Source organism: Populus trichocarpa, chromosome 7 (assembly GCF_000002775.5).
Source record: "Populus trichocarpa isolate Nisqually-1 chromosome 7, P.trichocarpa_v4.1, whole genome shotgun sequence".
NCBI classification, from domain to species: domain Eukaryota; kingdom Viridiplantae; phylum Streptophyta; class Magnoliopsida; order Malpighiales; family Salicaceae; genus Populus; species Populus trichocarpa.
Genome location: NC_037291.2, coordinates 9,759,721 through 9,831,401, shown reverse-complemented (window position 1 = coordinate 9,831,401; position 71,681 = coordinate 9,759,721). Strand labels below are relative to the sequence as shown.

General features: G+C 33.8%; 5 protein-coding genes, 1 long non-coding RNA gene and 1 other non-coding gene across 13 annotated transcripts in view; 2 read left to right on the top strand and 5 right to left on the bottom strand.

Annotated features, from left to right (window-relative positions):
* LOC7457168 (myosin-1) overlaps positions 1-3,258 on the bottom strand; it is an 11,243-nt gene extending 7,985 nt beyond the window's left edge. Inside the window, exons 1-6 of one of the 3 annotated variants that reach the window (XM_002310601.4) lie at positions 2,881-3,258; positions 1,696-2,454; positions 1,407-1,508; positions 1,173-1,316; positions 937-1,087; positions 798-825 (exon numbers count right to left, since the gene is read on the bottom strand). In XM_002310601.4, coding sequence (XP_002310637.4) covers positions 798-825; positions 937-1,087; positions 1,173-1,316; positions 1,407-1,508; positions 1,696-2,109 — 839 coding nt within the window. In that variant the 5' untranslated portion in view covers positions 2,110-2,454; positions 2,881-3,258. Of the gene's footprint in view, positions 1-797; positions 826-936; positions 1,088-1,172; positions 1,317-1,406; positions 1,522-1,695; positions 2,455-2,880 lie in introns of those variants that run through there. The other 2 variants (XM_052454491.1, XM_024605383.2) reach the window with 2 other exon arrangements.
* Positions 3,259-14,767: 11,509 nt separating this feature from the next.
* LOC112323654 (uncharacterized) lies at positions 14,768-16,037 on the bottom strand. Its single transcript, XM_052454610.1, has 2 exons — positions 15,403-16,037; positions 14,768-15,258 (listed from the first exon to the last, which is right to left on the bottom strand). The coding sequence occupies exons 1-2, from the start codon at positions 15,794-15,796 to the stop codon at positions 14,768-14,770; spliced, it is 885 nt and encodes a 294-aa protein (XP_052310570.1). The 5' UTR covers positions 15,797-16,037.
* Positions 16,038-18,910: 2,873 nt separating this feature from the next.
* LOC7457169 (peroxidase 41) lies at positions 18,911-20,336 on the top strand. Its single transcript, XM_002310022.4, has 3 exons — positions 18,911-19,331; positions 19,416-19,610; positions 19,725-20,336. The coding sequence occupies exons 1-3, from the start codon at positions 19,110-19,112 to the stop codon at positions 20,301-20,303; spliced, it is 996 nt and encodes a 331-aa protein (XP_002310058.4). The 5' UTR covers positions 18,911-19,109; the 3' UTR covers positions 20,304-20,336.
* A 525-nt stretch (positions 20,337-20,861) lies between these two features.
* Positions 20,862-20,934, top strand: TRNAK-CUU (transfer RNA lysine (anticodon CUU)). Its single transcript has one exon. It is a non-coding gene; the product is annotated as a tRNA-Lys (tRNA).
* Positions 20,935-22,297: 1,363 nt separating this feature from the next.
* Positions 22,298-24,053, bottom strand: LOC7456294 (protein-S-isoprenylcysteine O-methyltransferase A). Of its 2 annotated transcripts, XM_024605111.2 has the most exons (3): positions 23,893-24,052; positions 23,449-23,542; positions 22,298-23,340 (listed from the first exon to the last, which is right to left on the bottom strand). In XM_024605111.2, the coding sequence occupies exons 2-3, from the start codon at positions 23,534-23,536 to the stop codon at positions 22,754-22,756; spliced, it is 675 nt and encodes a 224-aa protein (XP_024460879.2). In that variant the 5' UTR covers positions 23,537-23,542; positions 23,893-24,052; the 3' UTR covers positions 22,298-22,753. The 2 variants fall into 2 exon arrangements, with proteins under 2 accessions (XP_024460879.2, XP_002310638.4); XM_002310602.4 differs by lacking the exon at positions 23,449-23,542 and having other exon boundaries at positions 22,298-23,448; positions 23,893-24,053.
* An 8,251-nt stretch (positions 24,054-32,304) lies between these two features.
* LOC7457170 (probable terpene synthase 6) lies at positions 32,305-71,418 on the bottom strand. Of its 4 annotated transcripts, XM_052454358.1 has the most exons (8): positions 71,254-71,418; positions 70,701-70,974; positions 70,221-70,593; positions 69,858-70,076; positions 68,834-68,978; positions 68,465-68,707; positions 68,094-68,343; positions 32,305-32,635 (listed from the first exon to the last, which is right to left on the bottom strand). In XM_052454358.1, exons 1-8 carry the CDS (start codon positions 71,365-71,367, stop codon positions 32,589-32,591), a joined length of 1,665 nt encoding a protein of 554 aa, XP_052310318.1. In that variant the 5' UTR covers positions 71,368-71,418; the 3' UTR covers positions 32,305-32,588. The 4 variants fall into 4 exon arrangements, with proteins under 4 accessions (XP_052310318.1, XP_002310639.4, XP_052310316.1 ...); XM_002310603.4 differs by lacking the exons at positions 68,094-68,343; positions 68,465-68,707; positions 68,834-68,978; ... (2 more) ...; positions 70,701-70,974; positions 71,254-71,418 and adding exons at positions 33,007-33,249; positions 33,376-33,520; positions 35,183-35,401; ... (1 more) ...; positions 52,750-53,023; positions 53,297-53,463 and having other exon boundaries at positions 32,305-32,885; XM_052454356.1 differs by lacking the exons at positions 68,094-68,343; positions 68,465-68,707; positions 68,834-68,978; ... (2 more) ...; positions 70,701-70,974; positions 71,254-71,418 and adding exons at positions 33,007-33,249; positions 33,376-33,520; positions 51,895-52,113; ... (1 more) ...; positions 52,750-53,023; positions 53,297-53,461 and having other exon boundaries at positions 32,305-32,885.
* On the bottom strand, positions 40,031-40,808 carry LOC127905520 (uncharacterized). Its single transcript, XR_008059657.1, has 2 exons — positions 40,461-40,808; positions 40,031-40,331 (listed from the first exon to the last, which is right to left on the bottom strand). It is a non-coding gene; the product is annotated as an uncharacterized LOC127905520 (long non-coding RNA).
* Positions 71,419-71,681: the final 263 nt, after the last annotated feature.

Genomic DNA, 71,681 nt, shown 5'->3' with positions numbered 1-71,681 from the left:
ATGTTATGTGCCATTTATTGGATGATATGCATCACGTGTACTGTATCATTTTGAGAAAGTGATAAACTGGTTAAAAGAACACAAAAGGGAGGCACGTGCTAGTATAAATCCAAAACCATCCAAAAACTTCTAGATCATCAAAATCCAAAACACACAAGACAAATGAAAGTGAGAAGTACGCGACCAAGCAGAGTTCAAAGGAAAGATAGAATTTCTTCCTCGATTATACTCCATGATAGCGTGAGTCACTCAAATAAAATAATCACAAGGACTTTGCATACCCAAAGAAGACAAGAGAAGCAATAAGTCCATGAGCAGACAATGAGGCTAGGTTTGCAGAATCTATAACCCATTTTTTCAGTGGATGGGCTATTTCTAACACGCTGGGATGCAAGGAAGTTATCATAGTTAAAGTTCATTACGTTCTCCAGTAGCTTCACCCTTTTTTCATGGCCTTTGTTATATACTGCAAATTATTTAGTCTTGTATGTTAACAGTGAACACTATATCATATAATAACAAAAGCAGAACTCTGGTCACCACAAGGATAACGAGATGGTATCTCTCTAGATGTTATTTCCAGATGAACATCCACTAAACCTTCAACATGAACATTGACATAGGTGTGAAATACACATGGTTTCAACTTGTCATATAAACTATCTACAAAATGCCACATTATGAGTTCCTACTCAAACTGCCTAGAAGCAAACAGCATGAGGAACAATTAACTGATAAGCTATTAATTGAAGAAGCACCTTCAAAAAAAAAAACTTAATTACTCACACTGTACTAACCTTATAATGATAGATTGATTTACTTCATCTGGAGAGAGAGGAAAAAAAAGAATAAGAACTCTACAAAATATGACAAATTTCAGAAAGTCACAAACCACCAGAAACTCAATCTTTCAGAATATATGAAAAATTAAACCACCTCGTATCATTTCCCGGATGGCCGTGTCTGTAATGGCATACACATGTGGGCTCTCCATAGATTTATTCTTATATGCTTCAATGTAATTATTTCCATATAAAGGAACTTCCTTAAAAGGATTGATGGCTACCAGAACTGGCCCTGCTTTTGTCTAAATTGCACTCAAAAGAATTAGGGGAAATCAGTATTTCACTAACTGATTCAAAACCAAACATAATACTAACACAAACACTTACATAAATCATATCATGATTGTATCTATACTGAAGATTGTACAACACTGATGGCTCATTTAGGTAACTAAGTTGCATGAGATCATCTACACCATCAAGGATATCAGGATTTGCTGGCACAAGACTTTCAGTTTTCACCTTTAAAACCTATGATTTGAAACGCAAGTCAAATTAAAACATCCCTGACTATTTATACCACAAAAACATCTTAAAAAAATTTCTGAAAATTTCACTTACTTTTCCATCAGGGAGAGAAATAGTAGACTCGGTCCCTGAAGTTGATAAAATCTTCCCCAGCTCCCAATTCCCATTAGGAAGTTGAAACCAAGATTGAAGTTTCTGAAATGGTAAACTTTAACATAGGTAACAAGATCAATGAATTGAATGCTAATCAATCAACTTAAATCCGAATAGCTTCATCATAATTTAGTATCAACCTCCACAGCCTCTAGATAAATATGCATCCAAAACTGCAAGAATTTAGCCATAATCAGACCAAAAACTAATCCCATTCATGCAAGGGTACCTTGTTTGTAGCATAGGAGCTGGTATCAGACCACCTGCGTTCCCTGCGAGATGTTGATATCGAAGGCAAAGGCATAACCACAGTGTCCAAATCTTCATCACCCACAGAAGGCCTTTGTTCAATCAAGATAGCAGTCCGACTATAAGGTGAATCCTCACTGACATCATTGCCAACACTATCCTCAGCTCCCTCAACAAGGCCATTCCCTATATCATTTTTTTCTGGAAAACTCAAACAGACTGCATTGCTATTTAATGATTTCACATCCACAGATTTTTCCAATTGTTCAGATGTTGGCGAACCCACGAACCTAAAATCAACTGGCAAAGATTTGATCGACTCTAGAGAAGGCAAGACCTGGGATTTCGGTAACATTTTCTCTGATCCTGACGATTGAGTTCCAACAGATGCCATAAGATAAAGGATCAATTAAAAGGCTAACTTTTTAGCTTTTTCACCCTAAAAAAACGTCTTATCACAAGGCCACACTTTAAAACTTATTTGGATACAGCTTGATGGAGGGGACCATAGTTTTAGAAACCAGCCCTAGTGCTCCCTCGATACTTAGTCACCACCATTCACAAGCTCAACACCTCAAAAAATCTATCCAAGTCCTTCAAGTAACCCAAAAAAGAAAAATCAATACAACCCTTCACTAGCAGATACTTCTCACGGATCCTAAATAAATAAAAAATGGTTCAATTCTTCAAATTCCTCTCCGTTCTTCAAACTTGAGTTACTAGAAAACCGCTCTAGTTTCTGCAAACATTAAGCAAGTTAACAAACTTTTATACCTTCCTGAATCACAAATTTCACTTACAAGGTTAAAAAAGACAACAATGCTTGTAAGACTTGACTTGTATATGCTTTTAAGCAAGGTACCAAAATTTATAATTAAAAAAATAATGAAAAAGATCAAAACTTGAATATTGAAGTTTGAAGTTTCAATTTTTCTCCATTAGAGACCAAAAAACAAAATAATAAGTAAATCAAAGAACCAAACTTTTCTCCAATTTCCTTCATTTTCTTCCCACTTAAAAGCAAATAAAATGTGCTGAATCAAACCGATCTAATATCCAAACTCACATTTTCAACCCATTAACATTCACAGTAAGAACCAGAAATCTCAACTCCAAACTTAACAATTTGAAAATAAAAAACAGAAAGAAGCATCTCTTCGCATACCTTGAAATGGTCTAAACTGGCTCTTGTGAGGAAACAAAAACCCTTCTCAGTAAAGCAAAGTAAGTCAAAGCTGGCAGATCGATCTCAAGAAAAAGAAGAAAAAAACCTTACTACATACAAAAAAAAGTGAAGTGAAACAGTGAAAAATGAAGCTCTCTTTTTCTATATAAAAAGAAAAGGCCAAAAACTTAACAGCTCAATAGCAGACACAGCAACTGTAGGTATAGAGAGAGAGAGAGAGGAGTGTTGTTTGGTCTGCGAGAAAGTGAGAGAAATTTAGTAGCAAAATAGAATATTGAAATGGGAGGAGGAGGCGGAGGCAGGCAGGCTTGTGGAGAAGAAGCAGCTTTTTCTCTGCTTCACAAATAAAATAAAAATAAAGAGAGGAAACCAAGAAAGCTTCTCTTTTAAAAAAAAAACAAATTGAAGTATTTTACTTGATTTTTTAATTTTTTATTTTTATTTTTTTCGTACCAAACGAATGTAAGGGCGTGATTAGGAATACAGTAAAGAATGTTTTATAATAAAATAATATTTTTTTATAATAATAAATTAAAATAATTTAAAAATATCTAAAAAAATTTAAAACTAAAAAAATTTAATTTTTTTTTAAAAAATTCAATATCAAACAAGACTTTTTAATCATAGTTTTGAGCCGATAAAAAACTCAGTTGTAACTCGTTGATTTTTATTTTTTTTATTAAAACGATATTATTTTGATTTTAAAAAAAAAAGAATTAACCCGGGCTATCCGGTGACCTGGTCAAAACCCGAAACCCGGGTCTTGGACCAGGCCGACCACCGAGTCAGGTCTGAAAACTATGCTTTTAACTACTCACGTGGGTTTTTGTCACTTACCGTTTTACCCTCCACTTTTTCATTTATTATTAATTAGCATTTTCTTTTTATTTTTTTTATGTTTTTTTTAAGATGAGTGAAGCATATTACAGTCATTTGTATTTGTATTCCTTTGTTGTAAAGTCCAAGGGTTTTTTTAAATTAGTTTGTGTATCAAAACTAAATTTTCTTATGACATTTAAAAATATTACATAAAAGAGATGTGAAAAATAAATTAATGCTCACAGAAAGATTACATAAAAGAGTAGTGAAAAGGATTATTTTCTTTTTTTCTTGAAAAATAGAATACATTGAAATGATATTGGGCATATAATGAAATTGGCAATTGCCACTACCAACCACATTTGTTTCATGAGTATGTGTTCTTGATCGAGCTAATAATTCGAGTAGAGGTCTTATCAAATTGGATACAAGTTTGGGAATGCTACAAATTAAATTTTTGTAAATTTCTCGTAGAATAGCTATCATTTTTCTTATTTTTAAGCACCGTGGTTCTCAATAATTTTGTTTAATTATTTGATGCGTTTGTGTTTCTATATCCTGTTTATTTTTATATTTTAAAAAAATTAAAAAAAATTTATTTTTTTATTTTCTTTAAATTAATTTTTTTTGTATTTTTTGATCATTTTAATGTGTTGATGTTAAAAATAAATTTTTAAAAATAAAAAATATATATTATTTTGATACATTTTCAAGCAAAAAACACTTTGAAAAGCAATTGCTACTACAATCAAACGGGCTCTAATTTGATCACTCAACTACATTGGACAAAAACTAGGTGACCACTACTGAAAAAGAAAATAAAAAAAAACTATTTTATTTTATTATAAGAAAAAAACTAATCCACTTAGCAATATTATTATGCCCCAAGACACGGATTACTATTCATTACAGTAGTATGATTACTATTATACCCTTTGTCATTTTATCTTTTTGCCTTTGCTTCAAGGTAAGGTGATCTTTTTATCATGACATAAATGTATTTTAAGGATTATGCGGGGTTATTTTGATAATTGTGTTTTTTAATACACAGTAAAATTACTAATATAACCCTTGAATAAAATGATCAAATTCCTTCAGCACAAGGGTGTTTTTGTAGTTTCATATTTGATTAAACAATATAATTACTTTGTCACTCTTACCATTTGAATATTTTAATTTTGACTTTAGGAGCTTGGTTGTAATTCCATTATAGTTTGCGTGTTATTATTATTTAATTCTAAGGGAATTTTTTGGTTTTGTAAATATAAAATAAAAAACAAAAAAGTTGTTGACGCATGCCTCGCACGCTTCAACACGTCAGCCACTCTGCTGCCTTCTGGCGACACGTGCGACTGGCTTCAATGATTGTAACCATGATTTTGCTGCATTATTTGATTCGTCTCGGTATCCTCTTTTTCCCTGGGGTGGTGTGTGTATGGTTGTTTGACATGATTTGGCCCGAAATTGCTTTTCTTTTCCTTCTCTTTCTTTCTCGGATTGCGAGCTTTTTAAGAATTGATCATGTTTAGGATGTTTGTCCGGGTTTGTTTTGTTTTTATAGATGTTTTTAATTTCACCCCATATAATTTTTTTATCTTTAAAATTTGATCCTTATTCTTTTAATTGATATTTATTTTATTTGAGATTATTTTTATTTTTTTCATTAAATTGCATCCTCCTACGATTTTTTCTATCAAAATTTTTTTTTCATTTTTTTTTGTTGCTTTTACAGGGTTTTTTATTAATATTTTTATACAGATCTCATGCTTCAAAATTAAATTGGTTGAGAAATATGCTTCTTAATTGAATTCGGGTAAAAAATTTCATAGGATGCGGCTTTTAGAGCTTACACCAGGTTTAAGAGGTTTGCCTTGTTTTTTCCCCTTTTCTAAATTGATATTGTTTTATTTTGATCTTCTTTTTTAGCTTTTCTTTTGTTACTTTTTTAGTTTAATTCTCTTTTTTAACTTTTATTTTCTTATTTTTTATCAGTTTGATTCTATTGAATTAGCCCTCAATAATTTTTTTTTCTATTCCATCCATGTTATTTTTTAATCCATAAATAATCTATCATATTACAAATGATTTTCAATTTCACCCCCTATGATTTTTTACTCTTTCAAGTTTGGTCCTAATTCTTTTAATTGTAATTTTTTGTTTGCCATAATTTTTTTTTTAGATTTCATCATTACTGGGTTTTTCATGTTAGATTTTAGATCCATTTTGTTGTTTTTTTTTTTTAAATTTGACTCTTTTTCTTTCTTGGTTTTCTTTTAGTTAGGTTAAGATTGAATTGTTTGATAATCTAAATAGACTCAAACATGATTTTTTTTTTTGTTTTTTATTAGTTTTTTTTATTGTTATTTTTTTTCATAAATATTTAAATTTTCAATTTAACCAATAACTTAAGACTTGAATTTTTTTTAACTTATCATATCTTTAAAATAAAAAAAAATTATTCACCCTGTGGACCGTGCGCGGGCAAGATGTCTAATTTCTCTCTATTTCTTAATCCATATTAGGTTATCTTTTTGTAATTTTGTGTAGAAGGAAAGGATTGATGCTGCAACTTTTGGCAGGAATATCGATCCTCCCACTTGGTTGGCACTAGTCATTTGCTACCAACCCATTGATGAATTAAATTTCCTAGTTAGGATTAGCCCTAACCCATTTGAATTTAAATATTTTGGTAATTGTTATTTGTTACAACCCAACACCCACAGGCTAAATGGAAAATGAATTAAAAGCATTAAGATAGTAGGTTGTCAACTTAAAATTTATTGTTTTCATGACACGGTAGAAATTCACAAAAAAATCCCAAGTTGGTGGGAATTTAATTATGCTTTAAATAGAAGGTAAATGCCTTGTATCTCCCACCTAAACACCATCATTTTGAATACCATAGTTATTAAACTCGTTCTGGCTCGGCGGGTCGACCTGATAGCTAGACCAATCCGGGTTTAATAAAAGACCAGCCGGGACAACAACCCAGCAAAACCCGGTCGATTCATGATCCGGACAAACACGGACGAGACCCGGTGTTTTGGAGTTGGGTCCGCTTGAGATGATTGCAAGACAATCTCAGCGAATGTCGTGAAGTATTGTGGATGTTGTGTTTTAAAGTGTTTTTTTGCTTATAAATATATTTAAATAATATTTTTTTATTTTTTAGATTAGTATATCAAAACAATAAAAAACCATTAAAAAAATAATTTGAAACGAAAAAAATTAAAAAAATAAAATAATTGTTTAATCGCAACGCCAAATAAACCATAAGTATATTGGATAGAAGAATGGCAATCATTATCATCCTCAATTTTTTCATATCACAAGTTCAATAAATAAATTTCCATTAAATGCTGTTTACCTTGGACAAAGATGAGCTTATTATATCATATAATCACATCGCATAATATTTGAAATATTGATTAAATTTAGCATCTTCTATGATCACATCGCTATAGGTAATCATTTTGTCCATGATTATCCACAATTTCTGGAATCATAAAACTTACACACAGGGATGATAGCTACACAAGAAAGGAATCAGAGCACAGTAGATGGCCCCATAAAAAATAAAATAAAAAATAAAATAAAATAGGATGATGACACAAAAGAGGATACAAGGGTGATTATGTCAATTGGCATGGAGGAAAAAAAGAGTACAAAAGTCAGCAAATATTGGAGGGAGTCAGAAACTAATGTGCTGCCGTTGGATCGAAATCGAACGGTTAGAGGCGGCAAAATGTGGAATTGAGAGAAGGAGCTTATGACACGTGGACTCCTTTTTTAAAAGCCGGCAAATGTTGACTTCGTAAGGTGTAATGCACTGATACTGGATTCTTCTGATTGTCTTTACAATCTGATCAAAATCTTGGGCAGGCCCATCTCAACCCCTTGTTTTTTCTCTTACAATCTGATCAAAATCTTGTCTTTTTTAAGGTAATATTAAGGTTCCATGAGGTCGAGTAGGAATAATAAAAATTAATCAATCTAATTTTTCGTTTTGAACCGTTAACGAAAAGAGAAAATAAGATAAATAATTAGGGAGTCGAGCGGGCTTTTTTTTGGGGATAGAGGGACTTGAACCCTCACGATTTATAAAGTCGATGGATTTTTCTTTTACTATAAATTTCGAAGAGGCTCGTGTTTATTTTGTTGAAGTAAGTATAAATAGTCTGATTCGTGATTTCCTAAGAATCCACTTGGGTGTCTTTAAAGATTGTTGTAGTGGTGGCGGTTTAAAGTGTTTTTTATTAGAAATGCATTAAAATAAAAAACTTTATTTTTAAAAATTTATTTTTTACATCAGCACATCAAAACAATCCAAAAATATATATAAAGAATTCATTTTATATATAAAAAAAATTGAATTTTAAGAAATCACGTTCCAAACACTATTTAAGGGTTTCAAGGGTCATTTAACAATATATATTTCTTTTTCAATGAAGGGAAGGATTGAGCATGCACATTGTGAGGATTCATATAAGAATATTGTACTGAAATTCTTTCTCACAACTGAAATTTTCATTGCTCCATGGAAGAGGACTAACAAATGACTTTATTTATCGTTCCCTTGTAAGCATCATTATAAAGAGAGAGACAAAGATGATTGATTTTTTAGTCAAACTAGCATTGCCACCAAAACACAATCATATTCAATTCCATCCTTATCTCGTTTTAGAAAAAAACAAAAAAAAAAAGAAAAAACCTAAATATAAAATTTTAATTTATTTAAATGAAATTCATCCTAAACAATTAAATTTGATGTTATTATCTATGTACCAATCATTTAGACACACACACACACATATAAAACAAACAAAAGAAGAAAAAACCTAAAAATTAATAAAATTCTTATTTATTTAAATGAAATTCATCATAAACAATTAGATTTTCCAATTGCATATGATAAAATTGAGTAATCATTTCAATGATTATTCAAAATGTTTAAAATCAGTAAATATGCATCTAAAAAAAATCATGAGAGCTACTCTCATCTTATAACTTGAAACCAACCCATCACTATAAATGAAATAAAAATAAAGTAAGAACATAATTAACAAAAATACTTCATTGAAATATTAACTTCCCTTATTTTTTCAATTTACCGAAGGAATATTCTGTCGGTGGTTAGATACTAAGTTCGTCGACACTATTTTTATTAACAAGCTCATAGATGAAAATACTTTATCGAAAAACCTATCATCAGTGATTTATAATAAAATTGGGTGGGTGGGGGTTGTTTGTTGCAAAGTTGGGAGGAAGAAGAAGAAATGGGAAAGGAGGAGATAGGGGTCGCTTACGAGGTCATAAATTAAATATTATCGATAGTATTACAGACAAAATTCACCAACGAGTTAATTTCATCGGTAATTTTGTATGTATGAATAACACGTCATTATCGTTTTTATTTTTTTGTTTTTTTAATTTTTTTCACTGTAATTCCATTCAACGAGAGACTATCATGTCAGTAAAATTCACTGTAATTTATTGATAAAAATTTTTTATTGGTATTTTTATTTTTATTTACTAATTTTCTGTGATGATAGTAGTTGTTTGAAATTAAAAAATCAAAAGATTTGCACATATTGAAGTCACGAAAAGCCTCATTCGTGTTAGACGAGTGCTCATGCAACGATTTTGAAGGATTTGCATGTGTAAGTGCGCACGTTCACGTGCTGAGTTTTTTATTTTTATTTTTTTAAAAGAAGTATTTCCTTCTTCTTTATAATATTCTAGCGATAGTTTTTTTTTTTTTTGGATATATAAAAGTCATGAATAACTTTAAAATGATAAATTGAATACAATTAAATATTTACAATCCTTAAAATATAAAATACAATGGGATTTATAGCCACTGCGAGGAGTTTGCTACATGATGGACGAAGAAATTAAGTTCTTATAGTAATGGCCACGTACGTATATGCATGAAAGTGACCAAAGCTTATAGAACGAAAAGAAACAATTTTTTTCTTTTTTGATGAATCATTCGTATAGGAACTCTCTTCTTCCTTTGTCCATTAGCAAACTCCTAGCTTCTACGTTCAAACGCAGTGGACCCTCCATGGGAAAACACGAATCTAGGGTTTTCTATCATTTGGTGTAGGTAACCTAGAAAGGGACCTAACATGAAAAGAAGGAACTTCAGTCTGTGATCATTCAGCTCGATGAAGAACTGAAGGGACAGAAGGCCAATATTCAAGTGGATGGCACTGCTCAAAGAGCAATATTGTTTTTTATATTTTATTTTGATTATCATACTTTATTTCAATGCAATCTCATCCTTATATGTTATATTAATATCATTTTAAATGATTGGAATTGTTTTTTTTTTTATTATTATTATTAACAAGGATGTCCGGGTTAGATTGCGCGTATCTCGACTAATCTCACAGAGCCTGAAATTAACGGCCATATAAGCCTCCAGTGGCTCTGAGGTTTGTGAGATTCAAACCGATGATCTCTAGAAAGCAAACCTATAATCTGACTAGTTAAGCTATACCTCTCAGAATTACTGTTTTTATTTACATTCAATAGCGTGTTCAAGAGTTTTGGGAATATCTAAAACTGAATTAAAAAAAAAAACAATTTTAGAAGAGTTTATCGCACTTGGAATGATTGGATAGGTTTTATTTGTATGATTAATTTAAGCAATGAAAAGGGCCTCAATATGATATCACATAACATGCCCTCACCAACCAAAAAGTGTGACAGACCACCGATTTCAGAGTAACCTCATCGTGATTTTGTACTTGTTGACATGGCCGTCCTAAACTAAGATTTTAATTAATCCAGAAATAGATTATCTTTTCTTTAGCATTGAGATTTGGAAGTAATGAGACAAATCATTCATAGCATGAGGATGAACAGTGGGGGCAATCAACATCATTATTGAGGCATGTTTTTATGAGCATAATCTCAAGAAAACATTCACAAGTTCAAGTTGTTTGCTTAATCAATCATTAATTACATGCAAGCTGCTGTTGAAAACTAGTAATTTAAGGAATATATATCGACATTAGTGGTGTCCATATCTAGATAATTAGCATCAAAAGATGGGATTTTTCTGCATCAATAACAACTTGTTTCACATGTATAATGAGAAATTAAATATCATTCAGACCATTTCCAAATGATTATGATGACAAAAAGGATTGAGTTTGATTGCTGCTATCTGGGTTGTAATTGAAGCATCATAGCTCGATGTTAACAATTCCACTAGCCAGTTTTGAAGACTAATTGGACCACTGTCACATTAGCAAACTTGTACCCAAGAGAAGCAGTGCAAGAAATAGGAAGAGCACTATCAAGAATCGAAAAGCTAATCATGAGCAATATCAAGAATAAAAAAGCTAATTATGAGAGACTTATAATTTAACTGGACAGGTTCTAGATTTGTTTTTTAAAAATTATCAGTTCGAGTCCCATAAATTTTAAAGTCACTGGAGACTTACATAGTCGTTAATTTTAGAACCCGTGAAATTAATCAAGATAAACAGGTTCAGATATTCATGTTAATAATTAAAAAAAGAATGAAAAGGCTGGTGCAGCCATAATGCCCCATGTGTTTGTAGCTCCCATATCAGTAAAGTGGATATTAAAGAAGAAGATGAGTATGGTAGACCAAACCAACTTCAATTATTAAAAGGTCTTAACTCGATAGAGAGGATCAGAGGAAGTGCCCTTTTAGCATTCGATAAAGACTTGCAAGCAAAAAAAATAAAATAAAATTGAGCAGTCTCTTTTGTTTCCAAAAGCTTTCCAACAAGGAAGCCAGAAGGAACAATAACGGGTCATGGGCTTTTCTATCTTAGAGCTATTATGGAGACCGGCGAAAGCTAAATCTCAGGTCCACTGTCTCTGACCTTAAAACGTTACGTTCTGATTAAAGGTTTCTTCTCTTGTAATGGATTACACCAGATGGCACATTGCTACTTTCACCTCTGATGTTACTAACTTACTATTTCTCTAAAAAAAGCTAATATTGCAACTCAGATATGAGCTTTCAAAATCTTTATCCTACTGCATGAATAACTATCCCGTTAAAGGACATTGCAGATAAACTTGAATGGAAAAAAGCTTAATTTCTCCAAGTTATTTCCTTTCAGTTCAGGCTACCTTCGCTCCTTTTTGATCAGAACAGCTGGTGGAAGATGCTGGGGAGGCAAGACGGCTAACCAGTGGAACATGTATAGTTATATACACAGGACTTCCGCCCTGAAGGGTTAATAATATGATTTCATGTCATACAAGGCGAGCTTAGGAATGGATGGCATGAAATTGGAGAAACAAGAAATCTATGATGTCCCTGCTCGCTCTTATCCATGTGGGCTTGGATAGTTTGATCTAATTATAACATGGGTATTGTCTAATCTTTGTGGAGATTAGCAGGGTGGAAGTAGCATGGAAACAAAGCTCCAAGCAGAAACAGATGAAATCCAATTAGACGATGCTTTTATCAATAATGTTATAACTTTTCCTTCTTTCTACTTTTTTGGCTGGAAAATTATTGGCCTGTATTCAAGAACATGGATATGACTCCATTATTTCAAGATTTGTGTTCTAGAATTGATTGATTAATTTGTTATAGTTTTTGTGGGCAGATGATGATCAATACAACTTTTTTGTGGAAAAAACTAACGACCCTTTTCAGCCAACGTCATGAATCAAAACAAATGTCACCCTAACTTATGATGATGATATTGCATCGCTATTCTTTTGTGTTATAAAACAAGTACTTGGTTTTGAAATAGTTTTATCTTGTTATAAAAATGTTATTTAGGTGGCCTATATGTCTTGAAATTACGTGAAAATTAAAGCTCAGAGCCTATTAAACTTTAAGAGCATCTCTAACGCATGAGCCAAATGAAGAGTCAAATATTAAAAAGTGTATTTTTAGCTTTTACCTTTTCATTTCTTCACTCCAACGCAGCACCCAAACAAATAGCTATTTTGGCTATTTGTTCACTGGCCAGCCATTTCTACATTTCCCTGTAGAAATGATCAAAACAAATAACTGTTGGCCAACGACTATTTTTATAGCCGTTGGCCAACAACTCTTTTTTTTTTCTTTAAATGCAGGAGGAATTTTCTTTAAATGGAGGAGGAAAGAACTTGTAGATTTTAAAATTTTGTATTGTGCCTCACCCTTCTCTTAAATTTAGAAAAACAAGAATCAATTATTCTCCGGTTAATTAATAACATCGGTTGTGTAAATTAGCTGAAATTAAAAGGTATGTTTGTTTAAAAGCTTTTTCTATTTTCTCTTTTATATCTCTTGATTTTTTAGACATTTTGTTGTTAATTTAATATTTGTGATGATTTTTATTTCTTTATTATTTTATGTTTTTAATATGGGTTAAGGAAGACAATTTTTATTTATGTTGTTAGCTTTGATAAAATTGAGAGGAATTAATAATGGTAGTTGATATTGATAAAAAGATAGAGTGACATATTTAAAATTTATTTTTGATTGTCTATTTTAATTTGAGATCAATTATATTTTGTCTTGTTGAAAATGCAATTAAACCAGTATATTAATTCTCTTTTAGTTCCAAAAAATGGTCGAATTGTTATGTTAGAACAAATAGGATGCAATGTTTATTATTAATTCACATGTATGGAAACTACAAAATTGCTAGACATTGAATGTGAGCTTTTTTTACACTCTCTTATAAGGTTTTAACTTGAGTTTTTTTTTTTTTAATGTAGATGGATTCAAATTTTCCAAGCTCTTTTACCAACTTTCTTATGAGTGAGTCAGAATATATTCTCTCTCAACCAAGTGATTCTAATCAATTAATTGATGACTTAACATACTCGAATTTAAATGTCCATTGGGCAAAAAAATCACAAAGAAGTAAAAATTTCCCACCAAAGAAAGATTGTTTACTTGTCTCTGCATGGCTAAATACAAGCAAGGATCCAATTACAGGAGTTGAACAACAAACAAAACAGTTCTGGGCTCGCGTACATGCTTACTTTGTAGAGAATGGAGCTCGCGTACATGCTTACTTTGTAGAGAATGGAGGAAACTTCAATAATCGTTCCCAAATAAACATCTCAAGTAAACGGCAAGAAATAAATAGAGAAGTCGGTAAATTTGTTGGATTTGTTACTCAAATTGAAAATCGTCAGCAAAGTGGAATGACCGAAGAATCAAGGGTAATTTTAATATTCATTTCTATGTTAAATTGTTTAACAGTTATTTTAACATTATTTAATTAATTTATTTTTTTACCAAATTAATGATGCTCGGCAAATGTATGCTTCTTGCGTTGGCAAACGATTTCAACTAGAACATTGTTGGGTTATCTTAAGAAAAGAACCCAAATGGCAATTTGAGCGTGCAAGTCAACATCAAAGGTTAAACAAGAAACAAAAAAGTCATGTCAATGCAAGTCCGACTTCATCAACTCCATCTACCCCTGATTCTGTTAGTTTAGGAGAAGATAGTGAACCATTGATTTATCAAGATAGACCAATCGGTCAGAAGGTTGCAAAGGAACGACTTAAACGTAGACAAGGAAAAGATAAAGTTGGGGAGGTAAGTGTAACGAACCTCTTACAACAATTCAGGGATACTCTAGTTGAAATTGAGGATCAGAAGAAACAAGACAGAAAAATTATGTTAGAGCAACAAGCCATGATGATTCAACAAAGTCAAGAGAAACAAGAATTGGACATGATTGAGAAAGAAGAACAAATTATGAAAATGAATATTTCTAATTTGGATCCAATTTCTGCAGCGTATTTTCAAAATAGAAAGTTAGAAATTATGTAAAAGAGGGGTTTTAATTTTTAATTAACTTTGATTGATTTATTGTAATGTAATGTATTTTTAATTAAATATGTAGAAAATTCTTGGTTATTTTAAATATATTGTTATGAAATTGATATCAATTCATAATACTTTTTTGAAGTTCCTCTAACACTTACCAATAATAAGTAGGATTAATTAACTTAAAAGATAACAACCATAATGAAAAAAAAACATAAAATTTTTGAAAATTATGATAAGATAAGAAGTTCAAATCTAAAGATTCTACTCGTTGCCATATTGTTCCCATAAATGTTCAATCAAATCTTCTTGTAGTTGAGAGCTAGTTGCTCTATCCCTAATTCGATTATGAGTTTGAAGAAAATCATGTAGTTCTGGTATTTCACCATATGACACTGATATAAATGAATTGACTTCATGTTCATGGTCAAATCCAAGGTTCATTGCTCCTTCATCCACAATAATCATATTATGCATTATTATGCAAGCTTTCATAATATATGCAAGTGTTTTTTCATCCCAGTATCGAACAGGTCCACGTACAATTGCAAAACGAGATTGGAGCACCCTAAATGCCCGCTCCACATCTTTTCTTGCAGACTCTTGCGTGCTTGCAAAATATTTTCTCTTTGCTCCTAATGGTCTTGGGATTGTCTTAACAAATGTTGACCAATTAGGATAAATCTCATCTGCTAAATAGTATCCCATTGTATATTCATGCCCATTAATTGTATAATTGACAGGAGCAGTACGACCTTCAGTAAGTGCAGCGAAGATAGGTGACCGATCAAGAACATTAATATCATTTAATGATCAAGGCATTCCAAAAAAGGCATGCCATATCCAAAGATTTTGTGAAGCAACCGCCTCTAGAATTATAGTTGGTTTACGACAATGACCAGTATACATCCCATGCCATACAATTGAGCATTTCTCCCATTTCCAATGCATACAGTCCATGCTCCCTAACATCCCTGGAAATCCACGCTGCTCTCCAATTGATAATAATCGACAAATATCGGCCTCGTTTGGTGCCCTTAGATACCAATCACCAAAAACTTCTACGATTGCTTTGACGAAAGCTCTAAGACTTTCTATCGCAGTGGTTTCTCCAATTCGAAGATATTCATAAGTAAGATCTGCAGGAATACCATATGCAAGTATTCTGTGAGCTGCAGTTACCTTTTGAAGGCAAGATAAACCAAGAACACCAAGAGCATTTGTCCTTTGTTTGAAAAATGGATTATGAGCTTCCACTGCATTTGCGATCTGAAGAAAAAGACAACGACTCATCCTAAATCTTCTTTGAAATTGACTTTCAGTGAATTTAGGATTTTCTGCAAAATAATCATTATATAACCTTAACTCACCTTCCTTTCTATTACGATTGACAATATTGTGACCAGGAATAGAGCCACGATACCCTGTTCTCCGCCCTTGATTATTCGATTCTTCTTCAGCAACCACAGCGGTAGCAACTTGAAAAGCGAACACAGGAGTGTCATCATCAAAATCAAAAGCATCATAAAAATTAAAATTAGAATGATTCATGATGGATTTTAATGAAATATGTTTTTGATTGGAGAGAAAAAAATGGAATGATGAGAAAAAATATTAAGGTATATGAGAATATTTATATATGGATTATTTTTTCAAATTTTAAAATCTTAGAATGTTGACAGTTATTTTTTTAAAATTTGAAATTTTAAAATTTAAAATGTTAGCGGTCATTTTTTCAAAATTTGAAATTTTAAAATTTAAAATGGTGGCAGTCATTTTTTCAAAATTTGAAATTTTAAAATTTAAAATGGTGGCGATCATTTTTTCAAAGCATGAATTTTTTTTAAAAAAATTTGAAAATCAAAATTTAAAATATTGGCGGTCTTTTTCAAAGTTTGAATTTGAATTTACTTTTAAAAAATTAAATTTTTAACAGTAACATATAAAACTGAAAATTAAAAATATTCATATAAATAAATTTTAAGTTTAATTTTAAATTATATCTTTTAACTTTCATATTATTTCATTAATTTTATATTACTTTTATAAATTACTCATATTAATTATATAATTAATAACATCATAATTATATTATATATAAAATATCTAAATTAGTTATATAATTATATTAAAATTAATTTAACATGAAATATATTAAAATATAAATGACTTTTCTAAATAGCTTTTTACCATTGGAATGCATATAATCAAAAAAGCTATATTTACACTATTCAAAAGCCATTTTATCAATTTGGCTCTTCAATTTAGCTTTTTGGGTTGGAGATGCTCTAAGTAGTTGGCTAAGCGGATCCATGATGGAAGGAGGTGTAAAAGTTAGGTTATATATAAATGATCTTCATATATGACTTGACTTTATAGGGAGGTTGTTGTTTTATAAATGGACATTAAAGATGAATTTTATTCTAGCTCTCATATGTTAATAAATTTTATTCTTGATATTTTATTTATTAATCTTATTATTAAAAAATTAGTAATTTCTATGCATGATGCAACCTCTGCCCACAACATTTATTGTCAAAGGGGATAAATTCAATCAAAATCAATACCCACAAAATACATTGACAAATGAGCAAGTGAGTAATATTCCTTGGAAAGCTGCTAAGAAAGTCATTAGATACCTACAAGGAATCAAGGATTACAAGTTGACTTACTAACATACTGATTACCTTAAGGTGATTGACTATTCAGACTTGCATTTTGTTGGTTGTGTAGATACAAGAAAGTTCTACTTCATGAAACATTTTTCTTCTTGTTGGAGGAGCTATATTTTGGAGAAGTACTAAGTGCTTTATTTACCATGAAAGCATAATTCATTGCATGCTATGAAGCAACGATACAAGTGACTTGGTTAAGAAATTCTATTTCTGGTCTTAAAATTGTTGATTCCATATCAAGACCAATAAAGATATATTATGATAATTTGACTGCAATTTTCTTCTCTTAGAATAATAAAAGTGGAAGCTGAATAAGCATATCGACATAAAATAACTCATTGTGAGAGAGAAAGTGAAAGAACATGAAGTGCTCATTAAGCATATTAACATTGAGCTAGTAACTGAGGATCCCATGACTAAAGCATTGCTAGCAAAACAATATAAAGATAATGTGGATAGTATGGGTCTAGCTAACTCATTTGATGTTTGACTTCATTTTCTTTTAATTAATTGTCTAGAAATTTTCTTTATGTTATTCTTAGAGATTAAAGTGATGTTTTATGAATTATTTTCTATATTCATAAAGATTATTTGCTTATTAAGTGTTTACTTTTTTAGGATGAAATGTATTGTAATACATAGAAAGAAGTATTTAATTGTAAAGTGTGGCCGCTATAATTTATATGTTGTATTTTTAATTTAAATATAAATGTTTTCACTTATTGGATATTTTGAATTCTATAAAAATATTATCATGGTGTCATATATATAAGTCAAATAAGAGAATATTAGAAAAATATTTTTAAGTTGACCCATATATTATATAGATTTTAAATTAAGTAACAAATAAGACATATATTGTAAATGGAGGGGCAACAATTAGGATATAAAGGAATTGTTTTACATTTACATATACTAACCTTAAAGTTTAGCATAAGATTAGAAGATTTTTTATTCTGGTAACACAAAGATTTCTGGACAATTACTTTAATATTTAATCAAAAGAAATATATCTTATTAATGTTTCATTGCGAATGGAAATATTGAAATTTTCTTACACATCTGGGAAGGCTTTGGTACTAACTTGAACAATAAAGAGTTACTGGGCACCTGCTAATGACCAGGCATGGAGGCAAAGCTAGGCATATTCTTATACATAAGAAGCTATCAGGTTCTGAATTTTTCTGATATTTTCCCGTGATAATCTGCATCTGGAAACGCCAGCTACATCATCAATAGGTGCGTGCAAAATCCATAAAGTGTCGAGTTGCTAGTTCACATGCATGTGATCAAGCCTTGTCCACTTCCCGAAGAAACCTTCACGTGAAGACAAAGCAAACCCTTATTATGAAGCCTTTCACCCCTTTTAGACAGGATTGATTGAGCCATATGTTATCAGCAATCTATTTATGACAAACATTGGTATTCTATTTCTCACAATTCTTACTTGCAATCTTGCAATAAAGTGAATGGTAGCTAGCATCATGCTAAGATTCCCCCTAAGAAATGCCAGAATATTAGATGGACAATGCAGAACTCAGAAGTTTGTACACGTATTCCTTGACTGGTTAAAATTAACGAAGAAATTGAAGCTGATGGTAGTAGAAACCATGGAAAGTAAAGCCAACCATCTCGTTGATCTCTCTTTATTACAGTGATCAAATTATAGTTTAGAATTGGCTGTCAGCAGCATCACTTAGAAAGTACATAACATATTAACATGGACTTGGAAATCATATATTAGTTTATAGAAAGAGAAGCCAACAAACTCTTTTGTCACTGGTTTTCACAAAAAATGGGGTATCTTGGCTTTTCTTGTTGTCTCAACTAGCCTTCTCTGTCTGGATTTTACTGTGGCATCTACTGCCAAAAACAGCCATAAATAATTGAGAAGCATAATTGATTTCCGTCACTGTATTCATCACTCCTTCATGGATAGAGTTCAATTGTGTCTTACCCCAATTTTCTTTCTGGTTTTGGTTCCTTGCGTGGCTAGAGGACCAAATGCACTAGGCCTCAGCTACGATTTCTACAATAAGACTTGTCCCAATGTAGAGAAAATCATCCGCAATGTGGTTTCTCAAAAGCTTTTGGAAGCTCCTGTCACCGCTGCTGGTGCTCTTCGCATCTTCTTCCATGACTGCTTTGTTGAGGTACAAAGACTGCAATTACAATGAACATAAAAACCATCACGGCCATTTCACTGAAAGTTCTCTCTTTTTCTCCATCTTTTGAAGGGATGTGATGCGTCAGTCTTAATAGCATCAAGGGAGAGCAACAAGGCAGAGAGGGATGCAGAAATAAATCTTTCTTTGCCAGGAGATGGCTACGATGTCTTCTTCCGAGCCAAGAGAGCTCTAGAGTTGCAATGCCCTGGCTTTGTCTCTTGTGCTGATGTTATGGCCATTGCCACTAGAGACTTGGTTAACTTGGTCTTGTCTCAAACTTGCCTTGAAACATTTTTAATTCAACATTTGTTAGATCACAAGTATTGAAATCTGAAAGAAGAGTAATAGTTTACAACTTACAATGCATGTTCTTTTCAGGTGGGAGGGCCAAGGTGGGAAGTGAAGAAGGGGAGAAGAGATGGGCTAATCTCCAAGGCCTCAAGGGTGGACGGCAACCTTCCTCAGGTGAACCAAACAATCCCTCAACTAATCTCACTTTTCAAATCCAGAGGTCTATCCACCATGGACATGGTGGCCTTATCAGGCGGACACACCATAGGTTTCTCACATTGCAAGGAATTCATGCCAAGAATCTATGGCTACAACAGCACATTTGACATAGACCCGACAATGAACCAGGAATATGCAAGAACCCTTCGGAGTCCTTGTCCTCAGAGACATCTTGATCCAACTGTGGTTGCCCTTAATGATGTAACTACACCATTTATTTTTGACAATGCTTATTACCACAACCTTAAAAAGGGTCTTGGGTTGCTAGCAAGTGACCAGATGTTGGTTTTGGACCCCTTAACTCGAGGTTATGTGGATATGATGGCTGCTGATCAACAACTTTTTTTCAATTACTTTGTTGAGTCCATGATAAAGCTAGGCCAAGTTGGAGTCAAGACGGGGAGTGATGGTGAGATTAGAAGACGTTGTGACTCCTTCAATAATTAATTAAAAGACGCTCTGTTGTTCTTTATTTTGTGATATCTTCTTGTATGGTGAGAGTTGTTTAATGCAAATTCCAACCCCCATTACATTAAACAATGTTTCATCGGACAAACTTTATTTGAATGCTTTAACTATACATCTTTCACAAGAAAAATGTGTTACAAACAAATTACTTGCAGTCTTCATGTATTGTCTAAAAATAGATTTCACAATATCTCGAGGGGAGGGGTATTTGAGATTACAGTAATAAATTCCTTTTCAAAGTATATTTTACTTGAAAATTTATTAAAATAATATTTTTTTTTTAAAAAAATTATTAATAAATGATTTAAAAATATAAAAATATTAATTTAAAACAAATATAAAATAAAATATTTTAAAAAACAAAAATAAACCATCTCTTCATCTAACCAAGATAAATTGACGGGCACAAACCTGTCACCTTCGGCGTTCTTATAGCCAGTCTCCATCTTTTTCGTTGGACGGGTGCCTGAAAAGGCGTTAGCTGGCCTCACTGTTAGCTATGTTGTTAAATAAAATAACCGGATAGACCATCAACAAGCCCGTCTAGCTCAGTTGGTAGAGCGCAAGGCTCTTAACCTTGTGGTCGTGGGTTCGAGCCCCACGGTGGGCGTTCGTATTGGTTTTTGTTTTTAAATTCTAATACGGCATTTTTCTTTTAAACAAATTATATATGACTATAGACTGCTATATTTATCAAGACTTTCTTTATCAAAATCTCTTGTTATATTCGAATCTAACATTATAACACGAGTAATAGAACTGGTTTATCACATGAACCACCTTTTGATGGTTGGTAATGGGGGAAATAGAGGCAACTTTTGAGTTCTTACTAGTAAACCAGTTCATCACTGTCCAACTTTCTGCTATTATATAAACATCTGAGTTGAAGAGTAACATTATCTTCTAACACTTCAAGTCTCTATGGCCAAGGCCTAGTTTCGTGTTCTTCTGGCTTTAAACCTCCTATTTTTCGATTCAGTTCATGGTCTAAGATATTGCTTTTACACTGAAACCTGCCCGAATGTTGAGCAGGTAATCTTTAATGCTGTTGCTGACAAGTTTTCAGAGATCCTGTTTCTGCTGCTGGCGCTCTGCGAATCTTCTCCCTTGACTGCTTTGTTGGGCCAGACCCCTTTAATTCCCTGCTCTTATATTCATGGAATTGTACTCTATTCAGCTTCTTTCCAACTTTCTAGTTCAATCTTTGATAAATTTCAAGACTGCGTCTAACACTATATGTTTGGGTTTTCATGGAGGGTTGTGATGCATTTGTAGCATCAAGCAACACTGTAAAACTAGAAAGGGATGCAGAAATAAACCTGTCATTGTCTGGAAATGGTTTTGATCTCTTCTTTAGAGCCGCGACAGCTGTTGAATCACATTGTCCAAGAGTGGTTTCTTGCGCAGATGTCGTGGCAATTGTCCCAAGAGATACAGGTTCAATGGTAAAGAGCTAAGACAATTACCACCTCCACAGATTCTTTCATTCTCTGTTTGTCTACAATCCTCACTTGAAATGCATACACCATCAGCTAGGAGGCCCAAGGTTTAGAGTGCAAATGGGAAGAAGACCTTGTCTCTGAGGCTTAAGAGTGGCCGGAAACATTCCTCAGGCAAATGTCACACTCTCTGAAGGATTATGGTGACTTATCAGGAGCCCACTCCATCAGTGCCTCTCAATGCAAGGAGTTCATGTACAGAATCCATGGCTACAAGTAATTTGACATGGGCACAACCATGGACCAAAACTACGTTAAAAAACTACGCACAAAATGATCCGACAGCATCGACCTTAGACAATGCCTATTACCGGAATCTTCAGAAGGGCTTTGGACCCAAGAACTCAGGTTTATGTCAGTTTAATGGCCAAAGATCAAGATGTGTTTTACAGTCACTTCATCACAGCCATGATCAAGTTGGGTACTATACGGGTCAAGACAGGGAACGAGGGAGAGATCACGCAAGATTGTGGATCATCTAATAGATAAGATTAATTATTCCATTTCCAACTAGCATACCATGTATAGGTTGCTTCTTTAACATTGTAATCGAATCCTATAACATAAAATACAGTAAATGGAGATTTTCAAATGTGCACATGAATAAAAATACATCATTAAATAAGACATATGCAAAATTACAGACTTACAGTCTTGGTGAGGATCAAAAAGATGTTCAACAAAGAAAAACCATTCCACTCCAACGAATTTAGCAAATTTAAATGGTTCCACTTCAAGAAATCAGCGTCATCTTTACTACCAAATGTAGTATTGGCAAATGTAAGCTCACTGGGGTTGATCAGTTTCAGCTTCAAATAAATTCCAAATTTCTTCAACAAAGCATCACTGGAACTTTTCTGAATCTTTCTCCATGAAACAAGATGAGGGTAACAAATGGGTTCAACTCTGTGTGTAGACTCCATAAGATCTTCACTTCACAAATGGAACTCCAGAAGGAGTTTTCGAAGCATATTCCACATACTCCGACCCAAAAAACTGCCTCAAGAAAAACTCTTCATATGGTATCCGTTGAGAAAAGAAGCGCCAGACAACAATAGCAAACCCAATTGTCGATATAGGATTACATAACATTATCTGAGTTCCCACTGACCAGATTAAGAAACCAGTGTATGATGGATGACGTACAAACCTATACACTCCATGAGTTATCAAATTATGTTGCTCCTCATGATTAACCTTAATCAGATGTGTGAACGATTGTCCAGCTGTTACAATGGCTAGCTTCCGAGTAATCTCCCCAATTATAACCATCACAAGACCTAAATTGCTTACCCACCAATATTCCTTCAACCCAGGAAATAAAGCAATCTCAACAACATACTCAAGCAACGCAAACATCATTGCAAACACATAAGCTTTGCTGATCAAGAGTGAACTAAGATTAACACTTGATCTCCCATGAATAGCAGCAACTAAAACATATTCAGAACTATGAAAAAAGAGCACAGCCAAAAACATCTGGAATAACTGTCTGCAAGCCGTATATCCAAAAATTTCTGTCATTTTTGTCAAATCAAAGTGAGCCAATTTCAGTCCCTTGTAACATTCAAATTTGTCTTCACACTAATGTGCTAAACCCAATGACTGTAAATATAACTTCAAACCTGAAAAAGAAGGACAGCAGCAGCTATACATCATTAATCCTGAAACTTCATTCTTCATATCACCCAAAATTTGCTTCAAAAATGACATCTTTCTCTGAAAAAAATAAAGGGTTTCTGAATTTGTGTCTGAACGATCGAGATCTCACGGTCATTACCAACATAGTTCAATCAAACTCTCAGAAACACAACAGATTACACATTAAGGTGTGTAAATAACAATACTTACATTACAATGATGGAAAAGTTGATTCCTTTTACTATATGCACAACATAATTGATAAAAAAAAGAAAAAAGAAACCCCAGCAGTAAAAACAGCTTGAAATCACACTTGCTAAAAGGGTTATCAAGAAAAATATTTAAATCTTAGTTAGAGTCTTAATAAGCAAAAAGTAACATCAAAGTTAGAATCTTTAACTCTAAGGGGTTAGGGATAAATTTTTTACCTCTCGAAATTGATATTGAATTCTGTTGATCGGATTTCGAGGGAGAGATGGGAGAAATGGGTGAGAGATATTGATGTTTGAAACTTGAAAGAACTGTTTAAATTGTTATTCAACACTTTAGAAAATGCAAAACCACTTTTAGGAGTTTTACGGAAAAGTAAGTAAAGTTTTACGGAAGAGAGCGTCCTCTAATACTGAAAAGGGAGTATTCTTTAAATTCGGTGATTGCAATTATAATTAAGCGGGGAAAATATGTATGTATATTCACGCAAATTAAATAATGTTGTGTGATTTTTAATTGAAATTATATTAAAATAATTTTTATTTTTTTATTTTTTTAACATTGTTATATTAAAATTATTTAAAAATATAAAAATATTAATTTGATATTTTTTCACATAAAAATTAATTTAAAAAGTATTTTAAAAAATATGTTATAATACAAAAACAAATCCTCATCTAAGAGATAATAGTTAATTTACATGTTTAGCTATAAACTTTGATTAGACAACAAAATATAAATAATAAGTATTTCATACATAAAGAGGTTTAACATAAATATATTCACACCTTCTTTACCTAAACCATAAATATTAACAATAATTATTGTTCGGCCGTGTAGAACTTGTAATCAAGTTTATACAACTTTCGATTACAATTAATAACTACATAATATAGAACATAAACTTATCATGCATCATCATTCATGACCTTCATCATAATTTCCATAAATACATTTCTTTTTATATAAATCAACATCTTCTTTTATCCATATAATTTCCTTATAATACTAGCAAGTTATACATATTAACAATTAATCAAGGTAAATACACCGGCAAGGCAGATATACTAGGGCATCTAACCCTACTTATGACAATTAGTCAAGGTAAACATTGGCACGTTAGATATACTGATTCCTCTAGCTCCACCTGTGGATGTTAATCAAGGTAAACACACTAACAAATTAGACATAGTGACACCTTTAGCTCTACTCAAGGTAACTAGTCAAAGTAAACACACCGATAAGTCAGATATATTGACACCTCTAACTCCACTTAAGGTATCTAGTCAATGTAAACACATCGACAAGTCAGACATATTGATGCCTCTAGCTCCCTTTATAGAAGCTAGTCAAAGTAAACACACTAGCAAGTCAGATATATTGATGTCTCTAGCTGTACTCATAAAAGTTAATCAAAGTAAAAACATCAGCAAGTCAGATATACCGACGACTCTAACTCCATTCATGGAAGATAGTCAAAGTTACTATTTTTTTCCACATATTCCATTTTTATTTCTTTTTTTTACATCCATGTCTTTAAGAAATAAAATAAAAATAGAGCATAAGATATAAAAAGATAAATTCAAGTTTCAAATCACCTACCTGGAGCCTGCAAATGCCTAGCTGCTCCTGTCTATTGTCCAACTTTCACAACCTCCCCTGCATTAACAGGTCCAAACTATCATAAACTCAGAAACTTATAATAAGAACCCTATTTCGGTTCTCCTTCAATCCTATATTCCCAACCAATAAAAATAAAATAAAATCATGGGGTTTAATATACATATAAAAAAACCCCAACCTTTGTATACTCAATCATAAACTTAACAAATCATGTTCAATGGCTCCATCAAATATTTTCTCGTATAAACAAAATCATATACAATCATCCTTTACACAAAATCAATTCCCTCTTCTAAAATTCCTTATTAGCCGAATCTTATCCTTAAGAAGTCAAGGGTTTTCTTTTCAAAATTTCATGAAGTTAGGAATAGTCCACATATAATTTATATCAACAACGCATAATTAATTATAATTTATAAAGTTCATTATCAATTATTTAATTTCTCCCAAACTCTACACTTGGCCAGCCTCCCAATGATTTTAACTAGTAAATAGTCACCATATACTAATTCAACAATGTCCTAAACAATCATACATTTCATCCTCATGAAATCAACAAGCTAATTAATAAAGAACACTTTACTCATTTGTTTTGTGCTTAAAATAAGCCCATCAAGTAACTTTCCGCCACTCCTTCCTCTGCTAATTTCTTTGATTTATTTTTCTAACTCTCATTTTCTCACACTTTAATCTTGTTTAGATTTTTATGTTTGTGTTTAACCTCTATTAATCTCCCTCATAATGTTCTTAACTTGATTTTACCTAAGAGATTTTGGAGAAAAAACAAGGAAGAAAAGACGAAGGAAGCTCTTCTTTATCTCTTATGGCTGGCGAGTTTAAAGTAAAGGAGGGATTGGAATGTCTTTTTCAAAATTATAGTTTTTCCCTTGTTTTAAATCTCTTAAGTAATTCCGAGTAATTCTCCAAGTTCCTAACAAAATTTAATACTATATTTGAACAAATTTTTTCATATTCATTGACTAACCTTCAGTAAATACTTTATTCCCAATTAAAATTTATTAAATTATTTATTTAATATTCATTTTAAACTTGCTTAAAATACATTATACTTTTATATTTACTTAAAATTTTAACCCGGAGTTTACATTGGGCCTTTGGCCCATCAACTCAACTGCCCATTTTAGTAGTTAAAGTTTTATGTAATTTCAAAGACTAATGCTTAAGAGCATATATTATATTCTAAAAAATCAAGTTAGAATAGCAGCACGGGAAACCTTATAGTTCCTTGGTTTCTTTTTTTTTTTTGGTTGCTAGGAGAGAAATATAGAGATTTTTCCCAAATACTTTCTGATTGTGATAAGTAGTTTTGAATGGATAGTGTACCAAGATGAAGAAGACAATTTTCATGTGAAGGTGGATAACACTTTATGGTCTTGAAAGTTGTGTCATTGAAAGGATTGTGCAAAAATAATGAAGTGCTCATAGGTTTTCCTCGTGTGTTCATAGTGTTAGGGTTAGATATTTTATTGAGCCATATATTGACAAGAGCGAACCAATGGAGAAATTGTCATAATTAATGTTTAAGGCATCACTATGTGGAGACATGGAAATTTCATTGGAGACTTGAAGATATGAAGTTTTTTTTTGAGATAAACAATACTAAGTTCATTGAAATGTTTAAGGAAAAAAAGTATGAAGATAATTTGGAGAAATAATATTGCTTTTTTCATTGAAAAGTTCAGAATATTTTCTTATAACAATGGAGATACAATTCATGGAAACTATCTAATTTTTGGCAATGCATTGTGGGATGTACCAACCTCTTTCTCTTTTTGTTTAGGTTGTATTTTTTTTTATTGAACTTTTGAATTTAACCCCTAGCGTTCAAGTTCTTTATCTTTTTTAGAGCATATTAGTCCTTTGTATCATACCAATTGTCATGATAAAAAGGACAAGTTTTATTGGGGTCGTGTGCTCGCGTCCCTATTTACGGGATAGGGGTATTTTACAAATTCTTTTTCTTTAATGACAACCAATACCTCAATTGCTCGTGGTTGTCAAAGATGTGATCATGAGCTTAAAGAACTTTAGTCAATCATGAATGAATCCCTTTATGTTCCTTTTTGAATGCCCTAGGGTTGCTAAAAGACCAATGATGCTTGGGAGATCATGTTCTTTATTGTTGGAACCGAGAATGTCCTTACTTGATCACACTTGGTTTTTTTGCACATGGTGAGACAATATTGAGTGATGGTGCCATGGTTTGCTTTTGTGTGAGCTAATAAAAAAAATAGTGTGAGATGACTTTTATAACAAAACTATATATATATATATATATATATATATATATATATATATATGACATTTTTATTATGGATGTAGACTCAAATTATTATGAATTTTAATAGTTAAGTGATGATTCTTCCCTTTAACTAGATCATTTGCCCATGTTGTGCTGTTGTTAAATCAATTTTTTTAACATACAAAGAAAAAAATATCTAAGCATTGTAATGTGTTTTCTAATAAAACAATTTAATCATAAACTCAAAATATGATATATATTAAAAGATATATTTTTTTAAATATTGATACAACAATATATTAAATGATATTTATTTTGAAATATTGAGATGACACTATATTGGATTAACTCGAGCTAACCCACCAAACTTTCAAATTGGATCATGAGATTAAGATAACTCCATATAAAGCATGCCATAACCCATTTTTGGGTTACTCCCCAAATTCATTTCTCTTTCTTAAAAAAAAACACAAAACAATGTCGTTTTAAACAAAACTGTTTTTCTTTTTCCCCTGGATGGGCAACAGGGGAAGAAGAAGCCTTTTTAAAATTCTTCTTTTCCTGCCCACTCTCTCTCTCACTCTCTCCCTTGACACAACCCATACCCTGCCACCATTATGAAAGAAACAGAAGACCCATGCCCGACCATTATACCCTGTGCTTGGACAGGGTAGGGTGGCCCTCTCCCCCTGCCTCGTATAAATACAGGGGGAGAACCAAAGATAAAAAAGAAGGGCTTTTTTTGAGAAAGAGGGGAACAAAAGAGAAATAGAGACCGGAGAGGAAACAAACAGGGAGCAAAAACAGAGAGTAAAGAGAGAGAGAGAACGAGGAGATTGAATGAAAAAAAAAAGGAACAACCATAACAAAGAAACAAAAAAGAAGAAAAAAAGAAAAAAAAACAGAGGAAAAACACCCATTGATGCCCATCGCTTTTTTCTTCTCACCACCTCAAATCGCAACCATTCTTCCTCTTTGCCGCCACTAGTAGCACCGTGAGCAACCGCCAGGTAAGCCTTCACTACTCCTTTTCTTCTTCTCCTTCACCCGTGCTTCTCCACTGTTCTGCGTGAATAGTGGAGAGTCAATCAATTCACTCTCTATTGTTCACGTTGCATGTGAACAGTGGATAGCTGCTCCATTGTTCACCAGGCCGAACAACGCCGGTCCAGACCAAAAATGGCTGGGCCGGGTCCGCCCTAGTCCAAAAACAAAAAAATAAAAAACTTCTGGGTCGATGCAAATCTGGTATTAAAATACCCGATTTTCACCAAAACATTGCAAAACGATTTACACAGAAAAACAAACAAAAGTCTTGTTTTTATGCATACGACCAAACCTCTTAAAAGATAAAAAAAATCATATCATATTTTCATACAAATTTGTTTTTCAAAAATATGTATTAACATGCATTTTGACTTTACTAACCAGTTTATTAAGAGCCTGTTTGGCAGTGTGGTTGCGGTTGCTTTTCAAATAACTTTTCGTGCCGAAATGCATGTCAATGATGTTTTTTTATTTTTAAAAAATTATTTTTGATATCAGCACATCAAAACGATCCAAAACATACAAAACATATTAAATTTTAGCAAATAAATTTTTTTTGAATTTTTTGGGAACGCGGTTTGCACCGCGTTCCCAAACGGTGTATAAAGCTATGAGAACTAGGCTAATATTTCAAAAATTCTATTTTTTTTTCTTTTAATATCTGAGATTACGAACTTACACATAAGATGTATTTTTAATAAAAGTTAGTTTTTTTTGCTGACATTAGAACGATTATGTTTTACCTGATAAAATAAGAATCTCCTTATTGAGCAGGAATCTTCTTAAACCATAGACGGACCAACAATTATAAATACAATAACACCTTAGCATATATCAGACAATTAAATATTGCAGCTTATCTTAGGTAGGGTGTATTTGGGGTGCTAATACCTTTCTATTACGCAACTAGTTCTCGTGCCCAATCTCTGAGACCAATTAAGGTTTCTAGTAACAAAAAATTAGGTGGCGTCTCCCATTTTCTTTTTCCACTAATACAAGACATGGAATTATTGTCTTCTCCATTTTCCCGATACTCCAAACAAATAAAGTGGAAGATCGCCGTGACGCTGCACACGTGTGACAAAGGAAATACAAAACAATATGAAGCCCAATTTCTAATTAATCTAATATTAAAGGATGAAATTAAAGAGAAAATCATTAAAAAAAAGAAAAAAAACCAAGTCAACTCTGGCTAATCTATTAAACTAGCGACTTGGGTTATAAGGTCAGGATAAAAAAAAATATGAAGCTCCATTTCCAACAAATCAAATGTTCAAGGTTGTAATCGAGAAAAAATAAAATCCATAAGATCAAAATAACTCCACATAAAACAAATTGAAAATAAAATTACAAAGTCCAATTCCCAAACAACCTAATATTGAAAGATAAAAATGATAAAAAAAACCTAAATAAAAGAGATTGATTTGTTGAAGGGTGATTTTTTTTAAAAAACTATTCAATTAAAAAGATAAAAAATGAACTAAGTTAATCTAGGTAAATCTACCAAATACGCGACCTAGATCATGAGATCATAGTAACCCCATAAAAGCAACTAAAAAAAATTTATGAAGCCCAATTAAAAAATATTCAATTAAAAAAGGATTAAATTATAAATAGAGTCAACTTGGATCAACCAGCCAAACTAGTGACCTGGATCATCAGATTGAGATAATTCTATAGAAAATAAATAAAAAAATGATATTCAAATGGCCATTCACATCTTGAATTAGTTTCTTGAGATACTAGTTGTAGTCTTGATTATTTACTTTATCCGACATTTAAACTATTAAGCGTGTGTCTGACAGCGTCATTTAATGAAATTTTAATATTTTTTTCTTTCAAGTTAATTTTTAATTTTTGTATTTTTAGATTTTTTTTGATGTACTAATATTAAAATTATTTTAAAAAAATATTATTTTAATGTATTTCTATGTAAAAAATATTTTGAAAAGCAACATTTTAAAAAGCAACCTCTAACACTATTCCAAACACCCTTGAAGTAAAGACAAACTAAAGGCTTTTTGGGATTGAGAAATCAGTAGATAAACTTTTTTCATAAGAACCACATCGATCATATCACATAAATTTGCTATAACAACAATTAATAATATTGTGATCCTAATCAGACAAGTACTTTTATCTACATTCTACGTGCAATTTGTCAATAATTTTACTTCAGGATATCACAAGAGCATTAAATCGGTTTTATGAGTAGGGGAGGGAGGATATCACAAGAGCATTAAATCAGTTTTACGTGCAATTTGTCAATAATTTGTGAAATCATTTATTCCAAGCATTTATTTCTATGAATTTGAAGAGTTCAATTCAGCCTGTAAATTTGATATCAAGTTTTCTTGGTGAAAGAATATGACGTGGTATCATGTAATTGGTATTTTATTAAATGTGATTAAGATCTGCAACTCATGATTAAAATCTTTTATTTATAATAGATATCACATTATTTAGTAAGCAAAACTTAGTAAAAAAATAATAATTAATACCCCCAGCAATACCAAAAAATCATTACCTTTATATGACAGAAAAAAAATTAGATTTAGATGTTAAATACTAAGAATGTACTTTTACTTAACCTAGATTGGATATATTGTAGTTGGGCCAAGTTCGGCCCAGTCCATGCATTTGGGCCGGGTCCGGCTCATTTCCAAAAAAAATAAAAATAAAAATATTATTTAATATTTGTGATTTCCTCACTTTTTTTTTATTTCTGTTTTGTTTAATCTCGATCTGTTTTTTTGTCATTTCAACAATACGAATCCGGTATTAAAATACTCGGTTTTCGTTAAAACTTCAAAAAATACAAAAAAATTTTGAAAAAAGAAAAAAATATTTTTGCGCATACGGCCAAGTGTCTCAAAGCTAAAAAATCAAATTGTGTTTTTCATACACCAAAAAACAATGTTTTAGCATGCATTTTGACTTTAATAACTAGTTTATTAAAGTCAAGAGAATATTGACCAAAATTTCAAAAACAACAAAAATTTTATTTTGTTTGTCTTTTAGTATCCAGGGTACGACATTACACGTAATACGCATTCTGAATATTTAATTTTGTTTTTTTCGGACGTAGAACGGTTAGGTTTTACTCCATTAAGATAAGAATCTCCTTATTGAAAATGGTTTTTCTTGACCCTTTAGATGGACCAACAATTAGAAAACACAATAAGACCATAATTTTTATCAAACATTAAAACAATGCAGCTTACCTTAGGTAGGGCGGGGTGTTAATACCTTACCTTTACATAACCAGTCTCCGTACCCGATATCTGAGACCAGTTAGGGTTCCTAGTGATCAGAGTACTAGGTGACGACTCTCAGTCCATATTTTACTGATAAGAGACAAGAATTTCTTGTCTCTTCACATTTTCCAGATATACCCTTTACATTTTTTTTATCTGAGAGTGATGGACGATCATCGCGACGCCGCCTACGTGCGACACCAGTATAGCTAAAATATTTTAATGAAAAGTCTGTGCCTTCCATCCACACAGACTAACCCTAAAGTTTTACATAGATTAGAAGAATGTTTGTTTATTATTAACAGCACATAAATTTCTAGACAATTGTTTCAATACTTAATCAATCATGGAGATATATATCCTTTTAATTTTCCACTATGTTTATATGTCTAACATATTGAAATTTATCTTACACATGCATCTTTTCTTAAAATGCACAATTTTTGGAATGGAAAAAGAAACAGCTGTGGAGTATGCCACACTTTATTAAAGTACGTAGGATATTACAAATAGCATACGAGAGAGAGGAGTAGAGCATTAATGTCTCTCATTTTATCACAGAAAACATTGACCAACTACTTAGTTCTTACACAAATGCATAAACACACAATGCATGGGAGATTATTAATTAATGGTACGTACTATCTCTCAATATATTACAGGAAACATTTTGCAGCACTCACACCGATGGTTTATTTGGCATGACATGTGGGAGCTCAACATTTTAGCTTTGAAGGGGTATTTTCTCCACGAACAATAAACTGATGCGACCTTTCAAGCATGATGCATTTGTGTAGGCATCATTGCTCTCATAAACGACGTCTGTTGCACGTGCATTGTTAACACACACGTTAAGGAGATTCATGGAGATGGCAGTGGGCTTCAAGCAGTCTTCGTTAATGTCCTTCCATGCATCTGCACATGTTTTCTGAAGCTCTTTAACTGCCTCGTTCATGGAGACTCCATATTCTTTCATGTAGCATTCAATTGCAGAAGCACAATGCTCCCTCTTTTGTTCAAACTTCACATATGATCGAGCAAGGATGTTATAATAATCATTTTCTTTCTCTCCATAAAAATAATTAATAAATTATAATGCTCAGAGGATGGTTTAATGCTGAATTGCGGACGAGTAATTATACCTCATGGGTCACTATGTCATTCATAAGGCGGAGAAACAAACATCCTGCCTCGGAGATTTTTGCTTTACTTGTTAACCATTCCAATTCTTTGATTCTTGCAGTTTCAACTACGAAGAATACTGTTGTCGTTGCCATAAAACCAATCGAGATTTTTCCATTGCGCACATACTCATTCAATGGCGGCACAAAACGATCGTTACACCATTGAGCCTCGACTATGTAGGTTCTTATCATCTCTTTCATCTGGTCGATAGTATTTACAACAAAAAGAAAAGTAACATAAAACAGGAGAGAGGTCCAAGAGGACTTAAGTACAGCAGGAGAGAAAAGACTCCAAAACGATACCGGAAAAAAGAAACTGAATCTTACCTCCTCCTTCACATAATTGACAGCAGTAAAGGATTTTCCATTCTTGCTAACTTCATTTGCAACGTCATCAAAATAACTTAAGAGAGCCCTATAAAGAGCTTTCATGGAATCCGTGGGTAGCTGATCGATGGCATCGATATTGCATCTGGAATGTTTTAAGAAATTAACCTTTGTAATTCAACAATACAAAGAACCCGTATCACACGATTTATAGAGAGTAAATCTTGTTTTTAAGTTATATTTTAAGAGGTATTTTTTTCATAAACAACATTATAAAAATGAGCTATTATTTTTCATAAACAAGAGTTAAATTTTAAGTGCGACTAGCATAAAATAACTCAAAACAACATATTAAAAGAAGAGAGTTAGCATAAGTTAGAATTATTAAGTAAAAAATAAAATACACTTTTGATTAAAGTGAAATCTCAACTCAATTTCATATCTTTTGAACTTAATTAAAAAATTATTTGTAGCCAATTATATTATTTATGATTTTTTTTCCTAATCATTTCCATTGCAATATTTACTTAATTGTCAAGTTTTTTCTGAGAGTTGGTGATTTTTTTTTTCTGAGATGACAAATTTTGTCGGTATTTTATAAAGGGTTAAAATAAAATTACAATAAATACCACTACCAATCCTTGACGGAATTATTCTGTCGGTGTATTAAAGTGGATAATGTTTTTTTTTTAGCATGCATATTCCATCTATGAAAACAACTTTTTTTTTTACTGATAGAAATACCGACAGAAATGACATTACCGACGAATGGTTTCTGTTCGTAAATCTGTTAGTAAAAATATTGCCGAATGAAATGTTAGTACAAATACTGATAAAAAATTTTGTTGATAAAACTATTAAATTTGGTAGTGCTTAAAATAACTCAAAACAACATATTAAAAGAAGAGAGTTGCATAAGTTAGAATTAATAAGTCAAAGATACTAAAGTGAAATCTCAACTCAATTTCATATCTTTCGAATTTTAGTTAAACATTATTTGTAGCCAATAATATTATTTATGATTTTTTTTTCTTGTCATTTCCATTGCAATATTTACTTAATTATCAAGATTTTCTGTGAGTTGGTGATTTTTTTTTTAAGGAGGCAAGTGTTTTAGCAGTAATTTTAAGATTTTTTTTATTTTATTTTGTCATCATGTTTAAGAAGAACTGTAATATCTTTTTGATATAAAATACTTTCGTTAATGAATGAAATGTTTTAAAATATTAAATTTGGTTTCTATATTTTATTTTTTCTTACAAAAAAGTCCCTACAAGAAATGAATAGTCATATTTGGACTTGGTGACTATTTGGAAGTGCGATAACTTCTATTTTTAAGTGTTTTATAAAAGTTTTTTCGCTTGAAAATATATTAAAATATTTTTTTTTTAGATTTTTTTATTTATGACACTAGAACATCAAAATAATAGAAAAAAGAACTAAAAATATCAGTTTAATGTCTTTTCAAGATAAATATACTTTTAAAACATGATTTCTACCGTAATGTTAAACAATCTTTTAAAAATAATTTTGTTATGCTAATAAAAACTATTTAAAATTAATTGTGATGATTGGTATATATAAACAATAAGCATTAAGAAAACAAATACGATTTAATTAGTTGTAGCTAGGATCCATTATTTAATAATAATAAAGATATACAGTCTCCTATAATATTTTAAATTGACCGTACATAAAAATATTTTTTGACAATATGATCCAGACATAAGATAATAAGACAAATATTTTGTGAAAACATATTTTTTACGGAAATATGGAAATCTAAAGAAAAACAAATAAATCAAACCTGATAACAGCCTTGGTAAAATGTTGAAGTTCTTCATTCGTAGAATACGCATCATATGTGTCGTCTATGACGGTGATCAAAGCTCCAAGCTTTGTGGACAAGATCCGAGCAAGAGCATACTGAGGCTCAAAGTGCATTGCATTGACCCAAAAATACATCTCAACAATTCTGTCCCTTGCATAAGGCAACTCTTCAACCAAATTTAAGTCTTTCCACCAGCTGAAATATAAATAATAACGTCAAATTTGGCCCAGTGATGCTCATCGTTGCAAGATGGAGATAAAAATGGCTGCTCTTTACTTTGATTCTAACTTTTACAGAAAACAAAAATCGTACCCCTTCTCATTATAAAATAAATTTACCTTGAGAGTGTGCTTAGCTCTTGCTGGTGCAGTAATTGTACCCTGTTGAAATCTAGTTTTGCAAATTTAAGCAAAGTTTCGTTTCGAAAATCTTCTTCTTCGTAAAAAGAGATGTATTCCCTGGCCTCGAGTCTCTGAACGGTTTTGTGGATCGGTCGGATCAGAGCATACTTAATGTGTCTTGCAAGACGAGGGCCTGACTGCGTTGCCAAGGACTCTAGGTTTGTCCTTGAAAACTCCAAGGCTTCATCTAAGATTTGCTCTCCATTGACACTCAAATGGGCAGCTTCGTGCAAGCTAAGATTGCCTTTCACATCACTGGTAATGGTTTTCTTGAACTCACCATTGGTGTCCTTGAATTTCTTGAACACATCTGATACATACACAGTAATCAGTATATATATATAACACTACTCCCATACATGAATCCATGTATATATAGAATTAATGAAGAAATGCAAGATGCTTAGGTCGTTACCAGAAGACACTTTGCATCCATATTGCCTTAGAACTCGAAATAAAAGTGCAACAGTGTGGAGATCGTGGTCATTATTTTCAAGAAAACTGGGAAGAGCATCATGAACATAATCTACTTGATCTTCAATCTCAGTTTCAAAGTGATATGATACACCGAGGCGGCATAGCAGGTTTATAAACTCAACGTTTTCTACCGCATCCTTTTTAGAAGCCATTAACATGCCCATCACAATATTCTTCAACTCTTCTACTTGTCTATTGTATGATTCGAATTCCTGCGGGCAAAGTAAAAGTTCCAGTCATCAGCATCATACAGATATATTGTCATGTTGTTTAATATAAGAAAGAGAACTGACACTGTGTTTGTTAATGTTTTGAGCTCAGTACAACACCTAGCTAGCTTCATTACAACACCTAGTTATATTTCAACAAAATCATGCTTTATTTTATTTTTGTATGATCAACTAGTATTTGTGACAAATTAAGCAAAAATAAAGCCTACATGAGATTAGGATATTACAAACGATATGACAGTCAAGGATTTGATTACCATTTCTGGGAACGAAAACGAAACGAAGCTAAAACCCCATTCAGTGGGAGGGAAGTCAGCCAATGGACGGAAGTTCTGCATTCTGTTTGCTGGTAAATCTGTCTGCAATGCCATCTTAGATGCCTACTATTTCTTGATTTTTGGTTAAGTGTGAAGTGTCCGGCGAACATAGTAGCATGTAACCTCATTTTATAGGTGGATGGTTAATGTTTGAAAATAATATAAATTATATTTTATAATTTTATTTTTTTATATGGTATTAAAGATTTAAATACCAAGCAGTCACGAGTTTAAATCTTATCATTCTTGTTTATATAATAAAAAAAATTAATCACAAAATATAAACCTATGTAAGTTTCAAATTTAAAGAACTTTTACTTGAGGGGGTGTGTTTAGAGGAGAACGAAGAATTTTTTTTTAAAGAGAGCCAAATTAAAAAAATTATTCTAAAAGAGCTAAAATTTAAGTTATTTTACTACTAAAATTATAAACATTGTCAAGATAGTGACTGGAAAAAACATTTTCTTAGAGGGCCGGAGCTCTTATTAGCCCCGTCTTTGCCACTTGATATATTAAAAAATAATATAAATTATATTTTAAGATTTTATCTAACTCTTAATTAAAATGATTCTTTTATAATTAAAAACTGGCCCTGATATTATTGGTCAGTCCTGGTGAATTATTACTTATTTATCGAAGTCTTATTTCTCTTCCTTTCAACGACCAAGACCCTAATTATTTTGACGAGGGTCCGGCTGCCTGACCACGTAATTGTTTTTCTGCAGACAAGAGCAGTAAGAGAGATCGATCAGGATAGGCTAGCTAAGGCTGATGATAAAGATATACTATTTTCTCTTTTATAAACAAGGAGCAGCCTTAGATTGGACTAGGTTTTGATTATTTAAAACTCTACCAAAACCCGGAATTAAATAAATCTTAAATTAACCTGCCAATTAACCACGTATTTAATATGTATGATTTCTAAGTTGAGGAGTTTACTGTGTGCCATGGCATAGCTAATGAGGGGACCAGACCGTGGGCTAGAGGGGTCAGACGGATCAAAAGGGAAGAAAATCACAGAGGGGTGTTGTTTCGTGAGCTCAAACTCCAAGAAGAGAAGAGAATCAACAGGCGCCCCCCGTGTAGTTATAAGCAGTTTTCCTGAAAAGGAGCAAAAATGCTTTGCTGTGCGGTCTTTTGGATACCATGGATTTTTGTGGCTTCGGCTGTGTGTGGTGGGGGCACGTATGGAGCTCTCACGCTATAATGAGATACTAGTTTCATAAACCGTGCGATGTTATGAATTAATTTTTTTTTGCATAAAAAATATTAAAAAAATTTAAGATTTAAAAGTGTTAAGTTTTTTTGTAAAATTATACTCAAGAGTCTTGGGTGTCACTATAACACCTAACCCAAATGTAATATTTATAATATTAATAATAACATTAAACTTGCATGACTCAAGTTTAAGTGGGTCTGGCTGCAACACCGGACTCAAGAGCCTTGGATGTGGGTCTAGCTACAAGGTCGTGTCATAAAAGCATGATAATTAAATAGATTAATTAAAAAAATGAAGAAAAAAACTAATGAAGAAAAAGAAAAAAAATCTGTATTTACTGGGTTAACCCTTCAAACCAGGTTAACCCGTCAAACCTTGGATTCGTGTCGTAAAATTTTGATAACTAAATAGAAAAAAAAATTGACAGGTTAACACAGAATTAACTGGGCTAACTCGTCAAACCAGGTTAACTCGTTAAACCCAGGTTCCGTGTCATGAAAGTTTGATAACTAAATAGAAAAAAATTGAACATTAACAAACTAAATTAAACAAAAAAAATTAATTAAAAAGGAAAAAAAACAAACAAAAAGGTATCAGCCTTTTCACTGTGGATCGCATTGTGCAGTTCACAGTCAAAGGCATAAAAACAACAAAAAAGCAAAAAGAAAAAAAAATAAAAACTAAAGGCATCAGTCGATAACTAAATAGAAAAAATTTTAATATTGATGAACTAAATTAAATAAAAAATATTAAATAAAAAGAAAAAATAAAAGAAAAAAACTTATAAGAAGAAAAAAACTAATGAAGAAAAAGAAAAAGAAATCTAAATTTACTGGGTTAACCCGTCAAACCTGAGATCCGTGTCATGAAAATCTGATAACTAAATAGAAATTTTTTTTAATATCAACAAACTAAATAAAAAAATAATTAAAAAAAAAAGGCATTAGCTTTTTCATTGTGGACTCCACTGTGCAGTCCACAATGAAAGTCATAAAAATAAAAATAAAGCAAAAAATAAATACTAAAGGCATCAGTTTTTTTACTATGGACTGCATACAATATTAAAAGATGAAATCGGAAGAACAAAACTAATGAGGAAAAAGAAAAAAAATCTGAATCAACTGGATTAACCCGCGAAATCAGGTTAACCCGTCAAGCCTGGGATTCGTGTTATGAAAGTGTGATAACTAAATAGAAATGTTTTTTAATATTAATGAAATAAGTTAAAAAAAAGATTAATTAAAAAGGAAAAAGCAAAGAGAAAAAAAACCTACATGAAGAAAAAAACTAATGAAGAAATGAAAAAAAATCTGAACTAACCGGGTTAACCCGTCAAACCTGGGATTTGTGTCATGAAAGTCTGATAATTAAATATAAAAAATTTAATATTAAGAAACTAAATTTAAAAAAAAATTAATTGAAAAACAAAGAAAAAAAACAAAAAAAAATCTAAAGACATCAGTTTTTTCACTGTGGACTGCACTGTACAGTCCACAGTAAAAGGCTTAAAAAGGAAAAGAGAAAAAAGAAAAAAACAAAGGCACATGCCATAGGTTAATTTTTTTTTTCTTGTATAAAAAATATCAAAAAAGGCTAAAATTTAAGAGTGTTAGGTCTTTTTACAAAGATATGCCCAAGAGCCTTTGGTCTAACTGCAACACTTGACCCAAGAGTAATATTTATAATATTAATAATAATATTAAACTCACATGACTCAAGTTTAAGTGAGTCTGGCTGCAACACCGGACCTAAGAGCCTTAGATGTGGTTCTGGCTGCAAGGTCGTGTCATAAAAGTGTGATAATTTAAAAAAACAAAGAAAAAAAACCATTAGAAAGAAAAACTAATGAAGAAAAAGAAAAAAATCCGAATTAACTAGGTTAACCTGTCAAACCTGGGATTCGCGTCATGAAAGCTTGATAACTAAATAGAAAAAAAAATTAACTGGTTAACCCAGAATTAACTTGGTTAACCCGTCAAGCCTGGGATACGTGTCATGAAAATCTAATAATTAAATAGAAAAAAATTTAACATTAACAAACTAAACTAAATAAAAAAAATTAATTAAAAAAAATAAAAAAAAATTCGGGTTAACTCGTCAAACTAGATTAACCCATCAAACTCGGGATCCGTGTCATGAAAGTCTGATAACTAAATAAAAAAAAACATTAACAAACTGAATTAAATAAAAAAAATTCATTAAAAGAAAAAAATACAAAGAAAAGAAATAAATAAAACCATAACTGTATAAAAACAAAAAAAAATCATTTCATTGTCAACTGCACCATAAAACACTTATTAATTTTAGTTTAATGTTAATAAAAAACCAACAAGTAACCTGGTACAACTATATTTATTTAATACCAAGCCCTGCAACCTCCATGCCAAGCACTAGAACAACCATGCTGGAGCCTGCAAATACCTACCGATTATAAAAAATAAAAGGTCCCAAATCCTGATCCTGCAACACTCACGTCAAATCCTGCAACACCCAACAATTTTAAAATATCAGAGGCCACAAATGCTGCAACAATCAACAATATAAAAAAATCAAAACCTCACCAAGAACAAGCCAAGCCACTCCTAAACCCATCTAAACTCACCAACTCACCTAATACAGACGTTTCTTCTCCTTAAAAGAACCACCGATGCAAAAAAAAAAGAAAAAAACAGCTCAAAGATATTAAAGCCGCACACAGAGCTACTAAAACTCGCACAGCCGAGCTACACTAACAAAGAAATGCTCACACTCCCTCAAGAAAGGAGCATGTAAGCAAATCTCTAGACAGCCTCGCATTGCACCAGAAGACCACGAAGAAGCAAATCAGAACATTGATGGTTCTGGGTTGGGAGATAGAAGGGCTGCACAGACTGTGCTTGCAAAGTGGATCTAAAACTACGAACGCGTTGTTTGGTTGATCTCTAAGGCGTTCTCTGGTGCAAAAATAGAGAGATGGGAAAGCTGTAACCTGTTGAAAAAGACAAGGAGAAATATGGCAGGGAGCTTGCCACGTAGCCACCAAAACTAACGAAAGAAAAAAGGCTTTGAATCCACAGTAAAAATAGCACAGTAATCCACAGTAATCTTAGACACAATCTACAGGGATTCACTGAACTGAGCAGTTTTTAATTCGTTCAGGATAAGATGATACTGCAGAAAAATATATATATTAGCAGTCAGACCTTCATTATCATGTTTGGGTGGGAGATCGATCAGATACACTGCATGTCTACACTTGAAATGATATGTTTCTCTTCTTTTAGAGTTTATTTTTTATTTAATTATATAATAATAAAAACAAATGCTTATAGGGAAGGGAATTAATAAAACCATGGAATTTTTTTGACTTGACAATAAATAATTTATGATTTATATAACAAAAAGTATAAATAATGATTTTAAGCAATGTTTTTAATAAAAAATAATTTTTTATTCATGTGTCTCTTTTTTTTTACCAAAACTTATTCTTTTTTATAATAAAATATTATTTTTTAAATAAAAATTTAGCATGATCATGACAGTAAGTTTCGATTAAAAATTGAAATTTTAATCGGAAGATCATGAATCTATCATTCATATATATATATATATATATATATATAACCATAAATCTAAGAAAAATAAATTAAATTTTTATAAGAAAAATTAAAATAAATAAATATTTTATTCTCATTAAAAAATAATGATAAAGTTATTTTAAAAATTATGTATATTAGTTTAATAAATAGTTATTTATAAAATAATTGTTAATATCATTATAAAAATACGCATGTGTTAGTGATCGATCCGTGGTTAGCGTGATTTGCTTTGTGTGTGTTTGATATTATAATAACTTTAATAGTTATGATTTAAAAAAATAAATTAAAAAAAAACAATTTTAGTTGTTGCTAATTGAACTAAAAAAACATTTAAATATGTTTTGTTAAAATACTAATGAAAGTATTGTTGATATTAAAATGACTTGTTATATTTCATAACTTTAAATTTTATAAAAAGTATGTTATTATTAAGACATAAGAAATATAGAAAAAAAAAAAGATTTAGGAGAGGACTGGCTTAAGATAGCTAACATTCCTAAGATTAGTATCAATTAAAATTGATATGCAAATTTTTTAAAATAATTTCTCATTAATATTGAAGGAGAATAAAATATATATTTTTTTAGTTTTAATTTGTTGTAATTGTTTAAATAACTTTATCGAATTCATTGTTGATATATTTTTCATATAAATATGTAAAAATAATTGATTCAAGATTTTTTTTTGGTTAAAACTAGTTTTACGATTGTTATAAGTTTTTTTTCTTAAAAAACAATACTTCCCATAAACAAAATTATAAAAAAATATATGAATAAGAAAATTAGATTTTTTATTAGAATTACACTTTTTTTCTCCTTTTCAGCTCAAATAGTTATAGAATAAGTTTTCTATTACTTTCAATGAATTCATAAACTTTGCAATTAAATACATACTTAAATGACCAATATTGATTTTATTATAATAAAAGTGGATGTATCGTTTTAGTCTGTATGAAGACGTAATTTAACTTAATTAATTGAAACTAATAATACTTAAACAAGAGGTACTAAACAAGAGTTACTTAATTCTGAATTAATTTGTTAATTTGTATCACTAATTACTACTGCATCCCGGCGTAAATCTCAAGGAAAGTGGAATTAACAAAGATTAATTTCTCTGTATCCTGAATTGAAAATGTTTGGATTTACGTGCTTTGTCATTCAAGATCGTTGGGCGCTACAAACAAACTGCAAATCGAAATCTAATCCATCCAAACTATAAACTTATTACAAAACAATGGAGACTTCCACTAGATTTAGAGCCGACCACTTCATTTAACAAATAGTTCTCTTAGATATTTTTAAAAAATCTATTTATAATTTTATCTAATACTGTATTCACCTTAAATACAAAATGAAATTTCTCATATTTTCGGGCTAGATAAGTTCTACGAATATATATGTCTAACAAGTTCTGGGGTAGATAATCCAAAATTAAACCTGATAGCCAGTAATATTTATATAAAAATGAAACAGAAATAAAAAAAAGAGTAAAGAGTAGAAAGGAAGAAAAACAAAGAATGAATCTGTTATACAGAGAAGCAGAAGACGAATTCTAGCACTGTTTTATTATTTGCTTTTGCTTAAATGTTCATATCACTAATTCTCAGTTTATTTATGCAGTATTAAAAAGATACTACACGGTATTTGCTCTTTCTTTTTGCACTGAAATAATACTAACAGATTCACTTAACTAACAAACAATACTAATAGCATTCTAACAATATTAATTTCTAATATTTTGATACTTGGCAGACGTAGAACCGTTGATATCTTTACAAAACCCAACAATGGATTCGAATTTGTTGAAAGTTAAGTGTGATAAAGTGTTGGTTTGTGTGGCAGAAAAGAATAAGCATAAGGCAAAGGGGTAGTTTAACAAAAATAAAATATACTAATAATAAATATAATTGCAAAGTTGATCCAAATAAGAATATAAATATTATTATTATTATTATTATACATGTTTTGAAATATAAATTATCCTATTAAACTAGCTTAAATCTCATCATGAAAATCATCAATTTAAGATGATTAATGATTTGCATAACTTTATGAACATGGCATGATATCAATTTAAAATTCCATCATAAAAAAAATTTAAATTGCATCAAATGGGCGTTCGGGTTGTGAAAAAATAAGTAAATAACATTGAAATAATTCCTATATGATTTAAAATATGTTTTGTATTAGAAAAAATATTAGTAATAATTAAATATTTTTTTATGTTAAAAAAATTGATATATCGTGTAGCATGGCACGAGACAATGATATTATAATCACTAAGACCAGACAAACAGTAACCTAATAGGCATCCCCGCATCTGTTACCTATCGCAAAACGCAACACAGAGGTAATGATTCTGAAAAATCAATGAATGTCAGCCTGCATCAATACGTGCCTTCAGGAATGGAGCATCATAATAAGAATTTTATCACACAAACTATCCATGTCCATGAACCCTAAAATAAAGACACCACTGCCTTGTTTTTTGTATATTTATTTTGCAAGAATCCATGATCAATAAGCAAATTGTGACTTACACCTACATAAATATACAAATACAAGAAATCGAGAGCAACATGTTTTCTGAAGCAGAATTAGGTGTGCCCGCTTCCATGGAGAAATGATCATAATGCTAAAAGTGTTGGGGGTTTCTCCTGGCGGACCGGTAGTGTTCATGATCATTGTCTATTAGAGACTTAATATGTTGGTATATAATATTTAATGTGGTTTGATAAACTATCTATATTTATGGGAGAAGCCATTCTTATTATACAGGGAGAGAACAAGATTTTACAACAATAAAGGAGGATGAATCATCCACTCTACTCAACTCCCATCACTCATCTTTTCTCTTAGCAGCGCTGCAATGGCAGCCACTGCTTGTTGCCCTTGACAGCTCACTCTCTCTTATATTCCTCGCATTCTTGGCTCTACACTCTCTCATTTTTGCTCTCCAAATGATGCCTCTATTTATAGGCTTCAATGATAGCTCCTCTTGCTCCTTTGTCAACAATGATAGCCAAAGGTCAATGGTTGGTGTAGCTTCTTTTGACATTAGCAGCTGCCACCAACAACCCATCATTGTAGCCTTTGACAATGGTAATAGGCTGCAGATATGCTTCATTGTCAATGGATAGTGCAGTTTATTGATGATTGTTGCACATTAATGACAATAATCCTAACAAGAAGGACCATATCAAATGAATGTGGTATTGCAATGGTGTTGGAAAATTAGGCATTTCAATATTATTGACAATCTCTAAAACCAATATATATAGGTTTTACCTCAATTTTTAGTCGGCCCTTCCGCAAAACCACAAAGTAGATAGTAACCAAACGAGTTTGATATTGTAGTAGGGTAAACCCATTTTCTTATTTAATTTGTTAGCTTCTGTTTGATATTGTGTTCTAAATGGAAGATGGGTAAAATTTAATTTTTTTAAATCATTTTAATATATTGCTATAAAAATAATTTTAAAAAATGAAAATTATTTTAATAGATTTTCAAATAAAAAATATTTTAAAAAACAATTTCTATCATATTTCCCAACACCCTTTTAAATAACATCACTTTATCCTTCCATGTCATGCCCTCCTCCCTGAGCCTTGGTCCTTTGTCTACTCCCTAGCTACCTATAGTTTTTCCTCAAGCTCCCATGGTGATTTCTCCTAAATCGTGCATCTAATCATCAAGGCTTCGGATATATGGCTTTGCCCATAATCATGCTTCAATAATTGAAATGGTTAAGATTAGAAAGAGTCTTTTGTATAATTGTGATGAATGATTGATAAACCAACCATCCCTTTGTATTTATACCTTTAGGGTTGTATACAATACAATGGTGGAATGTACTACACATGATAACTATCCCTATATATAATGTATTTACATATATGTGGACTTTTTCCTTAATACACCCCGTCAAGCTGAAGGTGGAGATTCCACTCGAAGCCTGGATCTAAAATAAGCAAATGAGACTGGAGGGAGAGGTTTGGTAAGAACATCCACGAGTTGATCCTTTGAAGAGATGAACCGTACCTGAATTTCTCTCTTAGCAACGCGATCACGGACAAAATGATAATCAACTTCAACATGTTTAGTACGAGCATGGAACACTGGATTGGCAGATAAGAAAGTGGCCCCTAAGTTATCACACCATAAAGTAGTCATGGACGAAGTGGAAATCCGAAGTTCTGCCAATAAAGAACGAATCCATAAAATTTCAGCAGTACCATCAGCCAAGGCTTTGTATTCTGCTTCTGTAGAAGATCTAGCAACAGTGCGTTGTTTCCCGGATTTCCATGAGATAGGTGTAGAACCAAGGTATACAAGATAACCACCTGTTGATTTTCGATCGTCAATACTACCTGCCCAATCAGCATCTGTGAAACCATGAAGAGTCAAAAGAGAGTCTCGAGTAATGTGCAGACCATAGGTTGCTGTAGCCTGTAGGTAACGTAGGATACGTTTAACAGCAGCCTAATGATCATCAGTTTGGGCATGCATAAATTGACATACTTTGTTGACTGCATAGCAAATATCAGGTCGAGTGAAAGTAAGATATTGCAGTGCTCCAACAATCTGTCGATACCGTGTCGGATTAGAGTGAAGAGTACCAGGCACAATTCCTAGTTTAGAGGAGGTAGACAGAGGAGTATCAACTGGTTTGCAGGAAGCCATACCTGCTCGTTGGATAATATCGAGTGCATACTTGTGTTGACTTAACAAGATACCCATAGTTGTAGGTTTAACTTCAATGCCCAAGAAGAAATGAACAAAACCCATATCCCGAAGCTTAAATTCTGTTTGTAGTAAAGTAATCAATCTATGAAGCAAGGCTGAGTTACTCCCGGTTAGTAAAATATCATCCACATACACAAGCAAATAAATCATGGCACCATTGAGAGAGAGAATAAACGGAGAAGTGTCAACCTTGGATGCCTGAAATCCAATGGAAAGGAGGAACTCGCTCAACCTGTTGTACCAAGCTTGAGGTGCTTGTTTCAAGCCATACAAAGATTTATGAAGACGACACACATGAGATGACATAGCAGAATCAGCAAACCCCGGTGGTTGTGCCATGTATACCTCCTCTTGAAGAATGCCATTCAAGAAAGCATTATGAACATCCAATTGGTGAATATTCCAGCCATACAAGACAACAATAGTGAGCACAAGACATACCGTTGTAGGCTTAACCACTGGGCTAAACGTCTCCAAATAATCAATCCCCTCTTGCTGAGAGAAGCCGCGGGCAACCAACTGTGCTTTATATTGGTCAATCCGACCATCGGCGTGGCGTTTAATCTTGTAAACCCACCTACTACCAATCATATTCATAGATGGATGAGAGGGCAGCAATGACCAAGTATGATTAGAGTGAAGTGCCCGAATTTCCTCCTGCATGACATTATGCCAAACCAAATACCTGTTGGCATCCTTAAAGGACAGCGGCTCCTGTTGAGGTAACGTTGCAACACTGAAGTTAGCATCCTTTGGTGGACATGGTCAAAGCACCATAGGATGGAGACGGGCCGGCTGGGAGGAGTTGTGTTATCAACACTGGCCGGTATCTGCTGAAGCTGGAATTTCGACAGATCAACACATAGATTAATTCTATGAGAGGAATCAGAGGAAGAACCTGATGAGGAGCTCAATATATGTGCAGGCCGTGGGGTAGAACCAACTGTAGAATCTGCTGGAGTCATTGCCAGAATAGGGGAACCAGCAGGGGAAGAACCAGGGGAGCTGAAAGGAGCGATCTGAACCTGTACTGCATGCGAGGGTGGCAAATCTGAACCTGTACCTACAACATGATCATGATAATAACATGCAGATAATGGTAAGGGAGCCAAATGAGATGTAGGTGGTGTGGGGGGTAACGGTGGAAGGGCTGAAGATGGTGGCTTTGGATGATATAAAGTAACCGGTATAGTGGCGGCAGTAGGATGTGTAGGTGGGACTGCAATTTGTTCAGATTTACCAAGAGGAAAAACATGTTCATGAAACCGGACATGACGAGCAAGATAAATACGTTTGGATGTCAAGTCAAGACATCGATAACCTAAATGAGAGTTACTATATCCTAGAAAAACACAAGCAGATGAACGAAAATCTAACTTATGAGTATTGTATGGACGGAGGAATGGAAAACAAAGACACCCAAACGTACGAAGAAAAGCATAATCAGGAGATGATTTTAAAAGACATTCGAAAGGACTCTTATAATTAAGAACCAGAGTTGGCATGCGATTAATCAAGTAAACAAAGCTTTCAAAGGCATAGCTCTAATATTTAAGGGGAGCGTGACATTGCCCAAGAAGGGTAAGTCTAGTTTCGATAATATGTCTATGACGACGTTCAACCATGCCATTTTGTTCATGGGTGTGCAGGCAGATCACACGGTGATGAATACCTATTGTTTTAAAATACGTATTGAGTTTTTGGTATTCACCACCCCAATCTGTTTGAACAGATTTTATTTTTAAAGAAAATTGGCGCTCAACGAGCGCTTGAAACTAATGAAAAATATGAAAAACATCAGACTTAGCAACCATCAGATAAAACCAGATAAACTTTGTATGGGCATCCACAAAAATAAAAAAAATAGCAAAAACCATCTGATGACAACATAGGGGAAGGACCCCAGACATCACTAAAAATTAAATCAAGAGGAGCTAGAGTTTGATGACCCGTAGTTTTTAGAGTCAGACGACACGACTTGCCCAAAGAACATGCAGGACAATTGAAATTAAAACATTTTGTCATACATGACACTTTTTTATTTTTCACCAACAAATGCAGAATGCGTGGGCTTGGATGCCCAAGTCGACGATGCCAGATATCAGCGGAAGTAGAGAGACATGTAGATGAGAAAGCCTGAGGCAATGACATGACAGACGACTTGGACAAAACATATAGACCATCTCTACTCTGACCGGAAAGAAGCACTTCCTTTGTCATAAGGTCCTTAATATAAAAGAAACAGGAATGAAATTCAAAAAACACGTTATTCTCAAGGAAAAAGTTTTGAACAGATAGCAGAGGTTTTTAAATGGCAGGAACATGTAAAATATTGGATAAAGTAAAGGTGCGTTTTGGGGAATGAATTTTAGAGTGAGCAATATTGGAAATAAAAAGGCCCTGACCATCACTAACATGCAGATGATCATTACCAAGGTAAGGTTCTGAACTCGTCATACTCGCAATGTCTGGCGTTACATGATGATTTGCGCCCGTATCAGGAAACCATGTGATAGGAGATGTTGCAGGAGCATTATTAAATGCAAGATTGGCACTGGCTTGAAGAGGATGATTAGCCAACTGAGAGCACTATTGGGCAGTATGCCCATACTCATAACACAACTGGCATTTTACACTGCGATTATACCCACCAAAGCGATTACCTTGCTGCCCAAATTGTCCTGATAGCCGAGAGGGAGATCGAGAAAACTGTCATGAGGAGAATCGGTGTCCTTGTTGCCCAAATTGGTGACCTGAGGTATAACTGTTGTTTTCATTATTTCCACGATAAACATTGTTGCGATTATTATTATTTACCCAGCCCCCACGAAACCTGCCTCGTCTAGCATTATTGAAGCCCAAGTGATTCTGCACAAAGAAAGCAGCTGGTTGCTACAGTGGGGTTGGTAATAGAGGTGCTGTTACTGCTGGTTGGAGAGCAGCTTTGTGAAGAAATTCATGTGTAAGTAGACTGCTATGGAGATCAGTGTAGGAGATGGGGTCAGCCTTGGTAGACAAGCTGGTGACAAGATCTTTAAATTCGCTATGTAACCCCCAAAACACATATAGGTTGAATTCTGCCAAGGAGATTGGTCTACCAGTCGCATCAAGTTCATCAAACAATGCTTTTGCCTTCTGCAAGTAGGTGTTGGCAGAATCATCTTGCTGGCGTAGCTTTTGGAAGGAACCGTGAAGCTGCATGATCTTGGAATTTAAAGGGGACGCAAGAGTTGTTTCCAGCGTTCTTCAGATATCATGGGAGGTGTTACAATCCACCACTAAATGCAGAACTTCCACCGAGAGAGAAGATAAGAGGGCACTCATGATTAGGTGATCTTGCTGCTTCCATGTCAAGTATGCAGGATTGACAGAGGATGAAGATACTGCAGAAGATTCCAGATGAGGAGGAGGACATGTTGATGTGCCATCAACAAAAGAGTATACGCCTTGTCCCAAGAGGAACGGCTTCATCTGCATCCTCCAATACAAAAAGTTGGTATTGGAGAGTTTTAAAGACATTACTTGTTGCGTGTTAGGAAGAGATATGATGGCAACAGCAGGGGACACACCATAGGTGGCTGTTGGCGCCATAATGGAGAAAGAAGATTGGGGTGCAGATGCAGCAGAATAATGAAGTTCTTGATTGTCCATAGGAGGAAGAAGATTGGCAGAACACGTTCTTGATTTTTGCTGGAAGAAGAGAACTGGATGTAAGGGAGAAGTATGAAAGAAAGCTGCTGGGAAAGAAGACTGCTGGACGATAGAAGGCTGTTGGATGTTTGTTTTTGCTCTGATACCAACTTAAGATTAGAAAGAGTCTTTTGTATAATTGTGATGAATGATTGATAAACCAACCATCCCTTTGTATTTATACCTTTAGGGTTGTATACAATACAATGGTGGAATGTACTACACATGATAACTATCCCTATATATAATGTATTTACATATATATGGACTCTTTCCTTAATAGAAATCATATTGAATTAAAGTATTTTCATAATTAATGTTGATTCATTTTAACTTCATGCACTTAATTTATTTTAGATTAATTAAAGTATATTTTATAGGCCACGACATGTGTCGGCTATTTATTAGTTTAAGCTTAGACTAAAAGAAATTTCGATTTCATTGTTCCTACCTAATTTTTGTTCCATGTTTCGGTAAATTTTCAGAAAAATCCAAAAATAGCAAAAAAACATCGAAAATCCAAAAAATACATTTTTTTAATATATTTGCATCGTTTTTAGCATTTTCAGCGTCGTCTAAAAAGAATTTAAATTTTCAAAGGTCTTTCGAACGCGTTCAACTTTTCACGCGTCATTTTTAAAATTATTGATTTTCCTCATTGAGTCGACATTGATATTGCTCATTTTTAAAAAACTACAAAAAATTTAAGAAAAGTCAAATTTACAAAAAGAAAGAAGTTCAGGGACCAAGTTTGGAAACCTAGCAACATTTTTGCCTATAAATACAGGTCTTCAACACACACAAAAAGAGGAGGGGGCAATTTTACAAAATAGAGAAAAACTACAAAAAACCCTAAACCACAAAAACCCTAAAAACCACACTTCTTCCTCCTCCCTACCCGAGCAGCCGCTCACAGTCCCCCGACCAAAACCAGAGAAAACAAAAGGAGCGCCGCCAGTGGCGGCGGCGCGTGGAGCAACGCGCCGCCACTGTTCCACCACTGTTCCGGCCCTGCACTGTTCTTGATTCTGTTTGAGGGGTTGTTTTTTTTTTGTAACTTTAAGTTTGTTTAATGTAATTATTGTTTATTTTTGAGTTGTTTTATAACTTGTACTTTGTAAATGTGGATGGAAAAGAAAAGAAAAGAAAAAAACAAAAAAAATATATAGTAAAAGTGAGTGTGTGTTTGGATTTTCATTTATTTATTTATGTATGTATGTTTTGTTTTATGATAAAATCACAAAGATGAAAAAAGAATTTAATATTTTGATTTGCTCACGGTCTAGAATTATTAACTTATACTTAATTGTCAAGATTTTTCTGAGAGTTGGTGATTTTGTTTTTATTGTTTTAGCAATAATTTTAAGATTTTATTTTATTTTGTCACCATGTTTAAGAAGAATTGTAATATATTTTTGAAAAAAGAAAAATTTCTTTCATGACCCCCAATGTTTTAAAATATTAAATTTGGTTCCTATATTTTATTTTTTCTTACAGAAAAGTCCCTACAAGAAATGAATAGTCATATTTGGACTTGGTGGCCATTTGGAATTGCCGTAACTTCTATTTTTGAGTGTTTTATAAAAGTTTTTTCATTTAAAGTACATTAAAATATTTTTTTTTTGATTTTTTTAATTTATAACATAGAACATTAAAATAATAGGAAAACATTAAATAAAATAATCATTCTAATACTTTTCAAGCCAAATATATTTTGAAAACACAATTTCAACTATAATATCAAACCATCTTTTTAAAATTATTTGGTTATGCTAATAAAAACTATTTAAAATTAATTGTGATGATTGATATATATAAAAAACTAAACATTAAGAAAAAAAAATACGATTTAATTAGTTGGAGCTAGGATCCATTATTTAATAATAATAAAGATATATAGTCTCCTACCGTACATAAAAATATTTTTTGACAATATGATCAAGACATAAGATAATAAGAAAAACATTTTGTGAAAACATATTTTCTACGAAAATATGGAAATCTAAAGAAAAGGAAATAAATCAAACCTGATAACAGCCTTGGTAAAATGTTGAAGTTCTTCATACGTAGAATACGCATCATATGTGTCGTCTATGACGGTGATCAAAGCTCCAAGCTTTGTGGACAAGATCCGAGCAAGAGCATACTGAGGCTCAAAGTGCATTGCATTGACCCAAAAATACATCTCAACAATTCTGTCCCTTGCATAAGGCAACTCTTCAACCAAATTTAAGTCTTTCCACCAGCTGAAATATAAATAATAACGTCAAATTTGGCCCAGTGATGCTCATCGTTGCAAGATGGAGATAAAAATGGCTGCTCTATACTTTGATTCTAACTTTTACAGAAAAGAAAAATCGTACCCCCTTCTCATTATAAAATAAATTTACCTTGAGAGTGTGCTTAGCTCTTGCTGGTGCAGTAATTGTACCCTGTTGAAATCTAGTTTTGCAAATTTAAGCAAAGTTTCGTTTCGAAAATCTTCTTCTTCGTAAAAAGAGATGTATTCCCTGGCCTCGAGTCTCTGAACGGTTTTGTGGATCGGTCGGATCAGAGCATACTTAATGTGTCTTCCAAGACGAGGGCCTGACTGCGTTGCCAAGGACTCTAGGTTTGTCCTTGAAAACTCCGAGGCTTCATCTAAGATTTGCTCTCCATTGACACTCAAATGGGCAGCTTCGTGCAAGCTAAGATTGCCTTTCACATCACTGGTAATGGTTTTCTTGAACTCACCATTGGTGTCCTTGAATTTCTTGAACACATCTGATACATACACAGTAATCAGTATATATATATATATATATATATATAACACTACTCCCATACATGAATCCATGTATATATAGAATTAATGAAGAAATGCAAGATGCTTAGGTCGTTACCAGAAGACACTTTGCATCCATATTGCCTTAGAACTCGAAATAAAAGTGCAACAGTGTGGAGATCGTGGTCGTCATTTTCAAGAAGATTGGGAAGAGCATCATGAACATAATCTACATGATCTTCAATCTCAGTTTCAAAGTGATATGATACACCGAGGCGGCATAGCAGGTTGATAAACTCAACGTTTTCTACCGGATCCTTTTTAGAAGCCATTAACATGCCCATCACAATATTCTTCAACTCTTCTACTTGTCTATTGTATGATTCGAATTCCTGCGGGCAAAGTAAAAGTTCCAGTCATCAGCATCATACAGATATATTTTCATGTTGTTTAATATAAGAAAGAGAACTGACACTGTGTTTGTTAATGTTTTGAGCTCAGTACAACACCTAGCTAGCTTCATTACAACACCTAGTTATTTCAACAAAATCATGCTTTATTTTATTTTTGTATGATCAACTAGTATTTGTGACAAATTAAGCAAAAATAAAGCCTACATGAGATTAGGATATTACAAACGATATGACAGTCAAGGATTTGATTACCATTTCTGGGAACGAAAACGAAAAGAAGCTAAAACCCCATTCTGTGGGAGGGAAGTCAGCCAATGGACGGAAGTTCTGCATGCTGTTTGCTGGTAAATCTGTCTGCAATGCCATCTTAGATGCCTACTATTTCTTGATTTTTGGTTAAGTGTGAAGTGACCGGCGAACATAGTAGCATGTAACCTCAATTTATAGGACCACTTTGGATGGTTAAAAACTCAGCTTAGGCCCTGATATTAATTACTGGTCAGTCCTCTCCTTCTTTTCTTTTTCTTTTTGGTGAAATCAAGAATAGATATATAATAAAAAGAGAAAACATGAGCAGTACTGTGAGCAGAGCTTTAGCTACATAGATTGTAGTCCAGGTATCAACCTAATTACAAAAAAGAAATACAAGAAAACCTATAACCCTACTATTAAGCCAAGCAGAACAAACCCACACTAAATCAGAAATTAAGCAGACCAAGCCGAAATGCATTCATGATTCCTGTATAGATCAGCACCGGTATACCAAAAAAAAAGAGTTGAGATTCCTGATCCAACCTGCAGCAAATCAAAGTCTTATTTCTGTAGCAGATTGTAATTATATCTGATTGTAATTATCTTCTAAAGAGTTGTGATTAAAACTCTTAGTTGTTCAGTTATATTCCATGTCTATCACTGTCAATATGTATCTCCTATTCTGTAGGGAGAAACCGGTACAAGGGACTATAAAGAAGCCTTGTACTTCTTGTATTTGTAACCTGAATGAATTACGTGAACCTCATTACTGAATTCTATATTGTATTAGAGCAGGTTTTCTAAAATCCCTGTAAATCCACTGAATCAAATCACCCTCAATACAAATGACCACACCCAAGTTTGAATAAAAGTCCTTTGCCATTTACACTTATACACTCTGATGTTTGGGGACCTGCAAAAGTTCCAACTTTGAATGGATCACGTTGGTTTGTCTCATTCATAGATGATCATAGTCGGATGACTTGGGTATGTCTGATGAAAACCAAATAGGCTGTGTGCTCACTTTCTAAGCAGTTTTATTCAATGGTTGCTACCTAGTATAAAACTTCAATTCAGGTCCTGTGCACTGATAATGGTGGTGAGTTTGTCAATCATGAGATGAAGCAATTCTTACAGTGTCAGGGCATAATCCATCAAACTACATGCCCTTATTCCCCCTAACAGAATGGGGTTGCAGAAAGAAAAAACAGACATCTCCTGGAAATGGTTTGAGCCACACTATTTGAAGCCAATATACCCCTTCATTACTGGGGTGAGTCACTTACAACTGCATCATATATAATAAACCGTATCCCATCCCGTAGCTTAGACTTCCATACACCATTTGATACATTAAACCACAGTTTGTCCTCACCACTCACACCAAACCTGCCCCTAAAAGTCTTTGGTTGCACTGCCTTTGTACACATACCAAAACATAACCGCCATAAACTTCAACCATGTGCTCTTCGATGTGTCTTTGTTGGATATGGTCTTCATCAGAAATGATATCGGTGTTTCCATCCACCCATTTAAAAATTATATGTCACAATGGATGTAAAATTCCATGAGCACCAGATGTACTTTCCTGCAACAGAGACTACAAATCAGGGGGAGGAAAGTTTTAACATACAGTCTTTTAGTCATCAAACTGAGAACATAAGTCACTCTTTACCTGAACCTGAAACACCAGAAAAGGAACCAGCAGAACCAGAACATATGGATGCAGTAATTGAGCCAACAACACTTGAGCTTCAACCGTGTGATCAACCTAATATAGCTGAAGCAAGATCCACAACAACATGGAGCTGCCTCCAGGATGTCAGTTACAGGTTGAAGGAAGTAAACAAGTTTGTAAACTGCGAAAATCATTGTATGGATTAAAGCAATCACCAAGAGCTTGGTTCGGTAGATTTACAAACTCAATGAAGGCATTTGGATATCAACAGAGTAGTTCTGACCACACCCTATTCATAAAGCATAAGGAAGGGAAGCTCACAATATTGATTATATATGTTGACGATATGATTGTGACAGGAAATGACTCTGTTGAAAAGGAAGCCCTGCAAACTTATCTCTTTCGAGAATTTGAAATGAAAGATCTTGGACCTTTAAAGTACTTTCTGGGAATTGAGGTCTTGAGATCTAGACATTGTATACTCTTGTCACAACGAAAATACACAATTGATTTGCTTAATGAAGTTGGCATGCTAGCCTACAAACCAAGTGACACACCTGCTGCTGAAAATGTCAAGTTGAGTGCACACTCAAATCAGATTCCTGCAAATAAAGAACAATATTAGAGGCTGGTAGGACGATTGATGTATCTTGCACATACTAGACCCGACTTAGCATACTCACTTAGTGTTGTTAGCAGGTTTATGCACTCTCCAAGTGAAGAACATATGAAGGCAGTAATGCGTATTTTACAATATTTGAAGTCTTCTCCAGGTAAAGGAATTATGTTCGCTAAAGGAGACACTTTGAATATTGAAGGCTATACCGATGCAGATTGGGCTGGCTCAATTGATGATAGACGTTCCACTACAGGATACTTGACATTTGTTGGGGGAAATCTGGTTACATGGCGAAGCAAAAAACAGGGAGTTGTCGCTAGATCTAGTGCGGAAGCAGAGTACAGAGGTATGGCTAAAGGTGTATGTGAGCTGCTATGGATTAAAAATTTGTTGCAGGAACTCAAGATTTCATCAACATTTCCTATGAAATTATACTGTGATAACAAGGCTGCATGTGACATAGCTCACAATCCTGTTCAACATGACCGAACAAAGCATGTACAAATTGATAGATACTTTATTAAAGAACAACTGGAAGCAAAGATAATTGAAGTTCCTCATGTTCGATCGCAAGATCAACTTGCTGATATTCACACCAAGACAGTATCAAATAAAGCCTTTCACCAAGTATTGGACAAGTTAGGCATGAAAAATATCCATGCACCAACTTGAGGGGGAGTGTAGCAGATTGTAATTATCTTCTAAAGAGTTGTGATTAGAACTTTTAGTTGTTCAGTTATATTCCATGTCTATCACTGTCAATATGTATCTCCTATTCTGTAGGGAGAAACCGGTACAAGGGCCTATAAAGAAGCCTTGTACTTCTTGTATTTGTAACCTGAATGAATTACGTGAACCTCATTACTGAATTCTATAATTTCATCTATTATTACTTATTCATCAAAGTCTTATTGCTTTTCCTTTCAACGACCAAGACCCTTATTATTTTGACGAGGGTCCGGCTGCCTGACCACGTAATTGTTTTTCTGCAGACAAGAGCAGTAAGAGAGATCGATCAGGATAGGCTATGGCTGATGATAAAGATATACTATTTTTTTTTTATAAACAAGGAGCAACCTTAGATTGGATTCGTTCAGGATAAGATGATACTGCAGAAAAATATATATATTAGCAGTCAGACCTTCATTATCATGTTTGGGTGGGAGATCGATCAGATACACTGCATGTCTACACTTGAAATGATATGTTTCTCTTCTTTTAGAGTTTATTTTTTATTTAATTATATAATAATAAAAACAAATGCTTATAGGGAAGGGAATTAATAAAACCATGGAATTTTTTTATAATCAAAACGGTTTTTTATGTGATTTTAATTTTGACTCGACAATAAATCATTTATGATTTATTTAACAAAAAGTATAAATAATGATTTTAATCAATGTTTTTAATAAAAACTTAATTTCTTATTCATGTATTTCATTTTTTTGACCAAAACTTATTCTTTTTTATAAAAAAATATTATTTTTAAATAAACATTTAGCATGATCATCAAAGTAAGTTTGGATTAAAAAATTGAAAGATGATGAATCTATCATGCATCTATATATATAAAAAATATATAATAACCATAAATCTAGGAAAACTAAATTAAATTTTAATTTTATAATAAAAATTAAAAATAAATAAATATTTTATTCTCATTAAAAAATAATGATCAAATTATTTTAAAAATTATGCATATTAGTTTAATAAATAGTTATTTATAAAATAATTGCTAATATCATTACAAAAATATGCATGTGTCAGTGTTCGATCCGTGGTTGGCATGATTTGCTTCGTGCGTATTTGATATTGTAATAGCTTTAATAGTTATAATTTTTTTAAAAATAGATTGAAAAAAAAACACTTTTAGTTGTTACTAATTAAACTAAAAACACATTTAAATATGTTTTGATAAAAATACTAATAAAAGTATTGTTGATATTAAAATAACTTGTTGTAATTTCATAACTTTAAATTTTATAAAAAGTATTATTATTATTATTATATTTATACATGTTTTGAAATATAAATTATCCTATTAAACTAGCTTAAATCTCATAATAAAAACCATCAATTTAAGATGATTAATGATTTGCATAACTTTATGAACATGACATGATATTAATTAAAATCTCATCATAAATAAAATTTAAATGTTGATCAAATTCTATAAATACATAATCATATTTAGTAATAAATTGCTTCAATATAACTGAATAAATTAATCATGCGTCAAATGGTAGTAAACATATATATGTTGTTGGTTGCTAAGAGGAGGCTGAAAGGCGCTGGTTTTGGTTGTGAGGTAGACCAGAGATGGGCAGCTGTGGAGAGGTAGGTTGGCTCTGGTGTAGGGCTGTTTTGGCTGAGAAGGCGGGCGGGGGCTCCTTCGGGTGGCAGGGAAAGAAAAGAAAAGGTGACTTGTTTGGTCTGTTTGGTTGGTGAGCACGGAATGAGAGCGGGTTGGTGGCGGCTGGAAGATTGGGGTTGAGGGTAAGATGGCCAGAGGGCGGCTGCTGGGTGGAGAAGATGATTCTAGGGTTTTGTCTCTAGGGTTTTTTATGGATCTTTTTTTTTGTCTTAAAATTCCCCCCCTTTTTTTGTGTGTTGAAGGCTACTATTTATAGGCAAAATATTTTTTGGTCCCCAAACTTGATCCCTCAACTTCTTTCTTTTCTTGTAAATTTGATTTTTCTTATTTTTTTGGATTTTTTAAAAACGAGCAATATCAACATCGACTCAAACGAGCAATATCTTAAAAATAACACGTTAAAAGTCGAACGCATTCCAAAGATCTTTGAAAATTTGAATTCTTTTGAGACGATGCTAAAAATGCTAAAAACGATGCAAATATATTAAAAAAAATATTTTTTGGATTTTTGTTGTTTTTCGCTATTTTTGGATTTTTCAAAAATTTTGTCAGATAGGTGGGTCAAAAATTGGGTAACAACATATATAAAAGGTTCCTAGTTGTCATAACCCATTTTTGGGTTATTCCCCAATTCACTTTTTTGTTCTTTCTTTTCTCTCTTCAAAAAAAATAAATAAAAAAATAAACTATTATAAAAAAAATATAACAGTGAGAAGAGGATGCCATAACGCTCTAAAAATGGTTAAAAATTGGTTGAGGAGGTTCAAAAATATAAAAATTAAAATTTGACAGTATATCATTGATTGATAAGAGCCCTGTTGACAAAGAAAATTTAATTTGATGAAGAAAAGTCCAAAATCAAAAGTTTATGGACTCAATTAAATTTTATTGAAGGTTTAATTGAATTTATAGAGGTTTTGATTACAAGAAAAATTAATTTTGGAGTTAATTTGGGCTATAATTAGAAGAAATTAAAGTTGTGGGGTCAAATTATAATTTTTGAGAGTTAATTTGATCAAATTAGAGGCTTAGTTGCATAAATATTGAAGTTTGATGGCAATTAGGGACTTAATTGAAGAAATCTAAAACCAAGGACCAAAATGAAAAACACGTGTAAATATAGGGGCTGTAATTAAAATCGGATCAGGGGCTAAAATGAAGAAATTAGAAGTTTATTGCTCAATTGAGGGTCAAATTGCAGAAATTCAAGACCAATGACCAAAGTGAAAAAAACGGCCAACTTCATGGCCGCTGATTGATTTTTGGCAAGGATGCAATTGCATTTTTAAATCAAAATTGCAATTTAGGACTTGATTGAACAAATCACAAATTGAAGACTGATTTGTATTTTTACATAAGTTTGGCGTCATTTTCATTTAAATGAAATGACGCGTTTTTTCCAAAACGGCGCCGTTTCATCCACTGTTACAAAAGGAGGGGGGGCGAAACGGTGCCATTTTGAATGGCACTGTAACCCTTCTTCTTCCCCTGGACGCGTGAAGCAGGGGAATAAGAAGATTTTTCTTCCTCTGTTTTCACCGACGTCTCCCTCTAAAAAGCATTAAAAGACGCCGACAAAACTCCCTACATGCCTGCCACATGGTGGAAGAAGAGGGGATGCACCCTAGGGCGGTTTTGGGGCGGCAGCATAGTAGCCACCCCAGCCATTTCACCACCCTTTTTTGCCTATAAATACAGAGGTAGAGAAGAGAAAAGAAGGGCGGGGGGAAGAAGAGAACAGAACGAGAAAGAAGAGAATAAAAGAGAGAGGATAGAGAAGAGAAGAGAAAGAACAAAGCATCTGGCCGGCCAACAGGAAATGAAGATGGGAATTCATGCCTGAGCCCCAAGCAGAGAAGACTCGATATCTCCAATATAAGCGACCTACTAGCGGACGAGATCCAGATTGAAGTTAATTCAGAAGATGTGAAGGATGGTCGTGATGATGTTCTTACCAGTTAGCTCTGGCCGGACAATGTCTTCTCCCTCCTCATTTCCTCAAGATGCATAAAGGTGAGATAAATTTTTGTTTCATGCCTGCTCACAGAAGCAAGATCAAGTTCCTCTTCCTCCAGATCCAACAACTACTGGCATAGATGAGATAAGAAGAATTCGATATCCAGCCACCACTTCTCATAAACCCCGGATTTGTCCGCCTTGTTCTTCCAGCTCCTCCTCCACTTCCAACCTGAAACCATTGACCACAGCCTCTCCCTCTCTCAGCCACGACCAAAAATATCACCAGCAGTTCAACCATTCTTCCCTCCACCGCGACCCGACCTAGCAAAAAACCAGTCCCGACAGCGGCCGCTTGGTCTTCCCACTGGCTACCTGAAACAGAGAAGTGGAAAAAAAAGAAAAAAAAACATACAGATCAGTAGGGAGAGAAGCAGAACAAAAAACGAGAAGGAAAGGAAACCAAAACTTGTTGCTTCGTCTTTTCTTTTACAGGTCTTCATCGGTGACACAGCTGGCACAGGAAAGGAAGAAAGGAGGAGATCTATCCGATCCCCTCTTTTTTTCACATTACCGGCAACGGTCAGAAATTCCAGCACTGTTCCGAGTCCATTTTGAAGCTGTTGTAGTCACATTTGTCTATCATCCCCTCCCCTGCAACGATGCTCCCAACCAAAGCACTCCCCCTTTTGTCTATCATCCCCTCCCTTGCAACCCAGGTCTTAGCAACCTCTTTCAAACCTCCCTCTTACAATCCAACCCCACAAACACCTGCAAACGTCCCTCTTAAACATACACAACACCCCCCTCTTCACCCTGCCACCTTGAAATTTTTGCAACCTATGTGTCACACAAACAACAGCCAAAACAACAAACAATTACCTAACACAACTCCCACTCCCCCTGTTTCTACTAAGTTTAGTCGGTTATATAGCCACAGAAGTGGACTATGCACAACTGGAGCATATGATTTTTGAAAACTGTTAAGAAGGCAATTGGATTTCGCTTCCTAGGAGCAAGCCAAGCAGTTATCACCTTTACAGACAAAGAGACCATGGAGAAAGAATTAATAAACAGTTGCTCTGCCTTGGCAAACTACTTCTCTAGTATCAAACCATGGAAGAGGGAAGTAAAAGCAGTAGACAGATTTGTTTGGGTGTCTATTCTGGGACTCCCTTTGATTGCATGGAACCGCAGATGTATTGAATTCATGGTAGAAGATGTAGGCAAGATGATTGGTTACGACATTACAAGTGTGAGTCAAGGTTCACTTATGGGAGTCAAGGTGCTTCTGAGCACAACTTTAAACAAGCAGCTTTCACTGATTCTAGACGGAGAGGAATTTGATATATCAGTCATGGAAATGAAGCCAGGTTTTAGCCCCCTGCTTACCACAATTAAATACTCAATGGATACATCAGGCACTGCAGAATCAGATGACGAGACATGCAGTAAAATTACACCTCCAGAAGAGTTTTTGCCGGCCAGTATAAATGAATCAGAAGCTGACTGGACCTCACCAGAGCAACAGGACAAGGACATGCAAACTGACCCCTCTATCATTCTCTACACAAGGTACACTGAATTACCCAGCAACCTAGACCAATCTGACACAACATACAAAACCTTCTGCCTTTTTCCTGAAACTAAGGAAACACACAAGCTACAGATAAAAAACCAGCAATTGCACACCGCCTCTTACCAATCCCAGTCGTCCTCTACAAAGCCATGCTATGACACCATTGGGAAAAAAAATACAAGTGGCAGAAACCAGCTACAGCAGCCCAGAAGACTCAGCAGTATCCTTTTCACGAGTGGGCCTCGATAAAAAACAAACACACACTAAAGCCTCCTCAGCCCAGGTTATAAGGCCTACCCCAAAACTAACGAGACACATGATACTAGTCCAAAATCAGAGCCAGAATACACATCAACAATCTTTCTCTGCATTCATACGTGACCTGGCAGAACCACAAGAAGTAGTGGAAATGGAGTTGGAAGGAAAAATAAAAGATAAGAAGCTTAGAAGAACCAGAGGGCTTGCACCTAAATCTTCATTCAGCAAAAGGAAGAATATGATGAAAGTTAGATCGTTTGCAGCTCATATTTCTGATGGAGCACCAACCTTCTTGCAATGAAGGTAACCAGCACCCAAAATAACACACCTCTACAAGGCACCATGTCATCCCCTGTTCTCGAGTCATCCGGCATTGGAAAGAACCATAACTATGCCTCCATGAATGATGAAACCAATGGCAAGCATCTCCATCTACCACCCCTGTTGAACCCTCAAAGCAGCCCACAAACCTCTGCAGACGCGACAAATGAAAACGCAAACGGGAATAGCCACAAAATAAGAAAACTGAAGTTGCTGCAAGCCAGTGGTAGTGTTGCTAACACTATGGAGGATTGTTATTCTTCAGACTCCTTAAACTCAGGAATCCAACAAGGAAATATTCGGTTTCAAAATGAAGCATCAAGACAATGGGTTTGACAGTGAAAAGAAGACTCAAGAAATGATACAAGATGTTGTGGCTCTAGGTCTGGGAAACCCGCAAGAACTAAAAGGGTAGGAAGAAGGAATAATGAGAAACATTGAAAGAGAAGTAGATGAGTGGACATCAATTAATCAGTTGTAAGTTTTCTACCCCGCTCAGTGTAGTCTGCCTTGGTTTTGTTCTCTTTATGAATATCTTTGCTTGGAACAGTTGTGGTTTAGGTATGGCACACAAATGAAATTTCATCCGGAATAGGCTTATAAACAATAATGTTGGTATCTGTTTTCTTTTAGAAACCAAGAAAAATAATTGTTGTGACTCCTTCATTAGAAATCTGTGGAATATTGCAACTGTCAAATGGACTTCTCTAGAATCTGTAGGGAAATCAGGAGGAATTATAGCAATGTGGGATAACTCTGTCTTTGAAGTTAACTCTATAGAATTTGGAGGGTAGTGGATCAGCCTATGTGGCACGCATATTCCCTCTTCTTTTAATTGTATGATAGTTGGTGTCTACGCTGCATCTTCAGTGAAAGAACGTGCTGATCTGTGGGAAGAAATCACCACTCTTAAGTTTGCTTTTGAACTGCCACTGTTGGTGATAGGCGATTTCAACGAAACTCTACACGCTAATGAGAGAAGTAGTGGTAACCTCAATCTATCAGGTTCAACTTCATTTCGCAGATTTATATCCGACTGTGAACTGGTTGAATTCAATATGCAGGGGCACTGGTTCACTTGGTTTAGGGGTGGGTCTATGAGCCACATTGACAGAGCTTTTGCTTCCCCGGAATTTCAGTTGCAGTTCCCGTCTCTATCTCTTTGTCGCTACCCTAGAGGGATGTCCGATCATTGTCAGCTGCTCCTCTAGAGCCCTGAGGTAGACTGGGGGTGGAAGCCGTTCCGTTTCATAAACTGTTGGCTGTCGCACCCTTCTTTCTTAACAGACTTTGAGGCCCTCTGGTCTGATAGATGCAAGGAGTTTCCAGGTGAGTTTAGTCTGATTAAGAAGCTGGGGATCATGGGAAAAAAGCTGAGACAATGAAATAAATCCACTTTCGGGGATCAGAATCTAAAACTTGCAGACATCCAGAACTCCATTACAACACTTGAAAACTTATCTGAGACCAAAAAAATAAAGCTCCAGGGGTTGAACTCTGATTTATGGGAGGTTAACAGAAGGGTGGAAGATAGCTGGAGACAAAAATCTCGTCAAAACTGGTGTAAAATGGGGGATAAAAACACTCATTTTTTCACATATCAGCAAGTCTAAGGAAAGACCGCAACTACATTAGTAAGATTGATCATAATGGTAGTCACCTAGTCTCCTCAAATGATATAAAAGAAGGCGCTGTCAACTTCTTCTCATCCTTGTTTCAGAAACCAACGTGTAAAAGAATTGAAATGGGAGGCTCGGGGTTCTCCAAAATTTTAGAAGCAAATTCAATTTGGCTAGAAAGACCACCTTCAATGGAAGAAGTTAAGAAAGTTGTGTGGGACTGTGATGTTTCTAAAGCCCCTGGCCCTGATGGTTTCACATTCTCCTTCTATAAAAAGGTATGGAATATCATCAGCTCAGAGGTTTTTATGTTGGTTAAAAGTTTTTTCAGAACTGGTAAACTTTCAAAGGGTATCAGCTCTTCTTTTGTAACTCTGATTCCAAAATCAAAGGGGACGAGCAGATTCTCACATTTTCATCCGATAAGCTTGATTCACGGGTTATATAAAATAGTGGCAAAGCTACTGTCCACTAGGCTTAGACGTGTCTTGACAGATGTAATCAGTGTTAACCAGTCTGCATTCATTGCTAGGTGACAGATTTTAGACGGGTTCATGATAGCAAATGAGGTTGTCCATGGTGTGCGCAGCAAGAAGGAGCATGGCCTCTTACTGAAGGTAGATTTCCATAAAGCCTTTGACTCAATTTTGTGGGAACATATTGACACAAGCATGGGATACATGGGTTTTGGCTCACACTAGAGGAAGTTGATCTTTGAATGCTTATCCACTTCTAAATTAGCCATCTTGATAAACGGTTCCCCCAGTAGAGAATTTAGTCTGGAGAGGGGTCTCAGGCAAGGGGACCCTCTCTCTCCTTTCCTATTTGACATCGCAGTTCAGGGATTGACAGTTTTATTCAATAGGGCATCCGCTTCAGGTTATTTCAAAGGCTTACAGACTGCTCCAGGACATTACATAACTCATTTGCAATATGCCGATGACTCTCTGATTTTCCTGCCAAATGATTTTCCCTCTCTTCTACATGCCAAGAGGATACTTCGTTGGTTTGAGATCATTTCCGGATTGAAAGTTAATTTCTATAAAAGCTCACTAATAGGTATCAACTTGGACAACGACTACACCTCTAGCCTGGCAAACTCAGTTTTCTATCGTAGTGATACTTTCCCGGTCAGGTACCTTGGACTACCTCTTGGAGCCAATCCCAGCAGACTCTCTACCTGGAAACCAGTATTGTCCACTATCAGAGCAAAGCTAAGCACATGGAAAGGGAATTTTTTGAGCATGGCGGGAAGGTTGTGTCTAATTAAATCAGTCTTAAGCTCTCTTTCTTTGTTCTACATGTCAGTTTTTGCTATGCCAAAGGGTATTATTAAAGTCATCTCATCTCTAACCCGATCTTTTCTTTGGAAAGGAATCTCAACATCTCATGGCATTTTTAAGGTGGCTTGGCACAAGGTAATAAAGAGTAAATCTTCTGGTGGTCTTGGGCTGGGATCCATCCACAACAAAAATCTGGCTTTGCTATTTAAATGGCTATGGAATCTGGATAATGGAGTGGTAGGAGGCTGGCAAGAACACATTCTTCTAAAATACCGACCTCACTTTATTAACGGTATCCCTGAGTTTACAGGTTCTTTATCTCCAACTTGGCATGGCATTGTTTCGGCAATCCTCTCAACACAAAACATTGCCAATCTTTTAAATGCAAATGTCGGGTTCAAGGTGGGTGATGGGAGGAACATCCGGTTTTGGACTGACTCTTGGCTTGGCTCTGTAACCACTCTCCAACTCTTATTCCCCAGATTATATAACCTCTCCCTGCAGCAAAAATCCAGCCTTGCAGATATATATAATTTGACAGATACATCTTTCAACCTATCCTGGAGACGACCCCTTCGGCCTCGTGAAAACGACATGAGGGAAAGTTTGATCGCAGAGGTGCAGCGTGGCCTCATTTTCTCAGATGGTGCAGACCGCAAGTTATGGAAATTTCACAGCTCTGGCATGTACTCAGCTCAATCAGGTTGCGTTCTTTTTGATAGTCTATCGGCCACTGAAAATAATCACTCCCCTGTTCTGCTATGGAATGGTTATGCCCCTCCAAAAGTGGATATGTTCATATGGCTTCTTCTTCATGGCAGTTTGAGTACACAGAGTTTTTTAGCTGAGAGGAGAATCATTAATTATGAGGAATCTCACTGCCCATTCTGCTGCAAGGAAACTGAGACAATTAATCATCTCTTCCATTGGTGTCCCATAACATGGTCTATTTGGGGTCGTTTCTTGAACTGGTTCGGGTGCTCAGGTTGTCTGCACAAAGACCCATATCAAAATCTACAGGAATGGTCAGGTTTGATTAATGGAAAATTTTAGCGACGTGCTTTTACCCTCCTCTACAAAGGTCTGTACTGGTCAATTTGGATAGCGCGCAACCGCCTAATCTTCGAATCCAAGGCTCCGGATTAGGATATGATTTTTTATTTCACCTTTCACCGTTTGGCCTTCTGGTTGAAGTCTTCAGTTAGAAATTTCAACTATACAGGCTCAGATCTTTTTAGAAGTCCTGAATGTATTATGAACTGGACTAATTAATTAGGTCCCTCGTCGCTTTGGTCTTCTCTATTCTTTTATATTCCCATTGTATTTTATCTTTCGTTCAGTTTCACCTACTTGATGGGGCTGTTAAATATATAATTCACTCGTTTACTATAAAAGAAAAGAGAAGAGAAAGAAGAGAAAAGAGAAGGGGAAGGCCGAAAGAAGAAGAAAAAAAAAGAAGCAGAGAAGAGAACGAAAAACAAAGGAGAGAGAGAGAAGAAAAACAGCACTGCCAACCACCACGAACCACCAGCGCTGCTGCCTGTCGCCTCTAGCAGCACCGCCTCGACGCCACCGCAGGTCAGCCTTCTTCCCTCTCCTCCTCCACCTCCTTCTTCTCCTTCTGCGTTTGCCTCTCCACTGTTCACGTTGCATGTGAATAGTGGAGAGGTCCACTGTAATGGGCTGGCAGCGCCAGCCCAGCACACGTAGTTGGGCCAGGTTCGACCCAGCCCATGCATTTGGGCCGGGTCCGGCTCATTTCCAAAAAAAATAAAAAAAATATTGTTTAATATTTGTGATTTCCTCACTTTTTTTATTTATGTTTTGTTTAATCTCTATCTGTTTTTTTTCATTTCAACAATAAGAATCCGATATTAAAATACCCAGTTTTCGTCAAAACTTCAAAAAATACAAAAACAAATTGAAAAAAGAAAAAATGTTTTTGCGCATACGGTCAAGTGTCTCAAAGCTAAAAAATCAAATTGTGTTTTTCATACACCAAAAAATAATGTTTTAGCATGCATTTTGACTTTAATAACTAGTTTATTAAAGTCTAGAGAACATTGGCCAAAATTTTAAAAACAACAAAAATTTTATTTTGTTTGTCTTTTAGTATCCGGGGTACGACATTACACGTAATATGTATTCTGGATATTTAATTCTGTTTTTTTTTCGGACGTAAAACGGTTAGGTTTTACTCCATTAAGATAAGAACCTCCTTATTGAGGAGGGCTTTTCATGACCCTTTAGACGGACCAACAATTAGAAAACACAATAAGACCATAATTTTTATTAGACATTAAAACAATGCAGCTTACCTTAGGTAGGGCGTAGTTGGGGTGCTAATATCTTTCCTTTACGCAACCAGTCTCCGTACCCGATCTCTGAGACCAGTTAGGGTTCCTAGTGACTAGAGTACTAGGTGGCGAATCCCAGTCCATATTTTACTGATAAGAGATAAAAATTTCTTGTCTCTCTATATTTTCCAAATAGACCCTTTACATTTTTTCACCTGAGAGTAGTGAACGATCCCCGCACACGTGCGACACTAGTCTTCCATCCACACAGACTAACCCTAAAGTTTTACATAGATTAGAAGAATGTTTGTTTATTTTTAACAGCACATAAATTTCTAGACCATTGTTTCAATACGTAATCAATCATGGTAGGATCGGAGATATATATCCTTTTAATTTTCCACTATGTTTATATGTCTACCATATTGAAATTTATCTTAGACAAGCATCTTTTCTTAAAATGCACAAGTTTTGGAATGGAAAAAGAAACAGCTGTGTATGCCACACTTTATTAAAGTAGGATATTACAAATAGCATACGAGAGAGAGGAGGAGAGCATTAATGTCTCTCATTTTATCACAGAAAACATTGAGCAACTACTTAGTTCTTACTGAAAGCATATATATATATACACAAATGCATAAACACACAATGCATGGGAGATTATTAATTAATGGTACGTACTATCTCTCAATAAATTACAGGAAACATTTTGCAGCACTCACACCGATGGTTTATTTGGCATGACATGTGGGAGCTCAACATTTTAGCTTTAAAGGGATATTTTCTCCACGAACAATAAACTGATGCGACCTTTCAAGCATGATGCATTTGTGTAGGCGTCGTTGCTCTCATAAACGACGTCTGTTGCACGTGCATTGTTGACACACACCTTAAGGAGATTCATGGAGATGGCAGTGGGCTTCAAGCAGTCTTCGTTAATGTCCTTCCATGCATCTGCACATGTTTTCTGAAGCTCTTTAACTGCCTCGTTCATGGAGACTCCATATTCTTTCATGTAGCATTCAATTGCAGAAGCACAATGCTCCCTCTTTTGTTCAAACTTCACATATGATCGAGCAAGGATGTTATAATAATCATTTTCTTTCTCTTCATAAAAATAATAAATTAATTATAATGCTCAGAGGATGGTTTAATGCTGAATTTCGGACGAGTAATTATACCTCATGGGTCACTATGTCATTCATAAGGCGGAGAAACAAACATCCTGCCTCGGAGATTTTTGCTTTACTTGTTAACCATTCCAATTCTTTGATTCTTGCAGTTTCAACTACGAAGAATACTGTTGTCGTTGCCATAAAACCAATCGAGATTTTTCCATTGCGCACATACTCATTCAATGGCGGCACAAAACGATCGTTACACCATTGAGCCTCGACTATGTAGGTTCTTATCATCTCTTTCATCTGGTCGATAGTATTTACAACAAAAAGAAAAGTAACATAAAACAGGAGAGAGGTCCAAGAGGACTTAAGTACAGCAGGAGAGAAAAGACTCCCAAACGATACCGGAAAAAAGAAACTGAATCTTACCTCCTCCTTCACATATTTGACAGCAGTAAAGGATTTTCCATTCTTGCTAACTTCATTTGCAACGTCATCAAAATAACTTAAGAGAGCCCTATAAAGAGCTTTCATGGAATCCGTGGGTAGCTGATCGATGGCATCGATATTGCATCTGGAATGTTTTAAGAAATTAACCTTGATATACTCTTGATTAAAGTGAAATCTCAACTCGATTTCATATCTTTTGAACTTAAGTAAAAATTTATTTTGTAGCCAATAATATTATTTATGATTTTTTTTCTAATCATTTCCATTGCAATATTTACTTAATTGTCAAGATTTTTCTGAGAGTTGGTGATTTTGTTTTTATTGTTTTAGCAGTAATTTTAAGATTTTATTTTATTTTGTCACCATGTTTAAGAAGAATTGTAATATCTTTTTGAAAAAAGAAAAATTTCTTTCATGACCCCCAATGTTTTAAAATATTAAATTTGGTTCCTATATTTTATTTTTTTCTTACAGAAAAGTCCCTACAAGAAATGAATAGTCATATTTGGACTTGGTGGCCATTTGGAATTGCCGTAACTTCTATTTTTGAGTGTTTTATAAAAGTTTTTTCATTTAAAGTACATTAAAATATTTTTTTTTAATTTTTTTAATTTATAACATAGAACATTAAAATAATAGGAAAACATTAAATAAAATAATCATTCTAATACTTTTCAAGCCAAATATATTTTGAAAACACAATTTCAACTATAATATCAAACCATCTTTTTAAAATTATTTGGTTATGCTAATAAAAACTATTTAAAATTAATTGTGATGATTGATATATATAAAAAACTAAACATTAAGAAAAAAAAATACGATTTAATTAGTTGGAGCTAGGATCCATTATTTAATAATAATAAAGATATATAGTCTCCTACCGTACATAAAAATATTTTTTGACAATATGATCAAGACATAAGATAATAAGAAAAACATTTTGTGAAAACATATTTTCTACGAAAATATGGAAATCTAAAGAAAAGGAAATAAATCAAACCTGATAACAGCCTTGGTAAAATGTTGAAGTTCTTCATACGTAGAATACGCATCATATGTGTCGTCTATGACGGTGATCAAAGCTCCAAGCTTTGTGGACAAGATCCGAGCAAGAGCATACTGAGGCTCAAAATGCATTGCATTGACCCAAAAATACATCTCAACAATTCTGTCCCTTGCATAAGGCAACTCTTCAACCAAATTTAAGTCTTTCCACCAGCTGAAATATAAATAATAACGTCAAATTTAGCCCAGTGATGCTCATCGTTGCAAGATGGAGATAAAAATGGCTGCTCTTTACTTTGATTCTAACTTTTACAGAAAAGAAAAATCGTACCCCCTTCTCATTATAAAATAAATTTACCTTGAGAGTGTGCTTAGCTCTTGCTGGTGCAGTAATTGTACCCTGTTGAAATCTAGTTTTGCAAATTTAAGCAAAGTTTCGTTTCGAAAATCTTCTTCTTCGTAAAAAGAGATGTATTCCCTGGCCTCGAGTCTCTGAACGGTTTTGTGGATCGGTCGGATCAGAGCATACTTAATGTGTCTTGCAAGACGAGGGCCTGACTGCGTTGCCAAGGACTCTAGGTTTGTCCTTGAAAACTCCAAGGCTTCATCTAAGATTTGCTCTCCATTGACACTCAAATGGGCAGCTTCGTGCAAGCTAAGATTGCCTTTCACATCACTGGTAATGGTTTTCTTGAACTCACCATTGGTGTCCTTGAATTTCTTGAACACATCTGATACATACACAGTAATCAATATATATATATATATATAACACTACTCCCATACATGAATCCATGTATAGAATTAATGTAGAAATGCAAGATGCTTAGGTCGTTACCAGAAGACACTTTGCATCCATTTTGCCTTAGAACTCGAAATAAAAGTGCAACAGTGTGGAGATCGTGGTCATTATTTTCAAGAAGATAGGGAAGAGAATCATGAACATAATCTACTTGATCTTCAATCTCAGTTTCGAAGTGATATGATACACCGAGGCGGCATAGCAGGTTGATAAACTCAACGTTTTCAACAGGATCCTTTTTAGAAGCCATTAACATGCCCATCACAATATTCTTCAACTCTTCTACTTGTCTATTGTATGATTCGAATTCCTGCGGGCAAAGTAAAAGTTCCAGTCATCAGCATCAAACAGATTGTCATGTTGTTTGATATAAGAAAGAGAACTGAAACTGTGTTTGTTAATGTTTTGAGCTCAGTACAACACCTAGCTAGCTTCATAATTATACTGGGTTTTATTTCAACAAAAAGCATGCTTTATTTTATTTTTGTATGATCAACTAGTATTTGTAATTAATAAAGCAAAAAGAAAGCCTATATGAGATAAGGATATTACAAACGTTAGTAAATATGACAGTCAAGGATTTGATTACCATTTCTGGGAACGAAAACGAAACGAAGCTAAAACCCCATTCAGTGGGAGGGAAGTCAGCCAATGGACGGAAGTTCTGCATGCTGTTTGCTGGTAAATCTGTCTGCAATGCCATCTTAGATGCCTACTATTTCTTGATTTTTGGTTAAGTGTGAAGTGTCCGGCGAACATATTAGCATGTAACCTCAATTTATAGGACCACTTTGGATGGTTAAAAACTCAGCTTAGTCCCTGATATTATTGGTCAGTCCTCATCTATTATTACTTAATTATTCATCAAAGTCTTATTGCTCTTCATTTCAAAGACTAAGACCCAAATATTTCCGGCTGCCTGACCAAGTAATTGTTTTTCTGCAGACAAGGAGCAGTAAGAGAGATCGATCAGGATAGGCTATGGCCAAGGGCACAAGGCTCAGGTGGGCTGTAGCC

Excerpts from the sequence above, each read along its gene's own strand:
- LOC112323654 (XM_052454610.1), bottom strand. The coding sequence starts at position 15,796 with ATGAGTCGTTGTCTTTTTCTTCAGATCGCAAATGCAGTGGAAGCTCAT. Across the intron at positions 15,259-15,402 it reads ATGGCATGGGATGTATACTG|GTCGTACTGCTCCTGTCAAT; the intron begins GTCATTGTCGTA and ends CACTTACTGAAG.
- LOC7457169 (XM_002310022.4), top strand. The coding sequence starts at position 19,110 with ATGGATAGAGTTCAATTGTGTCTTACCCCAATTTTCTTTCTGGTTTTG. Across the intron at positions 19,332-19,415 it reads TCCATGACTGCTTTGTTGAG|GGATGTGATGCGTCAGTCTT; the intron begins GTACAAAGACTG and ends CATCTTTTGAAG. Across the intron at positions 19,611-19,724 it reads CTAGAGACTTGGTTAACTTG|GTGGGAGGGCCAAGGTGGGA; the intron begins GTCTTGTCTCAA and ends TGTTCTTTTCAG.
- LOC7456294 (XM_024605111.2), bottom strand. The coding sequence starts at position 23,536 with ATGTCATTTTTGAAGCAAATTTTGGGTGATATGAAGAATGAAGTTTCA. Across the intron at positions 23,341-23,448 it reads CTGCTGTCCTTCTTTTTCAG|AAATTTTTGGATATACGGCT; the intron begins GTTTGAAGTTAT and ends CAAAAATGACAG.
- LOC7457170 (XM_052454358.1), bottom strand. The coding sequence starts at position 71,367 with ATGGCATTGCAGACAGATTTACCAGCAAACAGCATGCAGAACTTCCGT. Across the intron at positions 70,594-70,700 it reads TGGATGCAAAGTGTCTTCTG|ATGTGTTCAAGAAATTCAAG; the intron begins GTAACGACCTAA and ends TGTATGTATCAG. Across the intron at positions 32,636-68,093 it reads AAATGCATCATGCTTGAAAG|GTCGCATCAGTTTATTGTTC; the intron begins GTCGCATCAGTT and ends CATGCTTGAAAG.